General features: G+C 45.6%; 1 protein-coding gene across 1 annotated transcript; it reads left to right on the forward strand.

The window, feature by feature from the left end:
• The first annotated feature begins 6,259 nt into the window (after positions 1-6,259).
• GPR50 (G protein-coupled receptor 50) lies at positions 6,260-53,184 on the forward strand. The gene is made up of 2 exons (XM_086619584.1): positions 6,260-6,434; positions 52,316-53,184. The coding sequence occupies exons 1-2, from the start codon at positions 6,260-6,262 to the stop codon at positions 53,182-53,184; spliced, it is 1,044 nt and encodes a 347-aa protein (XP_086475710.1).
• The last annotated feature ends 18,105 nt before the right edge of the window (positions 53,185-71,289 follow it).

Raw genomic sequence — 71,289 nt, forward strand, 5'->3', positions numbered from 1 at the left:
CTATGCCGGGTTACTCAAAGCCTCATCCAACCTGGCCTTGAACACCTCCAGGAATGGGGTAGCCACAGCTTCTCTGGCCAACCTGGTCCAGTGTTTCACCACCCTCAGAGAGAAGAATTTCTTCCTTATCTTTAATTGAAAGCTCCTCTCTATCAGTTTAAAGCCATTGCCCCTTGTTGTATCACTACACGCCCTTGTAAGAAGTCCCTCTCCAGCTTTCTTGTAGCCCCTTTAGGTACTGGAAGGCTGCTAGAAGATCTCCCTGGAGCCTTCTCTTCTCCAAGCTGAACAACCCCAACTCTCTCAGCCTGTCTTCATAGGAGAGGTGCTCCAGCCCTCGGATCATCTTCATGGCCCTCATAGGAAAAACACCCCACATTTCAAACTAGCACCTCAAAACCTGCAGCAAGACTGACTCCAGCTTGGCACATCACAGGATGCTGCCTGGTGTGGCTGGTAGCAAGGGCTACCCCAATGCTCCAGCACAACGTGTGTCCCCAGGGTCGTGGAGCTGAGTTCAAGCCACTGAAGATACTGCAGGGAAGAGCTTGAGTTTCTCTGCACGTGTCGGAAGGGCTGGAGTTATTTGCTAGCAGAGGCTGTACAAATCCCATGCATAATTCAGCCACCACCATACAAATCATCCCGCTAGTAAAAGCCTTTTCGGAGAGCACGTTTTGATGGCAACAAACTTTAACCTAAATGTGCCGCAGCCGACAGCCCTGTATGGTGGGTTTTAAACTTTTGCCGTCACTTCCTTCTGAAAGACAAAGCGAATCTAGGTCACCCCCCTTGCTTGTTTGTAACGAGGCTAATTCTGATTTCATTCATGCTGCGTCCTCGAGTTAGAGATGGGGGAAAAATGGGAGATTTGAAATGGCAAGTCGGCCTCAAAGTCATTCTTCTTAAATCCCATCTCGGAGCAAAGGAAGTGGTTTGATGTTGCATCCCAAGGCAACATTGACGGTGTCATTTAATATTCAGGGTACGAAGGGAATACAAAGTTTTCCTTCTTTCCCTTTTTATTTAGTTCGCAGCGTTAAGCAGTTGAGCTGAATGAACGGGCCTGTGTGTGCGGCTTTTTGGGCGATTAACAAAAAAGCCTATTCTGGGCGAGTGAGCTGTGCGCTCTGCGTGAGGCTGCTGCTTCAGGGACAAAGAGGGGAAGTGGCTGGACACGAGGTTATTAGTTTGTCTGGAGCTCCTGTGCAAGCACGATGGCATAAATAGAGCCACTTGTTTGTTGGTCTCCTCTGCGACGGCAGCTCAGGGCAAGCTGCTGTATTCATCTATTTATTGCCGAAGCAACTAGTGCTTTTTCTTTTTTCCCAAGACTGGGGTTCTCTTACGCCGTGCACAGCACAGCTGTGCTGCCTCTGCAGTAAAGAGCCGCGCAGTCCAAACAGACAAGGAAAAAATTTGGGAGAGAGGAATGACTGCTGTATGGGTTTGGCTAATGAGTGGTGGGTGGATAATGGTGATTTCCTCTTTGGTAATGGTTTGGAAATAACTCTCCCTTCTGGCCACATGCTGGATTTAAGGGCAGAATTGAGACAAGGAGGGGGGAAGAAGGTGTTGGTCCTTATTTTGAAGGCTATGATGCACAGAGGGACTAAATGGCTTATTTTAGCTGTGTTTGTCAGCTCAAGGGTTCTAAGACTGTGCCAAAGAATGAACCTCCATTGTCTGGGGTCTAGACCAGAATCTTAAACCTGAAACAGACTGTGCTGGAAAGGCACGTCCTGAAGCTTTCCAACAGCTGAGCACTGTGTCCTGGTGGTGTTAACCCACCACAGGTTGGTGATATGGGAGGCAGGAGAGACCTCTAAACCCTCACCTGCTCTGATCAGGGGTGGAGGAGACCTGCTCTGCCCATCTCTGGGAGCAGCCCTGCAAGGCTCCTCTGCGTTCCGTCCAGGGCTAAGCAGCGTGGGAGCAGCCCACGTGGCAAAGGATTTATTGGCCACGCTTCTATGTCTGCTTCTGTGTCTCTCCCGAAGGCTGTTGCTTGAGTCAAAAGGCCTGTTTGTTGAGAAATTACAACTTTTATTGGCTGTTGTTCTCGCTGGAAATAAACACAAGTACTCAGCCTGACTTGTGTGGTGGGAGGGATCCAGCTTTGTTCAGCATCTTTGTGCTGGATCCGGGGAAGAGAATGAGTGCTTGGTGGGACGCAGGCAAGGGAGACAACTAAGCATTGCTTCTCTGGGACCTCTGTGTTAGGAAGGACTTCATGCTGCAAAATTGCCTTTGCAGCTCACTGGGAGTTACTTGCAGTGGGGAAACCATTAACCTGCCCCAGTCCTCTCTGGTGTCTGCTTTTGCAGAGCAGGAGTTACAGTGCAAAGAAAACTTGTCTGCATCCTGTCTGCAACTGAGACATTCAGGGGAAGGTTTCCCAGTGCCCCAATTTTCAATGTTTCTCCTTCTTTCTCATGTCTCTTCCCTCCTTCGAAGCTGGACACCAGAACACCTTTGAACAAGCTCATGTTGAGATTCTGATTTTCCCAGACTGGTATTTCTTATCCAGCGCTAACCTACCTGTTTCTGGGGGTGCTCAGGGAGCCACTAATTATTTTGGTAAGCACAAAGAGTTCCCCAGGTCCGGTTAAAGGAAATGGAATTGTCACTGTCACTAAGCAGGCTCAGTCAAAACGAGAAGATGAATTGGCCTTAAATATGCCGAATTCAGTGTAGTAGTATTTGTGGACAACAGCCATTATCTCTATGTATTTGACAATAGTTAATTGTCTCTTTTACATTGATAAAATCAGTGTAGTAGTCAGTCTGTCCCTGTATAGGGGAGGAAAAAAAAATCCTTCATTTATAAGTGATTCATTAAGTAGCATTAAACCTGTCTCTGAAGACAAAATAATCTTTTTAAAGAGGACTCAAGGTACCAAGAAGGAAGATTAATGCCTCAGCTATTTTTCAATTATGCAAGCTTTCATTTATTACAGTATACCTGGATTAACTCTTACTAAGCTGCGCTCTTTGGTAGGTAGGGTCGGGAAGGCGGATGTTTCATGCCGCTGGACGAGTCCTGTGCTCAGTGAGGGACAAGCGATTCTCTGCACATGGCTGCTGTGATGGGTGCGAGGGGCACGGCAGGAGGGTGCCAGGTGCTGCCCCTCTAAGCCTCGCCCTTAGCAAAGGTATTAGATTTTTTGCAAAAGAAGTGTTTGAAAAGCATTTATGGTGGTGAATATTTTGCACTGATTGCCTTCTGCTTCGTCTCCCTATGTGTATACACATAATGCCCTCCCTGGTGTAGTTTGGGGGCTGAAGGGCTTTGGTTTCTGACCCTAATTCAGTTGCCTTCTCCTCTGATCACGTTCATGGTCCTTGCACAATCAAATGAGCCTGAATTCTTCTAACACACTGGGGGTATTTTTATTTCAGTATGATTTACGTCAGAGGTTCCGGTAAAGTGTAATTAAAAAGGTCTTATTGATACCTCTACCTTCACTTTTTTTCCTTGCCGCTGCTTCCAAGAGTGCTAGCCTTTTCTTAATTGAAGCACTGAAGAGTCCATTTAGCTGGAAGGTGGGAGGAAACAGCCTGAAAATCATTCATCTAAATCACTCCACCGATGAAAACAGTTGATCGCTACATCTATCATAATTTCTTCTAAGTGTCTTACGAGAGATTAGTTGCTATAACTTTGCAGATGCACACATGCCTGGTAGAGCTACGCAGACCTTCCCAGCCAGGGTAGTTGCACTGGGCTGTAGAAAAAGGCTGCTTTTTGCAGGTGTAAATCATGCACCAAAAGAAGTTACCAGATGAAAAGCCATTTTTGTGTTTTTTCCAGTTGCAGCGGTTTCATAAAATGTGATGCCCCCTCTACCTCGAGCTGCTGTGCTAGCAAGTTTTTTTGAGTATAAGTGAGGCCAAAATCTTCATCGGGCAGTTTTGGTGCTCCCATCGGTGCTCTTGTCCTGGTCAGCACCCACCCAACCACCCCTGCCCTGCAGCTGGTTGAGGTCAGTGGGGTTCAGCAGAGTTTGCGTTAATGCTCTTCTGACTATTCAGCAATCAACTACTGTTCATTATCACTAGGCAAAACCAGTTGCCTGCGGGACATCCCAGCTTGGCGGCCTCCACCTTGGAAAGGGCTGGAAGACAGCACTAGCAGGTTTGGCGCTCGCAGAAGATAATTGCTCTGGGTGCAGGTTTGCTGGGGCTCTTGAAAGCCTCCAGAGCTGGGGGAAAAGTGACAGCATCGCGCACATCTTGAAGCAAAGCACTCAGAAAGGCAGCTTTTTGCTTGACTTTGAACACCATCCTCATTAGTTTCAAACCACGTTTCTACCAGCAAGTCCAATACACCTGCATGCAAAGTCCAGGTCCTCTGAAGTCACATTCCACTTCTCCACATGTAAAATACATCTGAGAGTGTCTTAAAAATGGTGCAAACAGCTGCCAGAGCAGAGTGGTGTGAAGGTGAAAGGTGCAGAAAGGATGAGCCTACGTGACCTGCGCCTGGACCGCAGGTAGGTCCTGAGTGTAGACCAGGTGAAAGTCTGTGAACAAAATTACTTGGTTCACACAGAGAAAATATTTGCAGAACTATGCGCGTTCAGTGCAGAGTGTCAACCAAGAAGCCCAAAGAAACCAAACTTCAAGCCAAAATGCTCTCTTCGACAATTTGAAAATCATAGAATGGTTTAGGTTGAAAGGGACCTTAAAGATCATCTAGTCCTAATGCCTTTACCATGGGCAGAGACACCTTCCACTGGGTCGAGTTGCTAAAAGCCTCATCCAACCTGGCCTTGAATACCTCCACAGCATGATTTTGATCCTTATTTTCAAAAAACTCCCATTTTGCTTCAAAATTGAGTGCTCTCCAGTCATGAGGAAGCTGCTTAAAGCAGCTCGGCTCAGCCAAGGCCTCAGTGCAGACGCAGGGCTGGTTTTGACCCCGTGCCACCAGGTTGGGCAGACCCTGTTTGCTGCTCTCTTCAGCTCTGCCTCGCTGCTGCTTGCACGCTGCTGGCGGGGAATAAGCCAGCAAAACATTTGCTTTTAGCTTTGTTATTGACTTGCTCGACCGGGCAGTTGTAAAACCCCCAGGCTGGGTTGTGACACAGCCTTTTCGTGAGCTCGGGCACTTTGACCTGCACACGGAGCAGTGGCTTTGGGCCGAGGCCAGGGGAGGTGCCCGGGGAGGCAGTTGCCTTGGCAACCCCTGTCCCCCTCCCCTGCCCTCACCCAGGCGCCAGCAAAGCGTCACGGCTGGTCGCAGCCCATAAAACCTATTTTCTGGGTTTATTTTCTAACTAAAGCTGAGAATTCACGAGGTTGCTGTATTGCAGCCAGAATCTGACCGCAGAGGCTTGGTCTCTTCTTGCTAGTACTGGTGTGGAGTAAAGCACAGAAGGTGCTTGAAAGCCTGAGCCACGGGACTGGGCCAAGTGAGGTGGGAGCTGGTGAGGTAGGAGCTGAGAAACCTGCGAGCGAGCTGCTGAAGGAGAAATTGTCACTGGGACCTCTGCGTCACACACATTAGAATCGGTAAAAATCATTAAATTGAAAGCAAATGGTTTTGTTCTGATGTAACTGGTCGAAAAGTTCTGGTGAGGATGGGTTTGGCTGGAGGGCGGCTGGGAGAGAATGGCAGCAGGGAGCTCGTGGCATGCGGGGCAGCGTTTGCGGCGGGAAATAAAGGCAAAGAAAACCCTCTGCGACATGGAGAAGTTGCGAAACTTCACCTCGTCATTCCTTCCCTCTTGGAACCCTCGTCGGAGGGCAGGAGCAGCACGAGCCTCCCTGGCAGCTGCGCAGGCTGAGGGGGGCCGCGGGTGCTGCTCCGCCCGCTGCTCATCCAGGACGGCTGCTGTCCCGGGGGACTCTTTAAAGCACCGCTTCGTGCCGGCGGAGGCTGTGGGAGCCGGAACCGCTGCCCACGGCGAGGCCCTTCCGCACCCGCGTACACCTGCGCCTGCCGCGCACCTGCGCCCCGCGGAGGGCACCCCGCCCCGGCGCTCCCCGCCGCCGCCGCGCGGTGGCGCCATCGCACCGGAGAGGGCTGCGAGTGCCCCGCGCCGCGCACCGGGCAGCGCCCCCCCGCCCCGCCCCGCCCCGCCCCGCCCCGGGCAGGGCGGTGGCACCGCCGGGGGAGGGGGCGGCGTGCGCCCCCCGGGACGGCTGTGGAGGAGCGCTCCTCCCCGCGGCGCGGCGGCCCGGGGGGCTGCTGTCGGGGAGGGAGGAGGAGGAGGAGGAGGAGGGGCCCCGGCGGCAGCGGGCAGAGGCGCGCATGGAGCGGCCGGGGAGCAATGGGAGCTGCCCGGGCTGTCGGCTGGAGCGGGGTCCGTCGGCGCGGGCCGCCACTGCCTTGGCGGCCGTGCTCATCTTCACCATCGTGGTGGACGTGCTGGGCAACGCGCTGGTCATCCTCTCGGTGCTGAGGAACAAGAAGCTCCGCAACGCCGGTGAGCGCGGGGCGGGCGCGGGGGGCGGTGCGGCCGCGCTGCCAACTTGCGGGCGGAGCAGAGCGGAGGGCATCGCACCGCACCGCAGCGCGGTCGGGGCTCCGCCGCCCCCGGCCCCGCGCGGCCGCGCTTCCCGCTCGCGGCAAGGTAGGAGCCTGCGGGGGTCGGCGGGCGACAGCCGCGGACAGGACCGTAGCACCAGAGCGATAAAGCGCAGCTCTGCCTCGGGTGAAGGGGCTGCGAGCTGCCGGTGGGCCGGAGAAGCACCCGCTGGTCTCTTCTCTCCGGTGGCCCAAGTTACCGCCGGGCTTCCCGACTCGCTGTCGGTCCGTCCCGTCCCGCTGCTTCTGTCCTCCAACTTCTCGGAACTTCTGTCTCCCAGAGGCAGCTGCAAATCGAGGAGCCCGAGCTCACGTCGCGACTCAGGTAAAGCCCGAGTCGCTTCGACCCGAAGTGTGCTGGGACAGGCGAGGACAGCGGGCGCTGGGAAGAACAACTCCAGTGCCGGGCTCGGGGGCAGAGAAGGCTGCTCCTCTTCTTAAAACGAGTCTCTTATAACGCTGACCGCTTGCTTTTATGTCGCAGCCTTGCATGTGTTCAGTGTTTTCATCTCACAGCTGCTGTGCTGCAGATGAGTAACTGAAAGCAGAGCGAAGGTTTTCCACGTGTTTTCCATGGGTCATTTGCAAGGCTACTTTGGAGCCTTGTGTACTGACCTCCCTGATGAATTAATTTAGGAACATTGTTAAGTTGATGTTGGTATTAACCATTTTTCAGAAAGCTCTGTTTTCTGAGGGGCTATTTTTTTTTTTTTTTTTTTTTTTTTTGCTGTCAAAGTTTTGTTATTTCAGCAAAGAAGCCTTGGGTATAAATTGCTCTGTAAGGAGTTTCAAGCAGTCTGTGTGGTGCCGCTTAAATCGTACCGCAGAGTGTTTCGCTAAGGACTGCACCACTGTCTGAATCTACAGGGAAAGACATAAAATGATCTTTGGTTTTATAGCTTGTAGAACGGCTTTAATGAAATATCTCCACTATCAATGATGTGGAAGACAAAGTTGTGAGCATTTTGGAGATGCTGCGCTCTCTGTCTCTTAATCTTCTGTAAATACGGAGTAACTCACCAGAGTTCAGTAGAAGTAGCTGATGGGTGAGACTGACAGGGCAATTTTCGTCGGCTGCTTTTAGCATTTGTTTGATTTATTAATGATGGCACACAAATGGCTCTTGGCTTGGGCAGGTGCTGGATGCAGTGACCTCGACCAGTGAGTTGCTCTCTAACTGGTATACGAAACGTGACCCGTAGTATTCACAATACATGAACATGTAGTACTGGGCTTACAAGAACTTTAGTATACTTCAGAAACATATTTTTCGATTCTCTTCAGCTGTGTTTTAAAATGTGAATGCTGTAGGCTTGTGATCAGTGGTTCTGGAAAAGAAAAAGATGCTCTTCCCTTCTCCCCAAGATAACTAGTGGTTTATGTTATGTGGCTGATTGGGCAGGAAGCAGATTTGAAACTCTTTATCTGCTTTTATCACTTTTCAAATTGATAATCACTGGACTGCGTTTCATGTCTTAAGACTTGCCTCTGCTGTGAGTCTAGTTCAAGTTCCTGTGAAAGTGAAAAAGAACAGCTTTCCTTTGAAGGGAAAATCTTAATCTGAATCGTAATCCTTGTCAGTAACCTGTTACCTGCTCTACATACTATTGGGATGTAAGAGTAAAACCAACACAAGTGGAATCTTTGTTAACCTCCCCGATTTGAGGGGAGGTGACTGTTGCACACAGATCTTGAGCGTGACTAGTGGGGAATTCAGTGTTACACGCTTTGAAGTGGTGATAGGTGTCGAGAGACCCATCCAACTTCATTGCCCTGAGCATCGTTTCTCCTCCAGTCAACAGCCTGAACTGGGAATACCATTGCCAAGTCCCTAGAGGGGTTTGGCAGCAGGAAAGCGAGGTGGTGAGACCAGTGGTGATGATCTGAACTTCAGTAAGGCAAAACGTGTAACCAGGATCTAACTGTTGTTGTCTTGTTTTGCCGAAAAGATCATGTGTGTTTAGGATGTTCAGACAATATCCTGCCCCTGTCCATGCTGGGAAGCGAGTGGGCTATCTGCCTCCCTGGGTGCAAAAGGAGAAGTCAGGAATCTCGGCTCAGTTCTTGCTCCTCCTGATGTGTGAGCAGTGCTAGGAATGAGGTGGGCTGAGCTGGAGCGCGCAGCCAGGTGGAAGTCCTATGGACAAAGGGTTTCTCTGCTCATATTCAAACCTCCCTTAAGCCAATCCAATAAATGAAAAGGACACCCGTTATGGATGTGTCAGCTCTTGCCAAATTCTGGAAGCGCCAAGCCCTCTGTTTCTAGAGCAAGCACGTAGGGAAGCCAGCAAGAGCCCAGCTACAAGGTCGTCCAGCTGGAGCTAAAACTGTATCACCAGGATATGCTGGGCTCAGGCTGGGATGTGAAACTGGCACTGCTTGAGTGGCTGTGGTGGGTGATCACTTTTGTGCGGATGGGGTTTTCGGTCCATCCCCTTGGACCTTTCTACAGTACTTGGCACATGGCAGCACCTCTGCGCAGCCCATAGCTACAATGGGCAGAGAGTGTGAGTGGGTGATTCCTGTGGGCAGAGGAAATCCAGATTCACCAAAAGCCCCAGGCTTTCTCCGTGGTGGACAGTTCGTGTCCACAGTTGATTGTTCAGCCAGTTGTGCTGGAGAACTGCTGGCATTAAGCTTTCCTGCAGCAACATCCAGCTACCTGCCCACTTGGAGCTGCTCCTATTGTCCACAGTGCAGGACGTTTTAAGTGGTTGAGGGTGAAGGACATGGGGAATAACTCCACTCCTCTGGCAGGAGAGATGTCTTCATGGGAGGCAGGTGAGAGGGGGTGAACTTTTTTGGCAGCTGAAAGCCTTCACAGACCTGGCCATCCTGCTATCCCTGTGCTGGTGGAGTTCAAAAGCAAAACACCTGACCTCCAAAACTTTCCAAGAGAAATCACTCGGCTCCACTTTCCCTCTGGGAAGGCGTAACACGTGTCGGGTGGGTGTTGGTGTCCTGTGTTGTTACTGGATGATGCTCAGAGTGCTGAGCACAGGTTAAGACCCACGTAGGAAATAAAACGAGTGAGCCGTATGTTACATGGCACATGCAGAATCGTGACCAAGTGAAGGCTGCTGCCGTGGCAAAGTCTACAGCATTTCATCCGTGGGTCCTGCTGGCTTTACAACTGTGAAAATCTGCGCTAAAAACACCCAATATTTTTCAATGAGTTCGCCTGCACTCTGGAAGTGCCCATTTCTAGCTCTCCTGAACTTGCTGCGAACTTAGGCACGCAGCCAAAACGTGTGTTCCCCAAAACCCTGCATCTCCTGCTGGTGCTGCCTGGAGCTTCGCGTGCAGAGAGCAATTTCTGCCGCCTCGTGGGCCCTTTGCCCTCCTGGAAACGTCATCTCTCCGGGGAGCCGAAACCTCCGTAGGGGCAGGTGGCACAGGTGTAACTCTAATGAGGTCACCGGCCTCGACCGGCTTTTAATCCTCTGGATATACCCTCTACAGTGATGTTTACGTAGTGCTGGGGATTTTGTTCTTAGACTGTCACACCGGCCGAAGCCAAGCGTCACACACAAGTCTGCACGGATTATGTCAACGCAGTTACCTTTGTCAGCTGAATGTGTGCTCCTAGAAGAAATGCTAGATCAGTCTGACAAGCCCTCTGACCAGAAAACTCTATTGACTAGCACTGGTTGGGTTTCTGTCTCCAAATACCGGCCCTTCCCTGCCTCTGCCGGGGACAGCGGGCAGGGTAACCAGCCCGCACTTCCCGGGTCAGGCCGTTTGCCCTCTGAAAATATTGGCACGACACTAAGTTTTTTGTTTGCTTGAGGTTGGTTTTTTTTTTTTTATTTATTGTTCCAAGACCTCTGGAACTTCCTGGCTGGCCTGGGCGTGTTTCTGTTCGTTGTTTCATTTAAAAGTCAACGTCAGGGATTTGGTGAGCTCCTTGGTATGCTCTGACGTGCAGGTTTTCTAGTAGCAGATGTGAGAAATGGTTAGCAGGGGTGGTGGGTATCTTCCCAGCTTGTTTCTGGAGTTCAGAGGCTTTGGTTATAGCAGGGATATAGGACATCCTTATCTGCAAAGACAAAAAGAAATGCTTATGTGTTCTCTATCTTCTGTATCAGGATAATTTCACTGTACTTTTTTAGTGTCAAGCCTATTTTATTGATCGATTGTTGCCTTTTTCCTGACATACCTATTGCCCTTAGTTTTGTGAAACTTTCAGCTGCCACAAAACTATCTTTTAGCTTTCCTTATAAAATGTGTTGATTTCCAGCTACTAATTTCATAGTGCGTTTTCTATTTGTTACATATTTTATTTATTCCTAATTTTGCTTCTGTCTTAAAGGATTCTTATTTTAAACAAAATTAACTTTTTCAAATATATTATTGCTTTTTTGGGGGGAAAGGAGGGTTCTACTAAGACATCTTTAAACATCTTTCAATGAGCACTGTCTCATTTGCTTATATTTAGGTGTTTTCTCTCAGTTTTTTTTGTGTCCAATTGTTTCTAGTTTTGAGAAACTGACCTTTTAGAGACATTGTGTTGGACCACGTTCTGTTTCCGTATCTCAAATGCAGTTGAGAGCTGTGATTGGTTTTCTTCCAGCTATTGCAGGATTTCCTTGTCATAGAAAGCTATCTGTTATGTGTAGGTGTTTTGAGATTTTATTTTTACTTTTTTTTTAGATTTTTTTTTAGCGCCACAAACCCTCCAGTATCTGCCACAAGCCTGATATTACATCTTTTCTTTCTGCACGTTGTGGGTAGATGCTCCAGGAGCTGCTCATCTGTTCTGCTGATTCATTTGTCTGTAGCAAACTCCCACCAGTGCTTCTGATTTACCCAGCCTCTGAGCCTCCGAAATGTCGGGGACTCTGCAGCAGGTGTCTTGGCTTTCTGGTGGGCTCTGCTGAGGAAACGTGCTGTTTGTTGATGAAATGGTTTGAAGGTTGCTGGGACTCTAATGTGGAAGGGTGGCAGCTGGCACCCCCTTGGCTCTTCAAGGAGGATGGGTGCCTGTGACATCAAACGGTGAGCTCCTCAGAAATGGTCTCACTGTTGCTTTTCTGCTGTCGGTGGGGAATAATCATAGAATCATAGAATGTTTTGGGTTGGAAGGGACCTCAAAGATCATCTAGTTCCAACCTTCCTGCCATGGGCAGGGACACCTTCTACTAGATCAGGTTGCTCAAAGCCTCATCCAACCTGGCCTTGAACACTTAGGGATGGAGCATCCACAACTGCTGTGGGCAACCTGTTCCAGTGTTTCACCAACCTCATTGTAAAAATTTTTTTCCTTATTTCTAATTTAAATCTCCCCTCTTTCAGTTTAAAGCCATTGCCCCATGTCTTATCACTACACGTCCTTGCAAAACACCCCCCTCCAGCTTTCTTGTAGCCCCTTTAGGTACTGGAATACTGCTAGAAGGTCTCCCCGGAACCTTCTCTTCTCCAGGCTGAACAGCCCCAACTCTCTCAGTCTGTCTTCATAGGAGAGGTGCTCCAGCCCTCGGATCATCTTTGTGGCCCTCTGGACCCGTTGCAACAGCTCCATGTCCCTCTTGTGTTGGGGACCCCAGATCTGAACACAGTAATCCGTATGTTTAGCTTTGTTATGGACTTGCTCAACTGGGTATTAATGCATTTGCCATGTCAAGCTGACTGCCAGTGATGCCCTCTGTGCCATTAACCATGGGAACGTTAGCTTCAGCCTTAGGGCTGCTCCAGAGAAGCTCAGCTGGGGCTGGGGCTTGGTGTGGTGGTTGCACGGGCTGTATGGTTGGTGCAGAGAAGTTGTTGGAAGAAGTCTGTTGTGGGACCAGCAGGGCTGTACCCAAGTGCACCCAGTGGACTTGGGGGCTGGTGGAGAAGATGTGCTGGTGGGGATGTGTTGGTCCCTCCCTGTGTCCCTCTGTGGCAGCCCCCTGCCCCGGTGTCTCTGCAGACAGGTGCTGGAGTGGGGCCATCAGCCACGGGAGGTGGGAGAAGTGGGAGCGATGGCAGGTTAAACCTGTGAGAAAATGAATTTGGATTAAGGTAACACGTGAGCTTTAAGTATAATAGCAGCGTAAAGCAAAGAACAATCTTAACCTGTTTTTTTTCCTAGAAGTGACGCAGAGCAATGGCGATTTGCTCGATCCATGTCCCAGCCGCAGGACACGGCCCCATGGCCAACCTGATTTGGAGAGGTCTCTGACAGCGTCACCTTGACGTGCTCCAGCTTTGGTGGGGCTTCAGGTGGGGTTCTCAGCCAGACCCTTGCACATCCCTCCTCCCAGCAGCACGGCACTGGGCTCATATGGGGCAATGGGAGCAGGGAGGTGCCCACAGCACCAAGAGGGAGGCTCGGAGCTGCTGTCCCGCTCAGCGTGGCGTTCCCGGCCCCGTGCTGTGCCGCTCCCATGCTGTGCTCCGGGAGCTCCAGAGGAAGTGGCAGCTCGGTCGGGTGTGAGCAACTCATCAGTTTTTTTTTGGAGTGCAGTAGCTGCAGAAATATTTCTAAATTGGTCCTTCGTACAGCTCCATAGGGGATCCCAAGGAGATTCCACCCTGTCAACTGTGTGAGATCAAAGCCACCGATTTTTGGTTTTGCCTTTTTTTTTTTTTCTCTCTCCTATTTTTTTTTTTTCAGGAAAAAACCCTCTCCTTACAGTTCATGTATGTGGGAGTATTTTTAGGAGTGCTGGATCTCAGGAATCCCTTTGTGAAACTTTGCGGAACTTCCAGCATAAGTCTCTGCTCCCCTCACTCCCAAAACATTGGTTTTCAGGACAGCCCCTGCTTGGAGCAGGACTTGAATGCAGCACCGTGAGCTGTGGATGTGCAGCTGGGGAAGGGAGTTACAATACTGTCAGTCGCTCAGTAAGTCAGCCGTGCTCAGCATACGCTTCCGGTGTGCTGGTGGCTCGATAGCCAGATGGTATGTGGTCAAGTGAGTGATCCTATGATATAGATACCATTGGAGAGAAATGAATCAACTTTCCACTAGAAACAGTAATTCTGGCATTTCTGAACTGAAGGATGTTTGTCTTTGCAAAGCCTTCAACAAAAGTTTTGTTATGTGTTGGCGCAGGTCTCTATACGGTTACCCTCAAATTAATTGAAATTCCACTGATTAGGAAGATCTGTGTCTTGTACCAGGCAAAATAACACCCTGCCTCCCTGGGAGGGCCACCCTGTGGACTTCAACAAGAGGGAACAAGCCAGGTTCAACTCCCTTTCTCCGAATCGTTCCAGCCCCTTTGTCCTTCCTTGCCTCTAGCAAAGGCTTTTCTTTTTTTCCTTTCAGCCCCAAAAAGCTTTACTGCCCCAGGACTTGATGTCCCTGAAAGTTTCAGAGGGCCAAATTCTGGCTTAGGTAATAGCAAATAATTAATTACCTTGCAGACAGTCCTTCAGCACAAGCTGGGACGTGCTCGAAGTAGCTGTTCCCTGTGTGACTTGTGGAGTGATTAATTGAAAGGCTTAAAAAGATGACTGTCACGTGACGGCCTATAAATAAAATGGAAATTAATTCAGAGGTGGTTTTTGTTTGCCTTTTTTTTTTTTTTTTTCCTTTTTGCATTTTTCATTGCATTTTGTTTGCTTTTCTTTCTCTGTGCAGGATGTTTAATCCCTTCCAAGTCCATCCCACAGCAGAGAGCAGGGGCAGAGGAGGACAGGACCGTCCTTTGGGCTGGTTGGCAAGGGGAAGGCCATGCCACAGTCTCAGGACACTCCTGTGCCCGACAGCCCTGGTCTGATGGGACTGCTCTTTGTGGAAGATGTAGAAGGAGACCTGTGGCATAGCTTTCTCATGTTTAACTATTCTTATTCCTGAAAGTTGGAGTGAGGACCAGTGAGTCCCTGTCTTCTGAGATCGTCCACTTGATGTCTTCTGTTGAAAGACCTCAGATCTTGCTTTGTTGAACAATCCCCAGTGACACCTTCAGATATGACGTTGACAAATGCTGCGAGGGACTGAGGTCCAGCAGCCCAGGGTCCGACCTGCCCTGAGTCCCTGCTTGTCCTTTGACTGACGTGCAACACTCATGGGCCTGGGCTTGGTCCTGGGTGAAGTTCAGCTGCTGGAGAATGAGTGTGTCACAGCCGTGGATCCCAGGCCAGCAGAAAAAGATCCAGGTAGCGATGGGTTCAGCCAGGCCTGGGGCAGGAGGATGTGCAGAAGGTGAGGGAGGCGGGGAATAAGTGGGAATGCTGATGGAATGGTGAGAATTCAGCCGCAGCAGGAGGAGCGGTGGTGGGATGTGCTGACCACAGCCAGAGCAAACAAGGGCGGGCGGTAGTAACGGAGTAACGGAGCTGTGCCTCTTCCCCATCCCGAGGGGAAAGGTGGGGAGAACTGCAACTGTCTGTTGCAGAGGTTTGTGTTTGACGGTAAGAGTAGGTGGGCTCAAGAGACCCTGCTGTCTTCTGGGAGGCAACGTCGCTGGCCCTGTGGTGCTGAGCAGACACACAGCCTGCAGTTCTCATGGGCTTTACGAGCCATAAGTTAAATGGAGTCTAATGTGTTTCGCCTTACTCCTGACCCTGTGTCTGGCCTTCAGATCTCAGCTGTGCGTTTTATTTCTGCGGATGTTGCAGTAGGAAGTAGAGCAAATTGAATCTTAATGGGGTGGGTGAAATCCGCAGCAGAGTCACGTTTGGATGTGTTGGGAACTGGAGCCCTGGCCCGTGCTGCCAGAGGGAAAGGCTCCTGACAGCCAGGCAGGGGAGAGCAGCGTGCCCGAACGAGCTGAGATGGGGGCACGGGGCTCTCCTGTGGCTTTAGCTCTGTCTTGCTTGTGGGGAGATTCACAAGGGTCACTAACTTGCTTTCCTACGTGCTGCAGGGTGAGGAGAACCTGTTGAGTTAGGTGACCACAGCAGCTTAAGCCAGCCCAAGGACTTTCATATGAACATGCACAGGAGGGTTTGGGGAGTGGGCAGCAGGTAGAGAAGGTAAGAGGGAGTAAAAGACTGAGGTCCTGCTGCATGGGAATGGTTTTGCGTTCTGCTTTTAGGGTGGAACTGCTGGAGACCAGGAGGACATGATCTGTGCTCAGGACTGGTTCTTCTGTACCTAGCCAATGCATCCGCTTATTGTCCTGCTTGTGCCTGCTGGCCAGTTTCAATGGCAGGAGCCGTTCAGATCTCGCTGTCCTCTCCCTTCTTTGGCCCCGAGTCCCATCTGTGGGCTGCCGAAATACTCCTGCTTGACCTTTGTAGTGCTGTGCGTGTGCCCTCCCGATGTATTCATCAACACTCAGTTTTGGGACATCCTTGGGCCAATGGAGAGTCCCTGGCTCAGAGGAGAGCGGAGTCACACCAGCATCAGCAGGTGGGATCGGGGCTCACCCGTGCAGCTGGTGAAGGAACAGCTGATGGGAGCTGTGTTTCGAGGCACGCTGACGGAGGAGGGAAGAGTTGAGGACATCTGGGGAGGCGTGTGGGGCTCCTGTTCATGTCCCCAAGGGAATGGCGAGGCGGGGATGGCAGTGCAGTGGCGCTTCCCGTGTGCTGCTGTCCGTTTCCAAGCAAAACTCAGTGTTGTTCTTGGCGGGTTCCTAGGAAAACGGATTATACCATCTTCAAAATATTCACTCCTGGATTTAATAATATTGTGAAAATAACTTAAATGCATTTCTTTCAGAACCTTATGGTATTCCATGGAAATGCTGTCTGTTTATCTGCTTAGGTTGCCAAGCATATACTCCAAAGCCAACATTCACACAAGTTGTTGATCTCTTAAATAGAAGGGGAGAACAATAGCCTGTGTCAGTAGCTTTGGCCCCATGCTGTCTGAGGACAACGGCTGTGCATTGTATCATTTGCTACCTGTGGCTTTTCACCGAAGTTTCCTGGGTCACATTTCTGTGTTGACATCACTAGAGAGGCACCTTGGGGAGCAGAACCAGGGCTGACTGGCTGGGTAGCCGCCTTCTATGAATACACCTTTTCCAGCTTAACTTGTTCTTCAGTCTCTGCACCTCTGGAGACTGTTCTTCAGTCTCTACGTGTCATGGTCCTCCCTCCTCATCCTTTACTTTGAGATGCTCTAGAACTTTCTGGAAGTTGCCTCAGTTGTGGAGGCTCTGGGAAGACAGTGGAGTCCTCTTGGCGCTGTTCAACCTGGAGAAGAGAAGGCTCCGGGGTGATCTTATTGTAGCCTTCCAGTACTTAAAGGAGGCCTGCAGGAAAGCTGAAGAGGGACTTTTTACAAGGGCATGTAGTGATAGGACAAGGGGCAATGGCTTTAAACTGAAAGAGGGGAGATTTCGATTAGATATAAGAAAGAAATTGTTCCCTCTGAGGGTGGTGAGGCACTGGAACAGGTTGCCCAGAGAAGTTGTGGATGCCCCATCCCTGGCAGTGTTCAAGGCCAGGTTGGATGAGGCTTTGAGCAACCTGGTGTAGTGGAAGGTGTCCCTGTCCATGGCAGGGGAGTTGGAACTAGATGATCTTTCAGGTTCCTTCCAACCCAAACTGTTCTATGATTCTATGATTCTCTGCAGAGCTGGTATGAGCCAGTCCAAATAAAAGCAGACCCCAGCCCCTGCGATCGATTCCCCAGCCAAGTGAAGTAGCCCAGCCTTACAGCACCTCCAGGCCAAGCCTGCGGCTTTTCTGTGTGATCAAGGAGGAGGTCAGAGCTGAAATTCAGGAAGAGTCTGGACAATGGTGCCATGAGGACATGGACATAAGGTGCATTAACTTTATCTCAAGCATAATAAACACCCTTTCCAGTTCCTGATACAGGCACTAAAAAACAAAGCGTGACAACATAAAATTTCCCTGGAAGAGGCTTCCGATAGCATATGGAGTAGTCTGGAGTTGGCAAAATTTATATTCCTGCTTTTCTCTCATGCTCTCCATCATCCTCTCTCCCGCTCCCCTCCATCTCCGCTCTTCTGACTCCTTGTGGTGGGCAGGTCATGCTCATGCTAACAGTATCTGTTAATATCTGACTGAAAATATATCTGTCGCTTCTGAGGTTTGCACCATTAGCTTCTTTACAAATGGCCAGTGTGATCTCAGCATCTCAATAAACAGCAGCAGCGAAGATGAAGGTGAGTTAAAAAGTTGTCTGTCCTCTGCTTTCCATCACAAGTTCTGCCTGTTTCCTTCCTGGCTTGCCAAAAATATTGGCTCCATCTCTGGACTTTTCGGTGCTCGACTTCACAGGGAGAAATTAAGGCAGTATAAAGTCTGCTGTTCCCTTTTCTGCAGAGGTAGGTGTTGACAAGTCAGAGATTATATCTTGGCTTTTCTGAGGGAAGACTAGAGATGAAAGAGGCGTTTTCTACCATACCCAAGGTGTGGGTGTTAGGTCAGCCGCAAGCTCTGCCTTTATGTCTTATGTCTTAAATGGTTTTTCTACTAATCAAAACTGATTAGGCAAAACTAATTGGACTAAGTTGAAAGCTTGCTGACAAAACCCTTTACGAGTAGGTGTAGTTGATAGGCACCGCAACAATCAGATATTGCAGAACAGATTGCAAGCTCTGCCTCTCCCATGCTCATCCATGGGAGTTTCTGTAGGGAAGACAGAAGAATTGTAGTGCAAGGGCTTGCAGAAGAAGGCATGTGTGATGGGAGAAGGAAGGACTTGCTTAGTGGGAGTCTGTCAAGCTAAGCCCTGCCTTCAAAGAGGCAGTCCTGCTTGCCAAGAGCCACCGTGGCTGGTGTTCAGGGCGAAGAGGAGTGGCATGAGTCGCAGCTCTGAGCGTTCCTAGGTGAGATGCAAGGTCACAGCTCCCATGGACCATCTGCCTGCGTTCCTCGCTGGGATGCACCCGGGTGCCCAGAGTGCAGAGCCGTGCCTTCCTGCATGTGCCAGCTGTGCCCTCGCATAGCACCCTGTGTTTTAAGGGTTTGACAAACCCAGCCTGTTGCAAGGTGTCCTCTTTCAGGGTGCTTCTTGCCTAGTTTAGGAGTGAACTGAACATCTAGGCATACGCAGTGGTCTTCTGGGCCTTCAGAGTGTCATGGTTTGATGTGGAGGGGGTGGGGGTTCTGGTGGCAGGAGAGGGGTTTTGGTCCCTGTGACCTCCCCGGTTTTGGAACCGGGTTAGGCTTAGTTCTGGCCACCAGATCAGACTGCCATCCCCCTCAGGGTTGAGCCAATAGGGCGCCTCTGCGAATTGCCCTATTTAAGTTGGGACAAAGGAACAGGAAAAGGTGCTTCGCCCAAGATGGAGCAGAGAAGGGAGGAGGGCACTGCCCCCGCTCCCTGGCTCCTGGCCGGGCAGCTGCCTGCATCGGGCCGGCGCCGCCCACGGAGAATGGCGGCGGCAGAGCCGGCTGGGGAACTCGGGGGCACCCCACTCCCGGGGTGCCCACTGGGCTGAGTTCACCTGGAGAGGACTGAGATCTGAGAGAAACAGCCGCATCGACAGCAGGTCAGTGAGGATGGAGCGGGAGGAGGTGTGCCGGAGCCGAGTTTCCCCTACGGCTGATGGTGAGATAGCAGGCGGCCCCCCTGCAACCAGGACGGCCTCGGTGGAGTAGAGACCCACTCGCTGCCCGTGGGGAGAAGATGCCTGAGCCTGAGGATGGTCGTGTTGGGGTGCACGACAAGGCAGAGAGGCATCTGGAGTCTGCGTGACGACCCACGCCGGAGCGAGTGGCTACAGCTCCCTAAGTACCCGAGACTGTGGTAAAGCCCACACCGGAGCAATCTGTGGGGAAGGATTGTTTCCTGTGGGCTGGACTCACGTTGGAGAAGTTTGTGGATTTTTCCTCGTGGGTAGGGGATCCACTGGAGCAGGGGAAAAGAGTGTAAGGACTCCTCCTCCTTTAAGAGAGAAGAAGCAGTAACAGCACGGAATGAACTGACCTGCACTCCCCCAGTCCCTGCTCCCTGCGCCGCTGGAGGGGCGGGGGTGTGTAGGGGGGGAAGGTGTCGTTTTTTTAAGATCTGGCTTTGTTTCTTTTTGTCCTCTCACGTAACCAGTTTTGTTTCCCTTTGTCCTTTTAAGTAACCATCAATAAATTGTTTTGCCTTTAAGAATCATAGAATCATAGAATCATAGAATGGTTAGGGCTGGAAGGGACCTTCAAAGGTCATCTAGTCCAACCCCCCTGCAAGGAACAGGGATATCTCCAACTAGATCAGGTTGCTCAGGGCCTCGTCCAACCTGGCCTTGAACATCTCCAGGGAAGAAGGTCAAGTCTGTTTTGCCCAGGACCATGGTTGGTGGGTGCTCCCTCTGTTCTTGTCTCATCCCTCAGTCCCTTTATTATATTTTGAGAGTTGAGTCATAATATTATATTATGAGAGTTGTAGAACACTGGAACAGGTTGCCCAGAGAGGTGGTGGATGCTCCATCCCTGGAGACGTTCAAGGCCAGGTTGGACGAGGCCCTGAGCAACCTGATCTAGTTGGAGATATCCCTGTTCCTTGCAGGGGGTTGGACTAGATGACCTTTGAAGGTCCCTTCCAGCCCTAACCATTCTATGATTCTATGATTTTTCTCCTCTCCACTTTACTGGAGAAGGAGAGACTGTGTGAGTTTTAGTTGCTGGATCAGCCTAAAACCACGACACAGAGATACACCAGCTTTATCCTTGTAGGAAAACAGAGAACTTGTTAAGCAGCATGCTCATGTTGTACCTCACAGATGCTGACCAGCCAATTCGTAATGACCCAAGACCTCACTGGGGACTTCAGAGGGCTCTGCTTTCAGGAGTACGGCTGCTGTGAACAAAGCATCCCTGGTCTGGTGTAGGTTAGCATTGGAAGGTGAGGTGATGCTGTCTGCCACCACCTAGCTAAGTACTTCTAACAGGCAAGCCAGGACAGAGGAGCTGGGAACTGATTTGGGGGAACACCTAGGTGGGAAAACTAGAGTTTCCCGTGCAAGGTAATGAGGCAGTAAAAGTGGCTTGCCCTGCCTAATTAGTTCAATAGACTAATTAGCTAATGAGGGAAACCTTCCCAGTGTGGATGTACCATTGTAAGCCATTAATTGAAAGGCTTGCTAAATCCCAGGCTAGACAAAGCCTTTGAGATTAGCATGGCAGCAAGAAATAACCACTGCATGAACATCAGCCTCGTGTCCCTTAGCAGACACGCAGCCTTCTCCGCCTTCTCCATGGAATCTTTAAAATAACAAATTTGCTTTGGAATAAGTTATACAGATATGGAAACAGAGCAGTGGGCAAGCAACAAACAGGGCTTACAAGGAGCTGGGCTGTTTCAGCCTTTCTGTGGCAGCATCTGTCCTTCCTTACCAGTATTTCGGCTGCAGTTCTCTTATGTGTTATTTCTTTTTCGAGACAAATTTCTCCCAGAAGAGGTTGGATTTCTTCTGATTGATCATTGGCTTTACAAAACTGGTTGCTGCTGCTGGACTATTCCCGTTGCTTTGATGTACTGGTCTTCCATGTTTTTTTTTTCTTACCTTTGAAAGTGATTCTTTTGCCTATTTGCTACAAATGTGCGAAGATACCTGCTCTTCCTCCCATGTGGAAGGAAGACAAGCAATCAAACTCTGACACTTATTTTTTTTCTTGAAATGTGATCCTAGTTTGTAATCAACCCTTATATTTTCTTCTCCCGTTTTTAAATGAGTTTCAACTTCCAGCAATCAACAAAACTGTGCTTTGAAGAGCTGACTCAGGTGGCAAATTGTGATCCCCCTTTTCCAGCTCCTGTAGCATTCATAACATGTGGGCAGAAGCTTCTTCTGTGAGGGTGCTGCTGAATGGCATGCCACCACTGACCAGGTTCCTGCAGTGGTGACATGAGTGTGTCAAGCCTCTGCTCTCCCTGTTTGATTCATGCTAGATCCTACTTTGTAATTGGTCCTCCCCAAGCAGATTTTACCCTGTGGTTTAATATACACATGGGATACTCAGTTAATGGGCATGCACCAATGTATATATCTCACGGGTGAGGTTTGCTCATGAGGTTTTGATTGTTTGTGCTCACAGAAGAGAAAACATGGCAGAGAGGTGTCTGGCATGAAGGTGGTTGTGGTGTTAAGGGGAGGGTGGTTGTGCGCTATGGCCCTGTGCTTGTTGCCATATGGCTGTAGGACTTGGGCGATGCCCCTATGTTGTCAGGGTCCTCACTGCAAAGCTGGCGAGACGTTGGGCCAAGCCTTTAGCCACAAGCTGTCCTTAGCTGTGCGAAAATTCCCCCCAAAACTGGGGCGGAAGGTTACAGCATGTCGGTGAAGAGAAATCACTGAGCAGCCTTTTGTCTGGTTTAGCTTTCTACCATGGACATGTAAGACAAGTTCCTCTGGAAACAGAATGCTGACTGGTTATTCTGCACCGTGTCACCCAAGAAAAGTTCTTTTTTTTTTAAAAAAAAAAAGAGACAGAGAAGTCAGTTCCTGCAAAGCATTAAGTTTGTGCATGTCCTTCCACATACCCGTGCTTCTCTAATTCTGCTGAGACCGCTCTTTCACTGGGGAAACCAGGGAGGGAGGGGAAAGGTGCTGTGTCCAGGGCATCTAAATGCGTTTGGTTGCTGACTGCAGGATGAGGATGCCAGGGCAGGCGGGCGCCTGGCAGGGTACTGCACTTCTATCTTTGGAAACCCAGCGGCTCTTTTTGTTCTGATGGGTCTGTTTTAACTCTTGGACTTTCCTTGAAGTGAGGTTCTCGGTGTGTGATGAATCCTTTTTAAAGTAACTGGGTGGGAATTCGAATTGGCAGCCCACTCAGCACCATAACTGGTGGCACAGCCACATTTGTTGTGGCGTCCTGGCTGCAACGCCGCTAGCAGAGCATAGATGTGCTCTCCTTTGCGTTAGAGGAACAGATGGTCTCCTGTGAGTCTCGAGTGTGAGCATTGGCAGTTTTAATTCTAATAATTCTAACAGTAACTAGTTCTCAGCCTATAAAGACAGGCTGAGAGAGTTGGGGTTATTCAGCCTGGAGAAGAGATGGCTCCGGGGAGACCTTCTAGCAGCCTTCCAGTACCTAAAGGGGCTACAAGAAAGCTGGAGAGGGGCTTTTTACAAGGGCATGTAGAGAAAGGACAAGGGCAATGGCTTTAAACTGAAAGAGAGGAGATTAAGATTAGAGATAAAGAGGAAATTTTTTACAATGAAGGTGGTGAAACACTGGAACAGGTTGCCCAGAGGTGTTGTGGCTGCCCCATCCCTGGAAGTGGTCAAGACCAGGCTGGGAGAAGCTTTGAGCAACCTGATCTAGTGGAAGGTGTCCGTGCCCATGGCAGGGGGGCTGGAACTAGATGACCTTTATGGTCCCTTCCAACCCAAACCATTCTATGATTCTAAATTCCGTTAGGATGGGCGCTGGTCCGAGGATATGTCTGTCCCTGCTGTGTCACTTGCACTGGTCTTGTGGAGAGGAGACAATCCTGGCCGTGCATGTTGCTGCCCAGGGAGGCTGCTGACCGCGGCGGAGCTGTGTGCAGGATCAGCTGCCCTACGGCCCTTGCCAAAGGCTGGAGCACTGCTGAGCTCCACGTATGAGCTGCCACAGTGACCAGGACTGCAGAGCTCGGCACATCGCTGCCGGGAGCCAAAGGCGATGTGCTCAACGTGTGTGATGTCCGTGCATAGCGTGTCGAGTGCCTGTCCAGTTCTCCTGCTGCCCGGTGCATTCCTGGGAGGAAGAGAGGGGGAAAAGCAGGGTGGGTTCAAGAGAGAGAATGACTGTGTCCTTCCTGGGCATTCTGGAGCTCAAAATAGTTGAAATCTCTGCTGTAATGGGAAGATAGATATTTTGCAATGATGCTAAAAAGATACTGCTTAAAAGATTTCTGATTTAGCACTTTTCATCCTCTGACTGGTGCTGACTAAAGCAGGCGAAGTATCTGCTGGAGCGGCCTTGAAGTGGCACAGGAATAGCAACAGGGGAAGCTGGAGTGGAAATTCCCTGCAAAGTTGGTAAAAGGACAGCCTGAAGCTGAAATGTCATTCACTTGCAAACGAGATGAAAGTAGCTTTTGCTTGAAAACAGCCCTTTCCGTACGCCTCCGCCTGTGATCTTTGTGGCTACGGGTTTGTCAAAAAAGGTTTTCAGTTTTCTATTGCGAAGGGTAAGAGGAGTTAGAAAGCTCTTGTGCTGGCTTTATGGGCAGCTGGGGACAAAACCCAATGCTAGTGATATCCCTGCCACCAAACTGGGCCCGGCAACTTTTATTCTTATCCTTCACACTCAGGAAAGTACAACAGAAGAGGGGATTTCTTTAGCATGGTGATGAGCTGTGGACTGGAACAGGAGCATCTGTCCTTCCCAGGGGACTGCTGTGGACGAATACATTTCAGACTTGCTATGTGCTGCTTTCTCTGTCCAAGACAAGGAGAGTTAGCTTCTTCCAGGTACCACAGCTTTAAGATTTGCTTGTATTCATCCTGTCCATCAGGTTGACTTTATTTCTGTTGGAAATGCCTAATTTGTGTTTTAGCAGATGCATCAGGGATAACACTGCTTCCTCTTGAGTATTGCTGGTGGTAGGATGTGAGACCTATAGATCCACCGTCTGTGGAGCTATAGTTGCACCTGCCTTGTATTAATTTCTCTGCCTTGTTCCTTCTCCCCTCTTTTAAAATTATTTTGTTTTTAAGTGCTTTTCCAAACTGTGGAAAGCTACTGACATTAACAAACTCTCACCCTCCACACAGAAAACACAGTTCTTCTGCATTCTCTATCAACAAGTGTTTTATAATTCTTTATTCTAGTAACACTTAAGTTTTCAAACATTTACAGGTTGCTTAAATATATTAACTATATAATTATTATATTCAGAATGTACATGTCTGATAATGCATCAGATCTGTTCCTCATGCCTCTTGTATTTCTATGTCTTGCCCTCAATCATGCTGTAGTAATTCTTCCAGTGATTAAGAGCGTCTGCCTAGAATTATGTTGGGAGTATCTTGAGAAGTAAGAAGCCAGCTAAAATTCAAAGCAGTACAAGGCAACCTTGATGTCGAACTTGAAAGTGCTGCAAAATTATACCTAAAGAGATCAAGCATCTCTGTTTCAAAAGCTGCTTTGTCCTTCTCCCTTCCCTCGAGTTGTAAATGATCTGCATTAAGACAGTTTAGGTGAGCAGCAAAACACATCTATATGTAAGCAGCAAAGAGACAGAAATAGAGCAAGATGAGTCTAAAATAATTTTGTGAAGCAGCTTGGATCCTTCTAACTTAAGATCTGTGTTCTGAATCATTGTGCAGAAAAATAACCCTTCGTCCATGTTCATGGATTTGTACAGGCTTTATAAGGACAGGGTGATGTGAAGCCTCTTGCTTGGGATTGCCTTGCGATGAGGACTCTGTCTTTGGGGGTCACCTCTACTGCTGTCCTCTCAGTCCCCCCTTTCCTGTGATGCTCCCTTGGAAGTTGGCCAAGGCAGTTTCACACTGGGAAGTGATATAAAGCCAATGAGCTGGGTTTCATGGCATGGAAAATATTTGCTCTCTTCTACCAGTCTTCTCCTTCCTTTTCCTTAATCTCTGAACATCTCCATGCATAATCTCTCCTATAATTATAACTGTGGCGGAACCAAGACTGTGGTACCTAATAACTACTTTATTAATTAGTATCTATTTGCTTATATTACTTTAGTTCTCTTTCACTTACATTAAAAACTGGATTTTTACTTGCTATTGTCAGAAGTCAAGAATGTAGTGTGTATTTAACAAACACACACAAAACTAACCCTTTTTCTATTTTGGGGGAAAAAAAAATAATCCCAACCACAACCCGTGTTCAAGACTTCTCAAGTATTTAAGCAAAAGTAGTAATTGTCTCTAAGGAGTTAAACTTGTGGAGTTTTATCTGAGAACTGTGCAACCTTTTTAGGTAGTTGTTGAATGGAAAGATCAGATGTGTATGTCCCCAGTTTGCAGTCCAGCTCTAGGACATCTGTTTGCAAAGCTGCACACGGGGAAGTTGAAGTGGCTGGAAAGGTGTAACACAAGTGACTTTTTGTTGCATCCTTCCCCTGCCCCTTTGCCCGTCCCATGTGCCGGGGCCGTGGGCAGGAGCTGAGCTTCTCTAGTGCTTTGCCTGGGCACTCGTACACCAACGTGTGACTCGCGTGCTTTGCCATCTTACTGAAAGTTGCAATTTCTATTAAAATCAATCAGTCAATCAATCTTTTTATCAGTGACTCTGGCAGTCCAGGGATTTGTACGAACATCTCCCTTGAAGGCTAAAGAGACCGAACAGGGATGTGTGTGTTACGCTGTTGTTCTGAGAGAGCGGAGATGAGCCTTCAAAGCTGGTTTGTGCTGGCAGATTCAGCCAACCAAGATGTTTGAGCTGAACAGCAGGCTTTTTGCATGCTAGCTGATAGCCAGATGTTTTCTTGCAATGTGCTGGTTAAAATAAACACATAAATAATTGCATCCGTAGGATACCAATGCATCATCCTAGCTCATGGCTTTATCTAATTCAACTTTGGATTTAGATTCTAATTTTTCACACCATTCAGAAAACTTCCCTGAATAAGGAGCAGGAAAGACTATGGAAAGCTGAGCACTTGTTGACTTGAGCAGCCCCGTCCCCTACGATCTCATTCCTAATCTAATTAGCAAAGCAAGATAAGGAGAGGGTAGCGTTTTGTATAAACTCATACATGCAACCCGCTGTCTTGCAGGGTTGTGCAGAGCAGGTTGTAAATCAGACAATGCCTCTTCACTTACACGTGGCTTCATCTCCTGCTCTAAGTAGATAAAAGGAGTATAATAGGGAGCAGGTATTACTCATGCCAACTTTACACACACTTGGCTGTGATGCTCGTTTCAGGAATGTTTCCTTCTCCAAAGAGCCAAATAAGAACTGTCATCCTACAAATGATGACCGATTAAGAAACCACAACATGGAAATATTAGGAGAGGGAACAGCATGTGGCCCTTATAAAGGGCTGTAGCAACTGTGGAGAGCAAAACAACTGGGCTGGGTTCCTGGGAATGCCTTTAAAAATTCGAACGTGAAGTAACCCAAAGGAGCTAGTTGTACAGCTGCGTATATTGTCGATGGCGTCGTCTGGTTTTGCTCAGGGTCCAACACCTTCAAGCTAAAACTCTGGGGGAGTTTCAGTAAGAAAAGTATGTTGTAATTACACAGCAATTAAAAAGGTATCATTTCTTGTCAGAAGTGTATCTGGCCAAATCATAAAGGCTTTTTTCTCTTCTTCCATGGCTAGTTTTGTTTAAGACCTGCTTTGCCACAAAGCTGGTCAAGTCAGGCTTTTTTACTTCAGAAAGTGGAGGAAGGCACTGCAGATCAATGGGCAACGCTGGAGGTATTTTGTTATTGCCACCACTACGGGGGAAGTCTGATTCTGATTCATTTGCAGAAATTTCACAATTTGGCAGTGCTATCTGGCAGGCTTCCTCTTGATTTTTCAAATGACTGAATATTCGGATCAGTCTGAGTAGAAAGCTTTGTTTGAATGTGGACTTCAAACAGAGGTTACCTGTGAACTTTCTTGAGATCCTGATGCACACACATAGCTTTTAAGAGTTTAGAAGAAACTAGTAGTTACTGATTGATGTGGTTAGTGTTTTAATTCATGTATCTGTTCTATTTAGAACTTTTCCAAAAGTTTCTGTCTAAATTTAAATTGACTGTTTATAGCAACCAGCCAGTAATGCAATATACTGAGCAAAATGTGCTGAGCATATGAAACAAGCAGGGTTATTAAGTCATGAATAAATCATTGGTTCAAATCAGCTTGCACTAACGATAGTGCCCATTTAAAGAAAATGTACCATGTAATTCAAAGTGTTTCAGAATTAATAATAATAATTACACTCTTAATCACCAGGAGGCAATGTTTCTTTCCCTTGCAGCTGAGGAAACCTTAGTAATGCAGGATTTATACTTCTCTAGATGTAAGCCTCTAATTTCTCCATAGCAATCATCTCGGACATGTGCCATTGTATGGGATTATTCCCCTCTGCTTAATGGCGAAAGTAAAGAAAGATTACAAATTTGGCCTTGTACATTTTTTTTTTTTTTTAGGAAGAGAATGGCTTTGACTTTTAATTTCTCTTCTGCGGGGAATTGCCATGTCCAGATTTGGGTTTTGATATTTGGAATTGGAACAAGAAGTCAAAGTTCCCTGCAGACTGAAGAAGGTTGATTCCAGCTTGTCAAAACACTGAAACATGAAAAGACTTAAATGCGCATATAAGGTAAAACTGAATATTTGCACGCAGATAAGCTGAGATGAAGTAAGCTGAAGCACATTTACTTATCGAACTGATTCATTTAGTCATTTGCTACTGAAAACTCTGTCCAAACATCAGCATGTTTCCCATGAAGTTTTGGATTTTGGTGCAGCAAGGTTTTCTTAACTTGCTAGAGAACACCGCCTTTGAAAACACGTGTTCCTAACAGCCCCGCACAGTTGGGAAGAGGACTTGGCCTTCTGGGTATCCAGCCCCTAGCTCTGCCCACGGGGTCGCAGCTCCTTCAGCCTGTAGGGATCCGTGCCTCGGGATGCGAAGCTCACCCATGGGAGGAGTGGCCGGCTGGGATTTGGCAGGAAACACAGAGGTGACCTTTTTGTCTTGCACAATGAACCACTCTCTACATTGTGGAGGCTTTACTTTAGACAAGAAGTACATCTCATCTGGGTAACCAGGTCGTCTTCAAGTATGGGTGGCTTCTTCCACACTTTCTGCTGTTTGTCACCTGTGGGAGCCTTGTGCTTGGTGCAGCTGTCACTCAAACAGTGTGGTTATGGCTTTCTTGGAGATTGTTCAACAAACAGGAATGTTAGGCTTCAACGATGCAGGCTTATCTTGGAGGAGGCTTACAGAGATCTATCAGATTTACAAGCATGCATTTTTTGTGAATATGTCATAGAATCATAGAATGGTTTGAGTTGGAAGGGACCTGAAAGATCATCTTGTTCCAACCCCCCTGCCATGGGCAGAGAGACTGTCCACTATATGAGGTTGCTCAAAGCCTCATCCAGCCTGGCCTTGAACACCTCCAGGGATGGGGCTTCCACAGCTCCTCTGGGCAACCTGTGCCAGTGTCTCACCACCCTCATTGTAAAAAAAATTTCTTCATTGTCACTCACCTAAATCTCCCCTCTTTCAGTTTAAAGCCATTGCCCCTTGTCCTGTCACTACATACCTTTGGAAAAAGTCCCTCTCCAGCTTTCTTGTAGCCCCTGTAGGTACTGGAAGGCTTCTAGAAGGTCTCTCTGGAGCCTTCTCTTCTCCAGGCTGAACAGCCCCAACTCTCTCAGCCTGTCTTCATAGGAGAGGTGCTCCAGCCCTCGGATCATCTTTGTGGCCCTCCTCTGGGCTTACTGCAATGGCTCCATGTCCTTATTATGTTGGGTGCCCCAGAGCTGAGCACAGTACTGCAGGTGAGGACTCATGAGAGCAGAGTAGAGGGGCAGAATCACCTCCCTCGAACTGCTGACTATGTTTTTTTTGATGCAGCCCAGGATACGGTTGGCTTTCTGGGCTGCAAGCGCACATTGCTGGCTCATGTTGAGCTTCTCATCAACAAACATCCCCAAGTCCTTCTCCTAAATCTTTTCTGGCCACCATTAAAGTGTGGGCTTCTGTAGCATCAGCTTGTGCCAGGCACAGCATCTTCCCTTCCTACCTAGCTCAGCTGCTGTTTTCTGGCATATTTCTTCAGTTAGGTAGCTTGTTAAATGCAAGCTTTGTGCATCAACTATCTTGTAGAATTTTCTTACGTATTCACTGTAGTGGTGCTTAAAAACGAACTCTCTTATTAGAAAAGCTGCTATGTTTTATTAACGTTACATGTGACTGGTGTGCCTGGCTGCACATCAGGGAGGAGCGCTCCCTTAAGGCACATCATCTCCCTGTGTCCCAGTATGCGTTTCCTTGAACTTTTCTATGAGGCAGCTCCTTCTGGCAGCTGCGGGCAATGGGGCAGGGAACCAGATGACCCTCAGGTCTCCTGAGAACGTTCATCAACCCTTTGGTCTCCATGAGGCATGAGAAAGCGTTACCTTAACAGGCCTCTGTAGAGTAATTTGGTGTGGTAAAGATTGATCTTGTTTACCTGGCTTTCTGAACACTTTTTGCTTCTGGTGGCACTCAAAGTCCAAGATATTATTTATGTTGAGAGCTGAAAACATGAAAAACTGAAGCAACAGAAAAACAATAAAAATGTAAGCTTTCAACAACTTGTCCAAGACACCGTATATTGCTACCCCTTGCCTGAGCGCTCTGTGTCATTTCTGGGGAAGCCTGTTATTTATTATATTGGAAATAACTGTTGGTATTCATCTATTGTAGATGTGTATACAAGTATGTTCCCAATCAAGAGAGAGAATTTAAAGTTACTTTATGAGGAAGTACTTTCTGCAGTTTTTATTCTGTATGGTGCTTGATGCTCTTTATCCTCCTAAAACTTGAAAACAAGACAGTTCATGCCTTGGGATGGAATGAGGTGGAGTTTGAAGAATAGAAAAGCACCAGAAACAAGTTCTGAACTTGTGATGTTCCTTAAAAATCCCTGTTAAATACTTCTTTCAAAACTGTTTTTTAAAGTGATGCTCCTGATGATGTTGCCACAGAAGCAGTGAGAGCGTTCATGCTTGCTTCAGCGCTCCAGGATCAGCTCTGTTGAGAATGTCCCAAGCAGCAAAGAAAGGTGAAAGAGGGGATTTACCCTTGAGATTGTCAGTGCTGAGAAGGGAAATACCAAGTGGGTGGACTTGACTACAGCGATACCAGGTGTGCCACCACGCTTGCTTTTCCTTGTCCTTTGCTGAAAAATAGAAGAAAGCACCAAAGGATTGGGATAGAAATGAGAGAAATGAGAAGAGAAGAATGGTAAGGACATGCAGGTTTCCCTAGGCTGTGGGATGTAGATTTATGGGTCTCTTAATAGGACTCGTGTTTGCAAGTGTTTTTCTGCTTTTCCCAGTGAGAAGCAGTAGTCCAATTCTGTTTGCTTTAGGAGAAGGAGCATTTATGCTCTCAGCATGGATGCTATTTCCAATTTTCCACATCCTTTCAGTGCCTCAACAGTCTCCTGTGAAGATAAAGTCTGTTTATTTATTATTATTTTTCCAGATAAGGTTGTGTGGTGTCCTCCATTAAGGCCTCAGTGACAGTCTGTCTCTGGGAAATGAGTGTAGATAGGTAATCATTCACATGATACCATGTGCCAGAGTCAAAATCTATGTAATTATCTAGAAGACTGCATACCCCATGAGCTACAGAGTTGAAGAAATTTGTGGCTTCTAACCTGGACTTTATCTAATATCTAATTTTGTCTTGGATATTATGTGAGTAACGAAATCCATTTCTCATTACATCATTCAAGTTTCCAAAATACATCTCCAGAGTATTGGTAAGTTCTGAATTCTCTTTTGCCCTGTATTAGGGATTGGAAGAGTTATTGGATGCTTTTGTAAAGAACATTAATCATAATTATAGGCATGTCATTTTCTGAGCTTTTTGAATTTGTGTGACTGTTGCAGGAAATCCACTCAGTTGCATTGCTGTAGGTGCATGGTGCATCCTAGCAGTAGTGTTTTCCCTACGCTTTTTCTCACTTAAACCCCTTATGTCGTCTTCTTATTCTTGAATGTGTTTCTTCCTGCCCTACTTCATCTCCCAAGAATGAGAAAGTTAAAAATCAACATTAAGGGTTTTACAAGTAACTGCTTATTTTTAATATTTCCTGCAGGCAAAGCTCAAAGATTGAGAGGCGAAATGCAACAAACTGCAGTTCTGCCTGAGAGGGTTTCCTTCTACATGAAGCATTCTGGGCTCCAGCCGATTCTTTACTCAAATTTTCTTTCTCAGCCTTCATTTCAGAATATGACCAGTTAATACTGGAAGAAAATATGACCTTCAGTTCTTATTCTTAGGTTTTCCCCCATTGACTTTCAAACCCGTGAGACTTCTGAAATGCTGAGATGCAGGTGTTTATGTGTATCCTTCCAGAGAGTGGGCAACGGCAGCACTGCGTGTCCTCAAATGAGCGCAAGAGGGTAAAGTTTTCCAGTAGAAACCCTTGTCGGTGAGAAGTGAAGTCATCCATTTCCTAGATTAGTTTTGCAAAAAACAATTATTCTGTGTTATGAGAAAGAATAAAATAGTGTTTTGACATCTTCAGAAGAGGTTTCTGTGTAGAACTTTATTGGAAAAAAAACAACTTCAGTTTCATCAAGAAAAGTAAGAGCTTGAAATCCCAGTGAAATATTCTGCTCCCGCTTTGTTCATTCAGAAATTTCTTCTTGGTTCATGCACTGGAAGCTACGTTTTCTGAAGTACTGAAGAACAAATGGTGTTATAGCAGGAGCCAAACACTCTTGTTCCAAACAAAAGGTTGTTTGTACAACCTGTGTACCGGAGTGTGCCGAGCAGGCAGAAAGCATGCGAGAAAAGGGCGGCGAGACTCCAGATGCAACACTTTGCCAGTCCTCCCATTTCACTTTTTTCCAGTTACGAAGTTTCTCTTGTTTCTTGCATGGAATAACACAGATCCAAATCCAACAAGCAGTCTGCCTTCAGTGGCCTGAGAAATTGTTCTTAATTTTCTGGAATAGGTTAATTTCATTTAGGTGAGCGAAGGCAAAAAGAGTTGGCTTTCCGAGGCACTGCCAAGTAAGAGGATTAAGTCAGCATCAAATCCATTACTGAACCGATTTATCTATGTTGGCTAACACCATTTCAGCCTCTTTGTCTTTCCTTTTTTTCAATTTTTTTTCCTTGGGTGGCAATTTAGGTAACCCACAATCTCACTGCTGTATTGCAGCCTTACAGGGTGGTTGGTCTGCTTAAAACTAGGTTTACTGCCCTCTTAATAGTTTTTAAGCAGATTTATTTTATTTTTTTCATGACAGCTGTTTCTTCTTCTGCAAATGTACCATTTATTTGAAAACTCATGGTGCTTCGTTTCTGGGAATATGCAGTCCTAATCATTGTAGGCTACTGCAGAACATGCCTGCAATGAAAAAGTTGCCTCTATTAATTGAACATGTACACGTGTCCATTATTGTTCAGTGTCAGCTTTGGTCTTCCTTTCAGGAGACCTGTTCTTGGTCTCTGTGGTGGGCCTGCTTGTAGTTGTCTCACCAGTCTTTGTTTTCTTCATTTTAGCTTCCAACTGCTTGGAGTATTGGAGCCTCATGGATCTGTTGAAGCTGAAACTCTGATGGAGACTTTTCCCATCTTCGGGATTTTTATAACGTGTCTGTCTTTTGTAGATTCTTTAATTTCCTGGTCTTGGTTTTTGCAAGTTCTACCAAGAAACACGTTTGCTGACTGTGACCATTACCTTTGTTAGTCTTGCTGAAGCAGTCAGGACTTCAGGAAAAAGTCTTGGTTGGGAGGAGACTCCTACTAATGACTCCCTGCCCATGATGAAATACTCAGTGTTCCTCTTCTAGGCCGAGACATGGAAGATGAGTTAGTTTGACTTGAAGCCAGCAGCAGCCTCTCAAGAGTGTTGTGATGTTACCTCTGAATTTTCTTGGTCTTTAGCATCATTTGTACAGAAGATGAGTTAAACATTGAACATCAAAACAACACCAGTTTTCCCATAGGCTGGTTCTGCATTTTATGAGTATGAGCTTGACTGAAACTCATCCCAGTCTGTGGTTTCATAACAACTGAATTATCTGGTTTCCTGGAAAACTTGAGGTTATGCTATACCTTCTTTAGTGAGTGCAGTCCCTTCTTTAGCGAGTCCAGTACAGTATCCCTGCTCTGGTGGGGACCCGTTTCCATTGTGTAGAAATTTGTTTTTTGTTTTTTCAAACAAGTCATCCAGTCGTCTATAAAACATGAACAAAGTTGGCCTTCAGGAACAAAATTTCCTGGGGAAAGGCAGGTGGTGTGATCAGGCACGCTTAATTCCTCCAGGAAACCAGAGTGAAAAACGGAGCTGAGCAACACTGATATTCTGAGGTTTATACCTACAAAGGCATAGTGTACCTGTCCAGGTACCTGTTTTTGGTAGGTCCTTTTACGGTGAAAGCCATCTTTATGTGTTGGGAATAGTTTATTTTATTATGGCAGCATCATGTCTGCCTCAACACAGGGCCTTTTGGGGGACAGTCAAGGGTGGTTGCATGGAGGTTCAGGATGGTTTACCTTCTTTAGCCTGTGAGAACAGCTCGTCGGTGCCCGGAGTCTCCAAAGTATGCATCTTTGTTCTTGATATTTCCCTGTCTCTTGAGGAGGAAGATGTCAGCCCTGTTTTACGTGCTTCTGTGGTTACCAGAATTGACTTGCTGGAAGCTGACACGGTTGCAAATGTTGCCATTATCCCAAAGCAGCCTCTGCATGTGCTTCAGCCCATGCCTGTCTTTTGGGCCATCTGAAAATCTTGTAGCATTTACCATAGCAATGATTTGCAGTGCCCTGTCTTCCATAATTACCAGACCATCTGAGGATTGTGTGGAAAATGCTGATAAAGAAACAATAAAATGGAGTAAAGAGAGTAGGTGCGTTCCTGTCAAAGAACACACCAAGGTCCATAGTGCAGCTGTAGCTGCTCCTGGTGCAAAGGCTTCTTTGCAGACGCTTCAGTAGGTATCTCTTCCACAGACCCACATCAGTTTCGAATCTCTGCCAAGTGTGCTTAGATGTTCCCACGCTGGGCCCGGGGAAGAAGGTCCTGCAGTGTGTTTTTCTGTGCATGTGTATGAGGAGGCACAGGGGGAATTTTGTTCTTTTGATGAAAATTTCCTTGCTTTTGCTCTTAGTAACTTGGTGTCCTTCGCATGTTCCTTTCCTGAGTAGATGTAGCAGTCACATGGCAATCTGTTGTACAGTTGCTGGTAGTTTTAGCTGCTTCAGTCTCCTGGACTGTTATGTAGTGCTATTGTTATGGCCAGGGTTACAAAGCCATGACATTGTACGTAGACAGCAAAGCTCTTTTTCCTGGCACATGAGCAAGTGTTCCGTTTTGGGAAGCCGAGAGGTATGTGTGAGCTTTTTGTTAAGTGAGACCCGCTGGGAGATGTGCAAGCAGCAGGAGCCTGAAGGGAAAACGAAGACTGGGCCTCGGTTCCTGAGGCGATGGTTTCAGGGAAACAAGGGCTTTGGGCTCCAGTTACAAAGAGGGCATTGTCTGCAGGCAGTATGTGACCACCTCTGTTCCAAACCAGGCATAAACTAAACAAGCAACACTCATAGTTTACCCATGAGCTGCATCACTGCTTTCTCAGACGCTGACCTGCGAGGCCATAGGCAGCTTCCACCCTGTGCCAGGAGGACAACAGTGTATTTGTTCTCATGCAGTGCGATTTACAATGGACCTTTCCAATTATCCTCTAGAAATCAGCTGGTGACGTTTCTCTGGAAGAGATCTTCAGGCACTTTGCAAACTGACACAAGCTGCAAGCATGGAGGTGTTGACAGTCCAGGAATGGACCATGACCATATTCGATTGCATCCAGCTTCGAGCATGAAAGATTTCCAAGTTGAGTGGAAGCTGCAGGATAACTGCTGCATGCAGCAGTCCAAGTTAGGACTTAGGGGCTCTTCTGGTTCAGACCGCTGCTATTATGAATCTCAAGCGGTGTTTGTTAACCCAATAGCTCTGTCCTTTTTTGGTGCCAGCAGCTCCAGTCACTGCACCTCTAGCAGCAAAAAGTGCTTCTGGTACCATGGTGGGGTAACGACTCCAACTAGTTGAGTGGGAAGTGTTGCCTACTGAATTTGCGGTAGCACGTGCTGCAGTTCAGCATTTGTCATCTAATCCCCCAGTTTGGGGGATTGAGAGGAATGCCAGGACAGGTAAATAGGGCCACGCTCCTGCTGGTTCTATCCCACTTATTTCAGTTACTCTTGCATATCGCAGGTTCCTGAGGCTGCTCTGCACAGGGCTGTTCTAAATGAAGTGTTCGGTTTGGGAGAACTGTCCGAGAGCCAAAAGGTGAGCACGTCAGAAATATGTTAATTGCTATTTCTCTTCCGCTTTCTGCTGAACAACATCCTTGTACTTTTAAACATCAGTGATTGCAAGGAAGGCAGATCTTCTGCTGTCAGAGCAGGAAGCCAAAACATGCAGAGTCAGTGGTTTGCTCAAGGCTACACGGCAATTAACTGGGAAAGTCCTTGCTGGGAACAAGAATGGGTCTCTTGTTTGTCCCTACAGTTGGTGATCCAATATGAGAGTAGCTCTGACTAATTAAATGCAGAATTACACAGTGCCATCACCTCCTGCCCTCTAAAGAAATACAGAACAAAACCTGTCAGCACTGCACCCTCATGCTGTGGGGTAATCTGGGGCTGGCTGTCTGGTTAGGTACTTCATTCGTTTGGTTTTTCAATGTTTATTTTGGGCCTGATTGAAGCAAAAATCATCCCATCCCCTCTGGGAATCAGCATCCTTCAGGCAAAATCTATAGCTTGACTTGCAGCATCCTTTTCGGTCCCGAGCATTTCTTGGTGGCTGCTGTGGTACCTCTACCAAACAGACTCTAGATGTGACTCTTGTAAGCCTTGTGCATTCCTGTTCCCTCCTGGCAATCCCAGCAGCCTTCGTGGGTAAAACCAGTGCCTGGTGGTGTAGAGAATTTGAGAGTGCTGATACCTGGGGACAGGTATGGCCTCGACCTCTCTGGAAAGAAGGAAGCATGTGGTCTGGTGCAGGATGGCATTGGTATTGATGCTACAGACCCATCAGCATCCTTCATGTTGAACGCTTGCATGTTTTGAAGGAGTATTGTAGCACCAAGTGAATAACAGTAAAATGAAGTCTGGTAGGATTTATTGCTTTAGTATCAGAGGGTCCTAGCTGATACCGGATTAACATATTCACAGGGGTTTAGGAACCGCTCGGGTATTAGTGGTTACCTTTTCATCTGAAATCTCTGCAAGGGTGTTGTGTCGTTTCTGTGCTAATGACTCAGCCTGTCTTTGTAAGAGGTTGAATTTCTATACGTGGTGTTTTGAGACTAAATATGAAAGGGGGAAAATGGCCCTTAATTTTAGCAAGTTCCCACTTGGTTTAACAGCTGCCGTGAGTTCTGTTTTGTCTTTTTGGCTGTATTTGCCGCTTTGGCGGTGTGTTTCTGGCTGTGAGTCTTATGGAGTTCTGATGAAGTGCAACACTTTTTTTCTTTTCCCCGCAGCTGTTATTTGTCATTTGATATAAATCTGCCTTGTTACAGTTTTATTCCTGAATAAATGATAAAAGGACAGGTAGTGTCAGAAGGCAGCGTTGGCATGAGTGTTTCTGCTTTGTAGCTAACATAGAAGAAGGCATCGCTCTCCTTTTAGAGGATGTGTTATGTGGCTGAATTTGGGAGTGACTTCGAACTCCTGAGGGAACCAAAGCCAACCTCTTCCTCTCTTCTGCCCTTTGCTACTGCCTTGTCCTAATTAGCAGTTAAACTCTGAGCCCTGCACTCCTGGTGCTGAGACACTGCCTTCTGGCAATCACTCCAGGTGTTTTTCATTGTGGTGTGGTTGACATGGTGTGTTTCTCCACTGTGCTCCCAAATGAAGGCTCTTCCATCTGCTGAGTTAGCAGACGTGGGCCCATGCTCTCCTGGAGCCGGGGTGATGTGACAGCCAGAGCTGGGTGACGTGACAGCCTGGGCAAGCTGTGCCCCTGGGGAGGTTCTTGGGTGGTTCAGACTGGAGAGTTTGCTGCAAGAGCTGGTGTCTGTTATTTTGTGTAAATCTGTTACTGAAGCTGTAAATCCTGGTTCCTTCTAGCTCTGACGTTGCAAATAACTCCCTGGATTCCTTAAAATACATACAGATATTTGAGCTATTTGAGCCTGTTAAAAATTCACATGGTTGTGCAAGGGCAGCCCTGCCAAACTGAAGATGACCTCCTTGCTCTCAAAAGGTTTTTCTTGAGCTGCCTAAATGAATGCACAGCCCATGTTGGTTGGACATCCATTTCACATGCCTGACAGGGAAATGCACACAATATCACGCCGTGCTGCCAGCTCCGCTCAGGAAGCAGAGAGCGTTCGCTGGACTTCAGCTCGGTTTCTCATTAGTGTGCAAAGCTCTCATCCGTTTCCAGCAATGTGCCAAGCAAAGTTTTTGACGGAATTTCTGCAGAGCTCTTTGCAGTGCACACTAAGCTCGTCTTAGATGTCTCTGTCCTATCTGTGTTTCTAACAGCTTGCTTTTGGGGCTCCCTATGAAGAAAGAGGTGAGCAACACGCTGTGAATTTTTGTTGCCTACCTTGATACACATGTTGCATTCCTGCTGAGGACTAGGAATTCTTGTCCTTTCTAATCCTGTCAACTCAACCCCTTCTCAGGAAGGTATTTTTAATGATATGTGATATTGCAAATACCCTTAAGATTTCAGGATGAAAGTGGGACGTCTGTGTGGGCACTTGGACATAAGGACTTCTCAGTGTATTAAGCCCACGCTTCATTTCATCCTTAAGTATTCTGTTACTTTGGAGTTAGTTGATAAACAAGAATTCTTCACTGGGGACAGATAACAACATGGAATTTCAGCAATTGAATGAAAAATATCAGTAAATCCTACTAAAGAGAGGAGATGGAGGGTCACAAATGGTTCTGAGGGGACTGGGAGGCGGGAGGTAGTATCTTATGCTTAATGAATGACAGCTCTTTGAAAAATACTGTTGTTTGATAAAGGAAGTCTAGGAGTGGGGAAGAGGGCTTTTCAGAAATTGCACAGAGTGAGTGAGGTTTTTCTTCTAGAAATTTAGGGATCTTGACCATTTCTCTTGTCTTTGGAGAGGATGGCAAATGAAAATGTGTCCTCTAAAACCAGTAGAAATTCCAGCACTTCAGGAGCAAAAGGCAGTGTGAAAAGCCATAGCTCTTCCTCTGTTTTGCCCCTGCCTGGGGGGAGGTCTCACACTGACTTTAGATTCTGTTGAGTTATTCCTTTGTTTCTAAGATACCTCAACCAGCACATGTCTAAAATCTCTTTTTGTATCAAGCAGGGTGGAAGGCAGCTTGGATTTGAGTAAGGGTGATGTCCTTGATTTAGAAATGCTCCCTCTTGTCAGTAATTTTTAGGAAGAGATGCTGTGCCTGAGGAGGAAGGTCAACTGACCTCCCAAGGGTCTCTTCCAGCTCTGTTGTCCCCGATGGGTTTCTTAGTCATACACTTGGCCATACAAACACCGAAGAGGGGAACAGAGTCTCCCGTGCTAACCACCGACTGGCTTAAAAGGTCCACTTGGGATTAGACCTTAAAGGGTTGCATGCCTCTCTAAGCCTCCCTGGCTCTAATGGAAGTCATAAGGCTCAAATTAGACGTTACCACTTTGAAGTGTCCTGGTATGGATGATAAGTAGTTTCAGAAAGGGGAAATCTCTGTGATTTATTTCTTGCTGAAAAAAGTTCAATAGAGATAAAAAGGGCAAGGGGGGGAAAGTTTAAGGGGACACTGAAAGTACCATCACTTGGTGGTGATTATACAACTCTAAAAGTAGGTCTGCCCTTGTCACTGCAGACGAGAAAGTAGGACTCGGGGGTATTTCAGGATCAGGCAATTGAGCTAAGTTCCTCAGAGTTTCTTAGGTTTACACAGATGGCCTTTGTTTCAGCATCTTTTATTCTTTCTGGTGTTTTTTTTCTGAGGGCAAAATGCTGTTTGTGTAAGAGCAGAATCCAGTGATGCTCTGGTACTGGAAGCTGTTGATGGCAGAGGTGTCTGCCAGACTCATCAGTTATGATCCACAAGTGCAAGACCCTCCCTTTTGATGTGTGTATTGCTGCTTCAAGTATGGCTGCTTACTTCAGGAGGTTCTCCCAGTAATTTAGGTGTCGTAGCCCCATAAAATCTTCTCCTTCAAGCCAGTTGGATATTATCCACTGTTAGACTCTATCAAGCTCAGTGTTAGAGCACACCCATTTGAACCATTTGTTTGCACGGGCTGATGTCGGAACATGTTAACTATGGACTTTACTGCAAAACCATCTTTTCCCTTTTAATACACCCACACGTTTCACCTCAAAGATGATTAAGTGTCAAAAGTCATTAGGGGAAAAAAAACAGAAGCAGATGCCTTCCAGCAATACATTTGGGACTCCCTAGTCTGAGTTTCTCATATCATCGATTGTTTCTTGTTGCCCATCCTGTACCCAGCCTTGAAATGAGTCTTGTAAACCCTGTGGAATATCTGGAGTGAAGCTTTTGCTGATGTTCTGGGAAACACTGGTTTTTGGACTCATTTCTGGGAAAATTAAAAGGTCCTTTAGGGCATGCATTGGTTTTTTTTTGAGGTAATTTTTTCCAGTATCATTATTATTGAATCAACTTTTAACTGTTTGCATTGGACTTTTGCCGATGCGATTGTATCAGAGTACCTAAAGTGTTCCCAGGTGAAAGTAACCTCTCCATTTCCAATGGGATTTGTAAATATTGTGAATGAACCAGGAGGTCCAGAATAGATTTTCTTTTACTTCCTAGTCTCCTGCTTACATGTACTACATCTCTCACGGTTCACATAGTCATGATGAAGCCATCAAACCTTGGGTGTCTCTCTGTCTGTAATGTGAGGAATATTGCTCCTTTTCCTAGCAGATTGTGAAGGCTGGATGAACAGTAATTCAGGTAGCTCAACCTTTTTCCTTGCCATGGGGCTGGATGCTGGGTTTGGAGGACTGACCATGCACGGGAATGTAAGTAGCTCCCCCAGATATGCTGCATTTGTGTCCCTCATGGTGCCATTTCTCTTCCAGCCTCATCCTCGCTGCTTGCGCATATGATGGCAGTACCTGCTTCATTGCCAGGTCCAGTGTGAGGCCACAGGAGAAAAAAATGTGGACTGGAAGGAATTCTGTTGACTAAATCTACCCCATGTTTTTTTTTGTATAACTTGCTTTTATAACATTGACCACCAAATATTTGAAAAAAATATATGAAGGTCATCAGAAGAAAGGCAATCACTTGCAGTGCAGCACTGTAAGGCATGCCAGGACCATGCTGTAGCCTACAATGAGGCTATCACCTTGGAGATAAATGGGATCCCAATTACGTTTCCTTTTCCTAACTCTAGTGGCAAGTGCTGTCCAGAAGCAGAACAAATATCCTACCCTTATTATTACCCTGCTACTACACTAACATTCAAGCCTTCATTTAGGTAACCTCTATTCAGTTCAGTACTTAACAGCCTTCTGTTTTCAGTGCTGAAAAGATTGTGAAGGCTGAAAGGAGCTGGTTTGTTACAGTGATTGGTGAAAAGGCCATTTGTGAAAAATCTGGTATGTGCTCCACACATCTCCATCAACACCAGGGTGTGCTGGCTGCTGCCCGTGAGTCATGGTCAGCAAGGTCTATCCTCACCCCAAGCCCAAATCGAGGAGGGACTTTAGAAGACCAGCTTTGGTTCAGGAAGGCATCCACCCTTTGACTGATCAGGTCCTGGGGTATCAGGGTGCAAACTTGGTGTATAAGACAGAACCCCCAAGCACGTTAAGTCCAGAGAACATCTAGGAGCTCCATGGGAATGCAAGGATGGAGAGAAACCGGCCTGCTTTCCCCCCATCTCCTGCTAGCCATGTTTTCAGCATGTTTACTCAATGCGTTGTTTATAGCAAGAGGAGGAGGAGGCTGTGTAATTACAGTGAGGACAGATTTAACAGCCAAGGCAAATTAAATGCAGCTCTGTTACGGCAGGCTGCAGTGTTCATTTGCCTGTGAGCAAGTCTGCTTTCCCCCTGCAAGTTCTGCATCCTGCAGCAATCTGCATGGTGGATCTCTTCCCTGCATTCCCTTTTCTTTGGGCTTTGATGCCTGCTTGCAGGACTGTTTTTCTTAGTTAATAAACCTAAGATTTGCCCTGTAACAGCGTAAGAAGAGTGCAGGCCGGTACAACTTCAATTTCGTGCTTTTCAAGACAGCTCGCACAGGTAGCAGATCGACAAGCCCACTTGCATTGAGTTTGTTTCGGATTTGCCTACCGATGTGGTTCAAGGAATGGCATTTGTTCACCCTCTCCAAAACAGATGAAAAAAGAATTTCAGCTAAATAGTCTGCGTGGCACAGACTAATCTGTCTTGGCAGTGGGGAACAGGAATTCATGAAGTTCCTGAGGAGGCACGGTTTGCTGGGAAGGGAAACAGCCCTCCTTAGACCAACCCAGAATGGGAAAAGCAGATAAGCTTCCTTTGGGCACATGAGCCCATCTCGGCATTCTCGAGCTGAGGATGCTCAGAGCACAGTCTTAGCACAACTCCGTTCTGTTAACTCAAGCTCTTCTATTACTATTCCTCTGATTATTGATTTAGGCTTAGTTATTTCATGTGTTGATTACTTTTTTTGTCAAAAAATGACCTTTATCTTTGTATGGCAACTGACATATTTTTATGTTAGTCTCTCGTTCTTATTGGACAGAGTGCCGGAGGTGATACTGACCCTGACATCAGTATGTGTTAGATGTCTGCAGCCTCCATTGGGAAGTGAGGCTGGATTCAGAGCAGCATTTTTGTGTTGTGCTGGTCTGTGTCCAGACTGAGCTTTTTCTCTATGGTCTAAGGTTAACTTGCTCTCTTCTGAAGCTGGGTACTGCACAATACTACTTTGTTTCAAGACTGAATCTTTAAAGGGGATATTAGGGTGTATCTTGAAAAGGGCATCTGCGTTTGATATTAGAGCATCTAATGCAGCCCAAAAGCGAATCTATGTGTTTGCACAAACAAGGCTTCTAAGAAGCACCTTTAAATCTTCATAGGAAATCTGGCTGCTTTGAGTCTCCACCTCTTTGCCTTGGACAGTCCTCACCTCACACAACTTCTTTGGTCCATCCTAAGGCTTAACCAACAGACCAGCCACAGTCTGAAGATGCATTGCCTGTAGCAGACTTGGACAAAATTTGGTCCAGAATGAGCTAAAGGCTAAATGCTCTTCACTGATAGAAACATTTTTATGTGGTGATTTTTTATTTTTTTTAATAGCTTCATGGTTTCCATACACAATTCGAAAGAGTTACAAGGGAAAAAAATTGCCTCTCATCCCCACTAACTAACCAGAAAGAGCTGGGACTGGAGAGAGACTCATGCCTGGGATTGCAGGGCTGGGAGGCTAAAACAAGCTGTTAGTTGTGGCAGGGTAACATCTGCTCCTTGCAGTGGAGGTCCATGGGTGCAGTGACTGGTGCTGTCACTGAGGTTTAGTCTACAAACCGTGCAGGTGAAGCAGGAGCCAGCCCCTGGGCTCAGCTGTGTTGGTTCGGCAGGGCTCACCAGGGCGGTCAGACACAATTCGTGTCACTGATATCAACTGTTTTCAGATGTGACTGTACACTGTGCCCGTCAGCTGCCCAGGAATCGGCTGCTTGCACATCGCTCCTTTCCAGGCCAGAAACACACTCAGACCAGCACCAATAGCAAAAGAGCATTATTAAGTCTATTAAGCCTGAGTTTGCACATTTTATTTTAGAATAGTAACAGATGGCAAATGGTGGTGGTCCAGCTGCCGGAACCAGGAGAGGATGGATGCTGGCAATAATTCACGTTTATGTTTATATAGGGCCTTTCCTGTTTCAGAGCACTTTACAAACCAGTTGATAAATAGTGGGCTTGGAGTTCATGTGTGGGCTGATAGAGCTCGTCTCTGTGCTCGTGTGGCCAGTGTGTGAGGGTAAACATAAGGGCACCAGCCTGAACTCCCTACGCAGCCTGGATGGAAATTACGCAGCTTCTTAAAATCACATAATACCACTGAGTGGGGATTTCAGGCAGAAAAGGAGGGAAAATAGCTGCAATTCAGAGGGTGGCACTGGTAGCTAGCTTGTCAAGTAGGAGTTTGAGTACCTGGACTCGCTCTCCTATGGCTGTGAGAGGTTTTGTTTAGGCTCTTCCCGAAGACCTGCTGCCTCCCATGGGAAGCTGCCATAGGGAATAGGTGGCTATCAGCCATGCTGTCCTTGTGGAGTCAGACGCTGCAGCCAGTGCTGCGTGGGCTCAGCTGGCACTGACGGAGGTGCTGAGGCTTCCTCTTGGTGCAAATTGGAGGATTTGCACCTCCTGCCTCTGACGCTTGCTCTCCGTCAGCCTTCCTGGGATGTGCTGTGAATACAGGTGATGTTTTTGAGCCCATCTTTACCCCAAGCATTTGGAAATGATGCAGGGAGGAACCAAGTTTTTAAGTTGATTGGCTTGCTATCTTATGGCCTTACTGCAGACTGTGAGTTTGATAGATTTAAGAGTACTGTGTGCAGCTCTGGGGTCCCCAACATGGGAAGGACATGGAGCTGTTGGAGCAGGTCCCAGAGGAGGGCCACAAAGATGATCTGAGGGCTGGAGCACCTCTCCTCTGAAGACAGGCTGAGAGAGTTGGGTTTGTTCAGCCTGGAGAAGGGAAGGCTCTGGAGACACCTTCTAGCAGCCTTCCAGTACCTAAGGGGCTACAAGAAAGCTGGAGAGAGACTTTTTACAATGTCGAGTAGTAATAGGACAAGGGGCAATGGCTTTAAACTGAAAGAGGGCAGATTTCTATTAGATCTGAGGAAGAAATTTTTTACAATGAGGATGTTGAGGCACTGGACCAGGTTGACCAGAGGAATTGTGACTGCCCCATCCCTGGAAGTGTTCAAGGCCAGGTTGGATGAGGCTTTGAGCAACCTGGTGTAGTGGAAGGTGTCTCTGCCCAAGGCAGTGGGTTGGGTCTAGATGATCTTGAAGGTCCCTTCCAACTCAAACCATTCTGTGACTCTGTGATTCTATAATAGTTAAATGACAGGAATCTGGGGCACGTAACCAGAAGGGGTACTTTTTAGCACTTTTTTTGTATATATTAAGACCCAGATCCAGACTGCCATTTATTCCTTCTCTGTTACTAGCTGATCCAGTTGCCATAATTGTATCCAGGAAAAACATCAGAACTAAGTTTAGAAATCCAGAATTGCAGCATCATGGTTTTCCCTCATGTGAAGGGTCAGAACTTCCAGGAAAACACAGGAAGAAGTCATTAAATGCACATAAATGAACAGAAAACAGTATTTTCAAAAGTTGAAAATTGTTGGAGATAGGTGAAATGTCAACTTCACATAGTTTTCCCTTTATTTGTAATATCTTCCAATCATCTTTTTGGGAAGGCATGCCTAAGCTAAGGAGGACATGTTAGGATTAATGTGGAGTAACAGGGGGAAGCTTTCCAAAAAGTGTTCTCTGGGATGGTCATCTAAAAACTTCATTTTGTTTTAAAGTATCTGAAACTCTGAAAATGGGGAAGTCACTCTGCACTGATACCAAAAGAGGGTCAACCCCTTTTTAAAGGTCCAAAAGAAGAGGTAATTAAACTCATTTTTATTCAGTTGAGAGTGAATGTCCAGCTACTGTCTGTGTCGTACCAAGGGGAAAATCACCTCCTTTACGTTGTTTCCAGAGTAATGGTGATATGAGGAAATATGTGAAATAATGCGAGCAAGGCTAGTCTCTGATTTCCAGCCCATTTCCACAGACTTCTGAGCTTAGAAACATCCGTGAATCTGACTGTTCTTACCCAAATGGAAGTTATGAATCTCTGGAGTGTAAGCACTGCAAATGATGGCTCTTCACTGTGTTCAGTTAGAGCAGCTGAAGACATGGCTCAAATACATTTTCGACAGCAATACAATTAAAAGGTCATGACCTAAAAGTAAGTCTAAAGTCCAGTAATCCAGTCCTCCACCTGGCAGTGTAAGTAATTCCTTTCTTTACACATCAGCCAAAATGATAATATGGTGCATAACAAAATAAATGTAATTGAAATGTTTGGGAGCTGGTCCTTTCTGTTTCAGTAAATACTGTGAGGTTTTTCTCTTCTTCCTTTCTCACAGGTCCAGAGGGGAAGGCAGCTTCCATACAGCCGTGGCGATGTGAAGACAGGCTGAGAGGGTTGAGGTTGTTCAACCTGTAGAAGAGAAGGCTCCAGGGAGACCTTCTAGCAGTCTTCCAGTACCTAAAGGGGCTACAAGAAAGCTGGAGAGAGACTTTTTGTGAGGGGATATAGTGATAGGACAAGGGGAAATGGCTTTAAACTGAAAGAGGGGAGATTTAGATTAGATCTAAGGAAGAAATTTTTCCCTCTGAGGGTGGTGAAGCCCTGGCACAGGTTGCCCAGAGAAATTGTAGATGCCCCATCCCTGGAAGTGTTCAAGGCCAGGTTGGATGAGGCTTTGAGCAACCTGGTGTAGTGGAAGGTGTCCCTGCCCATGACAGGGGGGCTGGAATTAGATGACCCTTAATGTCCCTTCCAGCTTATACCATTCTGTGATATACTGATGGGGTGGCTAAGGAAGCTTGCAGTTGTGATGCCAAAGCGCCTGGTCATAGAAGGGCACAGGAGGAGGCTGAGAGTTCCCTTTGCAGACCATCTCCCGCTCTGCCTTGGCCTTGCTCCTGCATGGATGCAGGGCTGGCACAAGGCAGGCAGCAGCACTAAGCGCCCACGGTTTTTCCGTAGGGAATGATGCCAGTAAACCAGGTAACGGTTGGTAACCCAGAGCATACTGCTGTTCTCTGGCTTCACGATCGTGCTGAGAGATCTCAAAGGACTTCTGCCAGAAAAAAGTTTAATTATTCTGGACTTTTATGCTTTTGTCTAGGACCTTCATGTTGTCCTTAAATTGGATATTTCCATGTTATTTAACCCTACATCCTAAAGATTCTGTGGGCTGGCAATACCTCCTGTCCTGTCTGCTCATTACCCTCTGTATCGTTTTATGCAGCACAGTCAGAATTTGAGACCAACTGGCAGCCCAACTGGATTGCCTGGTTAACTGCAGGAAACCATCCTTTATCCCCCTCTGAATCCTGATGGAATAATGATAACAGATAATTGATTGAATGCTTTTTCCTTTCTTTTGATTATTCCTCTCTTTGAACAGACTCCCTAAAAACACAAATAAAATCCTCAATTAAAATGTATGGATTAATGAATTCAACAACAGATAATTTATTTCCCCCCTGCCCTGTTGCCTGGATCTCAGGGAGAGTTTCTCTGATTTTTGCTTGTGTTCCTGTCAAACATTTGCAGTTGTCAAAATGGTTAAGTACAGGCGAGGCTGTTGTACGGACACGTCAGATGCATCCGTGCTTATCGGAATGCTGAAAAGAGACAACAATTAACAGTCTGGGATTTCTCATGCACCGCTTCGTTGCCGCGTGTGCCGTGTTCACAGTGCCCTGGAAGCCAAGAGCTTGCAAGGAGCAGTGACACAGGTCATAGTCCCCTATAGAAGGATGGTTCTTAATGCACTTTTGGGCAAACGCTGTCCTCCCCGGAGTGATCCTTTAGAGTTTGGGATGTAATAAATGCTCATCCGAGTGCGGGCTGCAGGGTCAGGGTCCCCCAACACCACAGTATTATTATCTGTCTAAATTACAGCAGTGTATGATCGATACGATTGCACGCACTCAATGGTATCTTTATAATATAAAAAGAACAAATAAATCTGAAAGTGTTTTCTACGAACTGCCACTTAGTTTGCAGAACCGAGCACGCGCTTCACATCTGCAGGCTGGAGGTTAGTGGAATACAAGCAAATGCACAGCGAATGGCAGGTAAAAACAAACAAGAAAAGGAGGCCATCAAAGCTAATAAAGAGTCTCGTTGCATGCTGAATAAAGCTTTTATGACTTTATCTTTTTGCTTGGGGCAAAGAGTACATTTTGTTTCTGTTTTGCAGTGAGCATAAGCTTTGGAAAGTTAAATAGAGAGTATTAAGTTGTGGTAAGTGGTCATCAGAGGCTTGCTTTACAGTCATGGCCTGTTAAATTGTTTGCTGAACCTTATTATATATATCTCTCCGAGGTTGATGAGAGTCTTAATTCCAGTTCATCTCCTTGTAGACATGAGTCTGTTGAGTTTTTCATAAAACCCAAAAGGACAAACATAAAGTTTAAGATGCTTTTTATTATAAGCCACAAATAGTAAGGTGTCACTACAAACATACCAGTCACCCCAATAAACTTGTGGCATTATGTCATTGTGTATCTTGGCACGTTTTTCTCAACGCAGGTTTTTATACCTGCAGCTTTACTACAGTCAGTTATTCTGTCTGCAGCTGGACAGGTGCCAGGATCTGATCTCACTGCCGGGAAGAGGCTGGGACAGTGCAGGGACTGGTCATGCAGTGACCCCCATGGCACTCGTGCCCATCGTGCACAAGGGTCAGCTTGTCACCTGCTGGGTTTGAGGCTGTTGTCTGTGGTTTTCTTTCCCCTAAAACACTGTGCTGCGCACCAAGTATTTGGGAACAACTCAGCTGCCTGCAAGGTGGCTGGCAGGAAGGGACAGCCTGGACAGCAAAGCCCTTTATCCTTGTCAGTTGGAGCTGGGCTCTGCCAGGTGAGCAGAAGTCAATCCGCAAAACTGTCTCTTAGCTTTGATGTGATTCCTGTAGCTCAGGACATTTCAGTTTCAGCATTGGGTTTACAGATAACACCGTTAACTTCAGGCTGCACTGAGCATCTGTATTTTAACCCAATGCAAACAGTTCTGTAATGCTTCAGCAAGGAATGTGACGGTAAGAGAGCTTTATATGGTTAACAGAGAACAAGAGTTTTGGGTGCTTGCTCTGGATGTTTTGAGATGTAGGAAAATAGTCAATTTTCAGAAAAATATTTTACCTCTCTCCCCCTTCTCTCCTATTTTTTAGCCCCACTTCTTGGTTCAGGACACCTAAACCCCAGCCCATGTGTACTAAAGGACAGCCCGCAGCTGCCGTGTGGGAGCAGCAGGGAGAGGCTAGACCTCTGCAACTGGAGCTTGTGCACCGAGGGATTTCCAACAGCCTCTTGAGGCAGGCAGGGCAAACAACCCTGATATTTGTCCAGCGATACTCGGTTAATCTCTGTAGGACAATTATGTCCTTTTGTATGGAAGTCAGGTGCTGTTCAGGCAGCCTGCCATCAAAGACCTTTATGTATGTGATTTATTGATTTGCAGGACTCGTTGTGATATTTCCACGTTTCCTAGCACCAGGACTTGATGATAAGTCCTCAGATAACCTATGGTGTTGGATAATCCAGGCAAAATGAGAGGCAGGGCCAGGGAACTGCTGGAATACAGGAACAGGCTGTTGGAGTGAGCAGAAACAGAATTACAGGCGTATGAGAGGGAGGAGAGGAGCTCAAAGGCAGGAGTGCTAGGGCAGAAGATGTTCTGGCATAAATTCCCTTTTCATATTACTTGCACGTGCTTATAATCTGCTCTGCTTCTGGGCTTCAGGTTGTTTTTGAGGTTTTTTTTTTCCCAACAATTTGTGGATTACACTGTGAACAGTGTATCACACCTCTCTATAATCTGTAGCTTTATGTTAGACCTCCGTAATGTAAAAAGATTTGAAGTTTCTCTGAAAAGGCGGCCAAGTCTGTCACAAGCACACTGGAAATACAGACTCGCCTTTCTCCACCATTCATGCTTCTTCATGTATGACTCCATAACTGGGGGATAGAGCACACTGGTACACGAAACAATTTATACCGAGTAGAGGTTAAAAACAGGACGGAAAATGCGAAAGCTAATGAGGAAATACAGTCGCATGCCAACAAAGAGAAAAAGATGCATCTGAAAATAGTGTCACAGAAGGAGATAATTTTAAATTTGAGATAAAGTCCTACTGGTATTATTTATGGGCAGGACTACTTTTTTTTTTTTTATAGTGGAAAAATGTAAAAAAATACAGTAGTGAAGATCATTGGCAGGAGACTACTCTCTACCTTCCCTAAAAGCTACACATTAGATAGCTTCCCCATCTGCACTGGTTTTGGGAGTGAGGGTCCCATCTCATCCTACAGAGGACAAGGACACGAGCCTTTGGCTGCAGGGCCCAGCACACGGTGGTCTCATAGCAAACCAGGGGTTGTGAGGCTGAAGCAGTTTCCAAAACCAGCCTGTTGTTATTTGGCAGGCTAGTGTTTAACTCGAGTTACTCTTATTTTAATAATTATCCAGCAGCCAGTTCTCATACTTTGAAGGGCATGTTCTGCTTTGAAGGCATGCAATGTGCCCCTTCTTTTCAGTATTCGGTTGTTAAAAATGCACTGATTTTTCAGGACTGACTGGCAAGTGGGTATTGTATGGGTTTGACCTTCATGTTCATCTCACCAGAAGAAAAATACGAAGTTGACCACATTGCCAAGTAAAAATGGAAGATGGGTTTGTTTCTGTGAAATAGTACTGAGTGAACCTTTCTGACCTTGTTTTCAGGGACCTGACACCCTGCCGGGGCGATAGGCCTTCTAGCTGATAGAAGAGCCAAGACTGCAAGGTGAAAGCACAGAGCAGAGGATGGCAGGTTTGCTCTCCAAGTAAAGGAGGATAGTATTCATTCTTGTCTTGATAAAACCATCTTATTTTCTTCCTGCTGGAGCAGAATGCAATGGAGTGGTGTCAAAATAATACAATATTGTGCTCTTGGACTGAATCCAAACTACTAAAACCATCCCGGGAATATTATTTTTATGGATTTCTCCCCCCTCCCCTGTATTTTTACTTCCTCCCAGCTATTCAAGTTAGTGAAGAGAGACTGACAGAGACTGCTCGTTTCTCCCAGCAGCTGGCGGTGATGTGAGGCTAATAATTTTTCCTGTGATTTTGCTAAGCTTTGGATTAAATCCATTGATGTGCTGTCTTAAGTAGGTAATATCCAGCTTTGTTCTGCTTTGCCTAATTCGGAACTGGGTGTTGAATGTGGCTGTCTTTCATCCCCAGCAAGTGCAGAGGCTTGCTCTCTGTCTGCCTGTGTGTATAAACATGTATCCAAGTGGGACAGGTCCAGTGAAGAGGGAGGGTGGTGGTCCCAACTCTGGAGTCTGTCTCCAGCATCATCTGGAAGTCTCCTAAGTTGGGTTGCCGATACCGCTCTGTCTCTGTTTTGCTGTCTTGAAAATTGTTTTGAAAAACCTTTCCAAAAGGAAATTCTGGTACTGGGAACACGTTTTGCTTTTTGTTGAACTGGCATGTTTTTAATCAAAGGAATAAAAGTTTTGCTGCAGAAGAGCATTCCCTCTCTTGGGTGCCTGCAGGAGCACTAAGCCTGACCACAGGTGGTTCTGCCCTTGACGACAGGCATAAATAGTTAATTATATGGGAACCAAGTACAGTGACTGCATTTAAAAAAGCTCTAAATAAGATATTAATAAGCAAAAAAGCAGCACTGAGGCACAGCAGCCACAGAAGTTGTGTGCTGTGGTAAACCCGTCTATGTGAAATCTCTCTCTCAAAAGATTTCAGCATTTCACATGACCTCTGCTAATATTTATTTTAAAATGACATTTTGTGTCAGCTGTCTCAGCTCCATGCTGCCGTGGGCTGTTCTCGAGTCTGGACTGTTTTCCAGTCAGCGTGAAGTGGACTCTGCTGCCTGATACGAACTGTTGACTTGTCCTGATAGGGTTTGGGTTTTTTTTGGCAACAAACATAACAATGAGCCAACTGCAATGGCAATGCGGCCGTGATTTCTGCTAGCCCTTGGGTGTATTTTCCTCATACTGAAGCCAGTGACCTGGCTGAACTGAGATCTCTCAGAGTCCCTTTATGGATACTACAGAGGAGGACCTCTTTTTAGTGGTTTTTACGTATAGTCTGGTAGACAGAGGATATGAGGGTTTGAAGAGAAGGTGCAGGTATCAGTGGGCTGGGATATTGCCTGTAACACACAGGGACATAGGTGTTAACACCTTAAACGTGTTAAACATAGCTCTACTGGTACTCTAGTAATATTTTCCTTCCTGGTACTGCATGTATACCTGAAAGTAGAAGAGTTAGGAAAAACAACTACTTTTTTCTAGCAGTTTTTCTAACTGCATTGTTGAGCTCCTCCTGAAACAACAATTTGTCTAGTCATTGAAAAGCTGGATTTTGACAGATGTCCTTTTCAACATTATAGCTGGTCCTGTAGTTATACCAGTTCCCAAAAGACCTTCCCTTTCTTAATGTGCTCCTGTACTCTGACTGGCAAACTGAAAAGAAAGGCTTTTTGCCTACCTAAAAATACGCTAGTTCATAAAATGAGCAGTAACTGCTGTTAGGAAGTCACTGGTTGCCCAGGTCGTTGAAGGCTGCTCTAAACAGTGGAGTTGACAGATGTCCCATGCAAGGTGCCATTTTCAATCCAGCAAGGCTTAAATGATTTCGTATTTGCACAGACTCTCAACTCTCTTCATTTTAGAGCCCAAATGGACAACCTGCAGCATATACTCTGCAGAGATGGCTGACAGCAGCTTATTAATCATATTCCCTGCCCAGGCCCAGACAGTGTAGAAGTGATTGACCTTCCGTATTGCATTGGACAACTTAATATGAAAGGAACAGGAAAACATACCAAATAAGATAAGCACATAAAGGCTGGCTGCACCATGGCTCCTGGAAGAACACATGCTCCTTTAGCGTGAACACTGCAGAAATTCTGGTGAAAATATACCTGTTCACACGTGCAGAAGACCAAAAAAGACCTTTCCTGTGCAACTGCTGTCAGTGCAATAAATAAATCACTGAAAACTTAACCTGCCTGCCCCAGTTTATTAGCTCATGATGGACAGAGCTTGTATGAAGTGTTGCTATGTGATGTTACAGAAAGATTGTGCCCTATATAATATTTAAAGGACTGGAGTTCTCTGCAGGACAGTGAATGCTAGGTGGCTGCCTGGTGACTACAGGCGTACTGGCTGATTAACAGGGAGAGCAAAATCCTTCTCTCCTACACAACTTAGAGGAACGCAGGAACCTGACCTACAGCTCTAGCTAAGTTAAGGGTAACACTTCCAGTTTAGAACTTCTTAAGAAGGAATATGCAGGTTAATCATGCCTAGTTACTCTCCGTGCTGTCACTAGTACAGCAAGTTCTCATTTTCTAGGGTTTCAAATTCCATATGGAGGGTGGAGTGAAGCCTGTGAGAAGAGTTAGGCCTAAAGAGGAGTTCTGAGTTGCAAGTTGTCTACCTGGACCTACACTAACCTCTCACGGTCTTTTCTCCTTTTTTGTAGGCAACATCTTTGTCGTCAGTTTGTCTGTCGCAGACCTCGTAGTTGCGATTTATCCATATCCTCTCATCTTGAGTGCCATTTTCCATAATGGATGGACCATGGGAAACGTTCACTGCCAGATAAGCGGGTTCCTGATGGGCTTAAGTGTGATTGGGTCCATTTTCAACATCACGGCGATTGCAATCAACCGCTACTGCTACATCTGCCACAGCCTTCGGTACGATAAGCTCTTCAACCTGAAGAACACCTGCTGCTATCTCTGCCTGACCTGGATACTCACAGTGGTGGCAATTGTGCCAAACTTCTTTGTTGGCTCCTTGCAGTATGATCCCCGGATTTACTCCTGCACCTTTGCCCAGACGGTGAGTACATCATACACCATCACAGTGGTGGTGGTTCACTTCATTGTCCCGCTGTCCATCGTGACATTTTGCTACCTACGCATCTGGATTTTGGTGATTCAGGTCAAACACCGGGTTAGACAAGACTGCAAGCAGAAGTTCAGAGCAGCTGATATCCGGAATTTCTTGACTATGTTCGTGGTTTTTGTCCTTTTTGCTGTGTGCTGGGGACCGTTAAACTTTATTGGCCTTGCTGTTTCAATTAATCCTTCAAAAGTGCAGCCACACATTCCAGAATGGCTTTTTGTCCTGAGCTATTTTATGGCCTATTTTAACAGCTGCCTCAACGCTGTGATCTATGGGCTTCTTAACCAGAATTTCCGGAAGGAGTACAAAAGGATACTGCTGACACTCCGGACTCCCAGGTTGCTGTTCATCGATGTGTCCAAGGGTGGGACAGAAGGGATGAAAAGTAAGCCATCTCCAGCCATAACAAACAACAACAACCAAGCTGAAATACACTTATGAGTTGGAACAGTGCTATTTATTCTGGATTACAGTTGTACGTGTGATGTATAAAAGCCTTTCTGTGTGTGCGTTTTACAGCTGGTGTTGCTGGGCCCCTCATGCGAGGAAGGAATCTGCTTCTTATGCAAGGAAGGAGTCTGCTGCCTTTCACGCTTAGCTCATTGCTGTGACATCAAGGCCTTGTGTAAGGATTTTCAGAACGGAAATGACTGATCTTTATTTTTTTTTCTATGCCATTTTTCACCATGTGCCTAATTAATTGGTTTGGTTGCTTTTGCCACAAGCATGCCAATACCCTCGAAAAGGGAAGCGTTCAGAGTGCATGGAGAAATGCAGTTATGCTTGAAATACAACCTTCAAGAGTCAGCAAAATCGCAATGTATTACAAACCTTTCTCCCGTCCCCCGAATTCTATCTTTTTAGCATTAACATAACCCAAACTATAGCAAACAAAGTATAAACTGCATGACTTACTACCTTTTCAGTTAGGTAACAGTATTAGTCAGCAGGCATACGTACGGGCATGATGACTTCCACTGCGTGTGCGTTCGTTTTCCTTTTTCTCTTCTCTCAAAGTTTAGAAGCTGACCTGGGCTAGATGTGAGGCAGGCAAAAGCCAGACCTAGTGAGTGTCTGATGGACTCGTTTTAATTGAATATCTACAGATATAAGTACCCTTCCATTCTCCTTCCCAGGCCATGAGTAAGAGTATAACATATGACATAATCTAATTGCAGGAAGATACTTGGAGCCTGATTCTAATTTAGGCAGTATCCTGTCATGACCAGCACCCATTCTAAACGTCTTTCAGAAGTCCCTGCTACATGAACATCATAAAACAGATGAACATGGCAGAGTCCTATCTGTTTAATGCAGATGCCGGCTTTTAAGTTCCAGTAATATTTAGACTTGCAGACAAAGGGAGAAGGGGAAAGAAGTGTTTGTTTCAAACAACTCTCCTTTTGCCCACCACATAACATGAATTTGATGGAGGGGGAAAAACAATGGGGATTTTTTTTTCCAATTTTATTCATGTACAGAGCTGTAATTAATTCATGGAGTGGGGAGAGGAAAGCTACTTAAGCATATTCACGCAGTGAAGGCCTGAACTCCTGTTATCTTTGTCGTTGGAAACAATGTCCTGAAGTACTGGGAAGGCCAGTATCACATTAGAAACAAGCACATGGGCAAAGATAAGGCTGTTTCTTTAATTGAGGGGGGTGGGGGGGTGTCTGTCAATATGACGACTTCTTTTTTTCCTTAGCTTCATTGTGAATTTATCTCCTTATGGTTTTAAATGTGTGGATCCTGCTTTGAAACAGTCCCATAAAATCAAGAGGTAAAACTCCTCTGGTGCAACTCTACCTTCAAGCTAGCAAATCTGGCTTGATGCTGGTGTATTGAGAGGCACCGCGGGAGCTGCGCGATGGAGAGGAGCAGATCTGAGCCCAGTGAGTCTAATGAGGACAGCAGTCAGCCCTGCTCCTGATCAAAGAGTGCAGTCTTCCCTCTTTGATCACAGTCAAAGCAGGATGAGTTCCCACCACTGAACCCTGAAACACTGAGAACCAGACTTTGCAATAGCCTGTAGGTGCCTAGGGATGGAGGTACGTAGGATTTACAAAAGCCCTGAGCACGCTAAGTGCCTGATCCTCAGTGAAGCTAAGAAGCTATTTGTGCATTGCTTGCTGAAAGCAACTGGTTGCTGAATGTCCCTTGTGCTGATTTTTGGAGGGAAGAGGAGCTGAGAGAAATTAAGCCCCTTTTTGAAGCGGGCCAAGAAACATTGCATGGCATATTGCCTCTGTGAGGATGCAGTGTGCGTGCTGCCACGTGGTGAAGGTTGCTGCAATGCAGGGAGGGGGTCTCTGCATTCATAGGGCACCTTGGCACTTCATGAAGCTTCAAACTGGAACATCTCAGCCACTTCAGATGATTATTGTTTTAAAATGCACTGCAGCCAGCCTGCCATAATAGGAATCAAACTGAGTTCTGTTTTGGCCTCTCAATCTGCCTGAGCATGGCCAAATAAAGGTATCTTGACCCTCAGAAATAATGTGGTCCGCTTGACTTCCAGCAGAACCAGTCTGGATGAATTCACACCATTCCACACAAACAAAATCATTTTGAGTTAAACTTGGATAAGAAAAGCACCGAGGAATCCATAACTGTAGGGAATGTTTGTCCTGTCATGCCAAGGAGATGTCCTGTGTTCCGTGTCTGCCTGGTCTTCAAAGTCATTTGCAATTAGCCACAACAGTGTTAGTTAGAATCACGTTAGCAAATAATTTTAAGCATCTAGCACCAAGCCAAATATACTCCTTTAAGACAATCATGAAGAATCTTGAACAGGTTTGCCAAATGTCTCAAATACCCCACAACTGGGGTTTCATCTTATGGATCCTTGTCTTTTTAACTGAATGTTCAGTGAAGGCAATGTGTTTTGGTTTTTGGTGTTTTTTTTTTCTTTAAGCTTGTATTTGCACTATTTCTTATTCAGGCTCCAAAGTTAACAGCCAGTGAGCATTTGAACCAAACCAAGGAAGCCAAAGAGGTCCCGAACAGGCAAGCTGTGGGAGTCTCTGCTAGCAGCTGGTAGGAAGGGGAACAGCAGGAGCATGAGAGAGCATCTCCCCAGGACTCGCAGAGAGTCACTGCGGAACCAAACTATGCAAAGTGACAGGGGGATCTGCTCATCTTCTGCTGTACGGTCTTTGCAGGGGACAGGCTAAGTACCTGCTGCGCTGGGCTGGGTCCTGAACAGGTCCCTGCACGTGCAGTGTCCTGACTGGGGATGGATCTGTGATGGGTGCCATCCATCTGACAGCACAGAGAGCTTGCACAACCCGTTCAGAAGTGCTTTGGGTGATTCAGTATAAGTGAGGGCTGCCCAAGAGTGAGCCCGGAGCTGGGATGATTCAGCCACCACGGTTGGAGTCCTGAGCTCAGTCCCTGCCGGGTCTGAGGTTTGCAATATGAAACATGAAAAGCAGGGAATGTGGCTTCAAACAGAAAACACTGTGCCATTTGCTAGCACTTTGATACAGAGACAGTGCTTAGGATAGGATAGATTTTTATACTGACTTATTTTAAGACTACTCAAGCAGCTCCTTATGTTTGTTTTAAGAAATGGTTAACAGGGTACAGAGAGTTTATTTTGTTAACATTTGTTTACAGAGAAAGGGAAGTGTGTCTTAAACTTGGAATCCTGAGCAGTGTCAGAGTTTCCCTGTGGGAATCTGACTTCAATCCAGATTTGAGCTTTCAAGGAGATCCCACAGCTTAAACCACGCTCTGTTAATTCCACCTGTTGCATACCTAGCCTTAAGTCTCAGAAATAACATTGAGATCTCCTATAAACTGGTTTTAAATGACTTGCTCTGGATTTGACCTGGTGGTATTGAATACCTGTTCTAGCCACAAACTCTAAAATTGTTGTAGCAGATATAAACTTACGGAGAGGCAGTATTGCTGTGAAAGAAGATGAATCTCTTGCCACAAAGAAATACTTTTGGATGTTGCCAATGAATGTTTAATCTATTTAAGAAGAATGTAATCAATATATTTATATATAAATATATATTGTATATGCTGTTTCCGTTTTATCATTTGATTAAGAATCCTTCAGTATAGTTCGCTATTGCTATTTTTTTCATAAAGTAGATTCATTCCCTTTACCTGTTAAAACTGTAATAAATCTGCCGTTGGACTGCTTATTGATTTCTTTTTTTTCCACTTGCAGTTATTTTTTAATAAATATTTGGAACAGTAGCTTGGGTTTCATTGACTCCCAGAAAGCAGATTGAATTAACAAATATAATTGGGTTCAGGCATACTTCAGCTGCCCAGCCCAGACCTGGAAGAGAATGACCCAGTGTGTCTAGGACATCTCCGTGGATTCACATGTTTTTCTTTCACCTGCCTGTGAGCCAGCTGCCTCGTGCTGTGGCCTTCCTCATCAGGGAAGAAAGTTTCTCCATACTGCCATTGGTCTCATCGCTGTGTGTCCCTCCAAGGCCCTTTGCCTTTCTCATGTCTACATCTCTCCATCGGGTCCTATGGAGACAAAGGCTGTGCCACGTCCATTTCCTTCCCCTACAAACTGTGTGGCAGCTGGGAAGGAAAGCAACAGCCAAGCTGTGAATGGGAGGGTGTGGGAGCCAGGGTGGTCGCAAGTCAGGGCACGAGGTGGCATTTGGGGTGCAGGGGAGGATTTGGGGACAGAAGGAGTCCTGCTGTGCTGGAGGCACGGTGAGGGCTGCCACATGCTTGATCTCCATTGAGGAGCTTTGTGAGGATGAAGACTGCTGTATCCAATATGTTTGTTGGTTTTTTTTCCCCCTCACCTCTGTTTTGGAGCAGATTTTGCAGTATTCAAGCAGTTCTTCAGACAACAAGTTCTGTCCATAGGTTGCAGCAATTATATGGCTTGACTGCAGCTGTGTTTCGGGGAGCCTAAGTGTCACTTTGAAGTGGGGCGATAGGACTGTGGAAGGTGGTCCAGCTGTAACTGCAACTCGAGCTGTCTATTTGATTTTATACACAGACCAAGTGCCTTGTTCCAGTTTCCTGACCAGATGCCATGTGTAATCATGGTGTTAAGGCAATAAAGGCTGAGGTTAACTCTTAAAACAAAAAAGTACTGAAGAACCAGGGAGCAGACGTGTTGAATGAATAGGCACTGTTAGTTCAGTGACATCCCAGAACAGTACTGCTACTCTTTTGCTAATCTTTTCCAACAGGCACTCGACTTCATCTGCTGCTTCCACAGTAAAACCTGCAATGTGATGTGACACGCTAAAAGCAGTGTTTATGATAGGTGCAGATCCCAAAATGTCTATCCAAGTAGAGCTGCTAGAAAACCTTTGCATGGACTCGTACCCGCTGTTTTGGCCACATGAAACTGAATGAATTAAACTGTCAGAAGTCACTTGCTGCAAGTATAGTAGCTGGGAGATAAGTTACAGCTATAAAAGACAAGGTACGATAATTCAACACCAGGATAAAATCTCACTCATGCTGACTATTTAGAAATCAATATTTCTCCTAATGTAATTACTTCCAAGTTTATAATTTACAACATGAAGCCAGTCAGTTAAGAGCTGCTGCATGTGTATTTAGAATTTTATTTGAAAAAAATGTAAATTGCTGGGCCTAATGCAATATTTCTTACCATAAAAGCCCTGAGATAAGAAATGCAGAATAGGTTCTTGCAAGAACTCTGTGATGAGGTACGCAAATTATTTCACTGGTGATAAGAACCATGAAATTTGTATCACTCATGAACTACATTTGTGAATGGAAGCTCCATAATATCATTAACTAAATTTTCATTCTGTAATGCTAGTTTATAGTATCCATTATTCATATGCTGTAAGTAATGCACTGGACAGCAGAGATAGCATTTACAGTATGGGCTCAGTTCACAGAGCAAACAAGGTGGGTCTGAACCATTAATTGAAACATGTTGCTATGTTTTCTTCCAAGCATGATCTCCCAATAGGCTTTTAACTCAAATAATAGCTTCTAAGAGGCTAGGGAAACTTTAATGTCTTTTAGATTAGAGGCAACGGCTGTGCAGTCATGGCTTGCTTACATTACCTTTTAAATAGACTGAGCCATCAAACTGTTGTATAAATCTGTCCTGTTGAAGCACATAATTTATTCTGCATGTAGAATATTTTATAGGTAACACATTTAATAAATTGTGATGCCTTTCCTTCTGCTGTGTGCTCCTCCTGTGAGCAAAACTTCTGAATTTCCCTGGAAGTAGGATGCAAAATTGTTTCTTCAACTGTAAGCAGCATTCTTTGCCTCGAGGTAGGCTTCCAGTGGTTTTAATAAGCATGTAGGGTGGAGGTATTGATGCAGCATCAAAATACAACTATCTCCTGGGTGAAAAATGATGGCTTTTTGCAATTAAAAAAAAAAAACCAAAACATGGAAAGAAGTGCAAAAGAACTCGCAGGAAAAAATAGAAAAAAGTTATTTGTGGTGGAAATAAGAGAGGAATATTTGGAGGGATTGTACTTACTTAAACTGGGACCTGGCCAGGACAATGAAATTAACGAACTCGTTAATATAAAAAATGACTCAGGGATTTTTATGGTGCTGGGATGCAAATCTGGCATGAAGCCACATCTTGAAGAAAATATTTTCCCTCTTTGCCCCTAGCTGTGATTTAGTTGTAAATAAAACAAACTGGTTACCACCCAGTGCTCCTGAGGGACTGTTTTGTTCTGGATGGTGCTGAGCTGCAGGGATGGTGGCCCAGGCACAGCTGGGGCTGATGGCTGACGAGCTGCCCCTGGGCAAAGCGGTGGCACACCCAACCCCAGGGGCTCAAATTGCCCTGCGGAGAGGCTCTTCCTTCCCTAGCAGAGCACGGCTAGAAGAGGAGGAAGGTGCTGTGCTGTGGCCACCATGTCTGTCTCAACTTCTGGGAGGGGCACTCTGGGGTCTTTGGCACTTGGCGATGGTGCGGAACTGGGCTGGCGTCCGGCTGCAATGGGGATGGTGATGTGATGCCATGGCGGATGCCTCGCTGAGGTAGGAGGGGGCTGTCCTGCCCCGGGAGCAGGGGGTGCTGAGGTGGTGATGCTGGCCTTTTGCTGGAAAAATCACAACATGTTTTGGAAAGCAGATGTCTCCTGTGGAAACCCAGGGCTGCTCTGTTCTGGTTCTGGTAGCTATTTAGGCAATAAGTCAGGTTAAACCCAATTTGGGTCAGTCCTAGCCAAGCCGTGCATGAAAGTCGTAGCAGGGCCAGAGCAGCTCTTATCTGTGAACTTTGAGGGCAATTTCTTCCCTGTGAGACTCCCTTCTGTGGTATCCGAGGCCAGAAATTAACCTCTTCCTTCTCCATGGCCACTTTTCTGCCTTCCAAGCAACACTGAGGACTCATCCGTAGGAGCCCTGGTCAGCCCTTACGTACAGGCCAACACTGAAACAGAGGAATAGACAGGTGAAGGAAAAAGAGCTGCACCTTGGCATGAAACCCTTTGGATTCCAGGATAGATCTTACTTATACTGCTCTCCTCATTGTATAGAAACATATGTACACACACAGCACCTGGGTTTTCCTAAAGGAATCAATACCCATCATAACTTACAAAGCATCCGCTATATAAAAGTTCTGATTTTTGTCCTGAGTGCTTTAGAGCAGATGGAAAATGCAGCAGGTGTGGATAATGTTTTTCTGCCCTTGGGAAAACTTGTCACAGTTACCTGTTTATCTTGTTTATTTTGACATTTTACTGCCTGAAAGTGCCCTGTAACATAAAAGCATACGCAGGGTGGTTAGAGGTGAAGTCTTACAGATTCACTTATACTTGAACAACTGAAAATCAATAAGCTACAAGCAACAAAGGAAAATGTCTTTTTTTTTTGTTCATGCGGAGGAAGGCTGGTGTTTTTATTTTTACTGAGGAAATATCAGGGAACGCAGGGGTTTGCACTTTGTGTATTAGTGACTGGAGAGTGTAAAGTGAGTTTTGCTCTAGCTGTTAGGCACATGTTTTTCCTTTGCTTTTTCAATAGACTATGGAAACCTCAGTTTATTTTTGGCATGTTCTGAGGACTGCATAGAAAAAGAATTTGAGGGTTGGTAGCACAGACACTGAAGGATTCCTATGCCCAGCATGTTTAAAAAGTGAAGTTTGTAGAAGATGAAAAGCAAAGCAAGTCCTGCTGGCTGATGTGCATGAGTCCAGCTCTGCAGCACGAATGGGCACTGCTCAGTCCCTTTGTGTGCCAGGCTCTGTAAAAACTCAAAAAATAGGGATGCTTCTCCCCTGCTGATCCCACCTATAGACTGGAGGGATTCGGGCAGGCTTTATTCCAAGAAGGAAATAAAGAGTTTGTTTGTAATTGTGGGTCCTTGAGCTGACAGACTGTGTCGTTCCAGATGCCAGACCTTTCCCCCACTCTGTTCTCTGATGCTGAAATTTTGGAAAGCAAAGACTAGTTTTTGTTGCTCCCGTCCTGAAAGGCGACATCTTGCAAGTGCTTGTCGCTGGTTGCTTGCCTTGGAGCATGTTCATAGGTATTGTATGTAACAGTAAATCCTCAAACAAGTGACCTCTTTGAAGAGGCACTGAGCTGGGTTGGAATAGCATGGTCGGTGGTAATTGTCGGGATGGTAAATGCACAATCTCTCAATCTTCATGCTTTGTGGAGTTTGATAATCAGGCTTTTGTGTAAGGAATGAATTGCACCTCTCTGAAACTGCGCTGTCATCCGGGACTGCAGCAGAGAGTACTTACTATATAGACTGGGATGGGCATGGGATGGCCTTCTTGTAGCAATTGCTACAGGTCTCTTCAGTTCTGAATGTTTGTCTCTTGATTTGGTCATAGCTCAGACTTCTTCATTGCACATCTGAAATTCCCCTTTGTTTGAGCCTTTGAAGTAAAATGAATCCCAAATGGCTGCCTAAATTCAGAGCTTTCAGCTGAGAGAAGTATGGCTCACTCTTTAACAGAAACTAATATTAGCCATTAAACCTCTTAGCTGCTAATTAAATGGACTATTTCTATGTTATGTGTAAATCCATCCATATTTTCACTTTGCAACCAGGTAGAATTCCATTAAGACACTTTAGTAACTGTAAAGAGAGAGCAGCACCTAACAGATTGGGGTATTTGGGGTTTAGTGAATTATATCACTATCTTGTACTGATTAATAAATACTTTAATGATCTGTCCAGTAGAATTTGTTTTTTGTTTTGGCAGGGACATTAGGATGATGAATAGCTAAACAGAGAAGAGTAAATTATAGCCGAGCTCAGAGGTGGTGCTTGAAACTTTAAGTCCATAGTTGCCATAGTTATTACAAGGATATGTAAAAAGAACTAGATAACTTTGTGTACAAGTCTATTTGTCAAACTTATTGCATATCAAACACTGATTTAAACTGCAAATCCTTTATATAATCAATGTAGAAAGGCTCCCTTTTCCCAGTCTCTGTTCTCGTAGCTTCCTAGTTAGTCGCTGGCATTGGTTTTTGTTTTCTGTGTTTTGTGTCAACTTGAAGAGCGGATGCTGCCTGGTGGTTGAAGCAGAGGACTGAGCAGAAGTGACAAGTCAGGAGATCTCACCTCTGTTCTTGCCTCTTTCTCACTTGTTTTGTGACCTTGAAATGAAACATGCTATGGTTTTTCCCTTTGGTGCAGAGGTATAGTTAATTACACTGCAAAGCACTGAGGATGGGACAATTAACATTTTTCTAACGGAATTGCACAATGATTAAGCCTTAATTTTCTATATGATTTCTTTCTTTCTCTGCTGAAGCAGGACCTTTGAAATGAAAATCAAAGGTGAACATCATTCTTAGAAGTGTAGGTGACTGAATCAGTTAGCTGCGACAAGGCTTTGCAGATCCCCTTGTGTACTATGTTGGCCTAGGACAAAACCCAGGACTTGGGTACTGGGAACAGGTTGTTACACTGCTGCAGTACACTGATTTTTCTTCTGCTGATGTTCTTCTGTGTGTGGGAGGATGAGGAGAGAAGGAAAAAAACCCCAAACAAACCCAAACACCATGTGGCAGAAAACCACTGACAACAAAGAAATAAAGCCAGCTGAGTTTTGATCTGGTCTTCTAGCTCATTATTTCCCCCTGAACGTGGTCTATGAAAGGCAGCAGTATGTACACTTTGCTGTTGATGCTTCATGTGTAGGTTGGATATGGGTTTGCTAGGGAGGATAACAACTTGCCAACAGCAACTGTGACAACAGGGGGAAGTTATCTTAGCAGGATGCTTGGATGTCAAACACTGTGGCCAGAAACATCCCCAAGTACCTAAATGGGGTTATGATCTCCTCAGCCTTGAAAGGAGTAGGATCCTTTTGTCTGTAGCAGAGCAAGTGTTGTGAGAAAAGTCAAAAGCAGTGGGGGAAAGGCAGATCAGATCTGCATGTCGTGTTAAATTTGATTAAATGTGTAATTATCAGTAACACTTTAGAGTCCTGTCAAGCTAATTCATGATTTCCCTCCTGATATTTGTTCAGTTGTTTTAATGCAGACGTAGGACTGATTTTCAGTTCATTTGTTGTTCGTACTAATGTGTACTGTCTAATTCTTGTGTATGCAGGTGTTGTGATATCCTAAACGAGCCAGTTTTCTTGGTGAAAATGATTAGTGGTAATGAAACATTATCAGATTCACGGCAATACTATTTGGCCATACTGAATAATTCTTCCTCCAGAGCTTGGGTCATGCATATGTATTTGTGGATTAAACTCCTACTGTAAGTGTACTAGGGAGAAAACAGCAGACCTTTTTTCTTTGTTTCCCAGCGGAGTGAACAAGACTAATTCCACTGCAAGCTGTGGTTACACTAATGTAATGCCAGTGTAGGAGGAGAGCTGGGCCCAATCCGGTATGATTTTTTAATCAGTCAGAAATTAGGACTGTTGGAATTTTTCTAAGTTATATTAATGGCAAGAAAAAATGGAAGTGAGAAGTGATTTAATGACACAAGTATTAACAGATTAAAAGAAAAAAAAAAAAAAAAACCACAAACTTAGATTGCTCCAGGAGTTCATTTGCATGCAAAATTAAAAACATGCACGATGCTTGGGGAGAAAAATTAACATGTTTAACTGGCATGGGGCTAGGGATTTAGCTGGAGTTGGCATGCAGAAGTAGCAGCCCTTTTAAGAAAGCAATGCAGGAGGTGTAGTCTGTGTGAGGCTGGAGGTCAGGCTGTCTCACTATGCTAATTCTTTCTGGTATTAAAAATTTATTTCTGTAGTCTACCAAACTATATCATGTCTGAATTGGATATCCTTAAATCTAAAGGATGACTGTATTTGGAGAGAGAAATCGGAGTTACTGCATTAATACATATTTACATGCACAAGGAGGTAATATTGTTACTGCTGAAGTCTTTCAATTTGAAGAAGTGTAGCAGGTTGGTGTGTGAACTAGTGAGTGATACATTCAGGTAGAAAGTGTGTATTTTAAGCTGGAGTGAAAGCCTGTCAAAAGTGAGGCATAATAACTTGTGATCTAGAAGAATAATTTATCACTTGTCACAATTAGTTGTAAAATCGCATCCACTGCTTCAGTTTGTCAGCTAGACCAAATTCCTACTGCTTGTGATTCACTTGGGATGGATTTTGTGTTGATGGGACAGGACATGCTAGGGGAAAACATTGTGCAGACAAGTTCACAGCTGCTGTGAAATTAAATATTCAATTATACTACCTGCTGGGTTTCATTATTCAGAAAAATATTTAGAGTATTTGTAACCATCCTTTCCTAAATGATTTAACTGCTTTTAGGACCATGGTCAGCTGTGTGAAATTCCACCTAAATCCCTATACCTGGTCTTTATTAATGCCAAGTTCAGGCAAGCAGCTCATGCAGTGACTTCATGGCTCTTTGCCATGTGCCTTAGATACCTGGCTCTCCATTGCCCTGTCACTGGGCTGTGGGCGATTTCCGTGCTCAGATATGGCCCTAAAAGGATATATTCCAATGGAGTTAGGTAAGAATCCCGAGAGATGTGCGCCTGAGTTAAGAGACCACCTCAGCACTGGGCTAGACTGGGCATGGGGATCTTTGAGCATCTGCCTGGCTCCCACTGGACTGCCTTCGGCTCTAGCCGAGATACCAGAATATTATTGTTACGCCAGTAAAGAGTTATGAACATGATGATATTTCTTTCTGTAAAGGGAACTGCAATCGTTTCTTCAGGTGACTTATTTCTAATAACAAGCTGGTTAAATCAGCTATTAGATCAGGTGAAATGAAGGCATTCCATTTCATAGCCCTTAGTCTGTTAACAGTGGAGGGTATAAGTCAAAGGGAAAAGTAACACCGATAAAGTCTGCAAAGCTGAAGATGAACAGTGATTGCTCTGAGGACTTCCTGGTCATGGGATCTACATGTTCCGTCAGTCCAGAGCTCTGCAGTCAGTTTTGCCAGGAGCACCATCACCCTGGCTTGGGACTGAGGGATTGGCCTGTGGGATGCACTTCTGTTGCAGAGTCCTTTGCAGTGCAGAGCCCTGCTTGGAAAGTCTGACCAGGTGGCTCACTGTCATGGGACTCCAGCAAAGCTGGATGCAAGAGAAGTTCAAAAATACCAAGCAGGTATTTGCAGTGAGGAGGTGAAAAATTGGATTTATTGATTACGTTTTAGGCTGAATCAATCTTAAAAGAAGAGCCAAAAAGACTCTTTTTATTATAACATTATTAAGACTGAACTTGGGCGAACTGCCATTATAGCAATTACTGTACTGTGGTGTTCTTAAGGCTGCCTGTTAGACAGGGTTACGAGGTGAAACCATTTGTTATTTTCTCCACTATCCAAATAATATAAATTATATGTCCTGTAACATTCAGTAAGGCTAGACTCTTCAAAGATCAGAAACTCAATTATTCATGCTCTATATTAACATCAATATTTCATGGGGAAGAAGTGTTTATGTGAGCCTGGTGAGATTTTTAAGCTTCCTTTACTTTATGTTGATTTAGGGAAAGAATTTTACTCTGGAAACAGACCTATAGACTCATATGAAATTGTTCTGCACAGTCAGAGCTCTAAAAAAGATGATGGGATCATGCTGTGCTTGACCCTCATCATGGTGCAGATTCTTCTTGTAAATATGACATGGGACATGGAGCTCTTTAGACATGATGGAAAGTCTTGCTGTGAACTTAGCAGGAAGCTGGAGCAGATCCCATCCTGGGTGATGTTCAACTCAGCACCTCAGTTTTCAGGTTGCTCTGGTCATGTGCAAAAGATTCTTAATGGTCGCCGTCTTGGCTCTACTGTATTCAAACTTTTACAAGCCTATATTTGAATGTGAGTAGTAGTTTATTCTAGCTCTGGGGAGGAGAGATTTAAATCCCTGGAGCAGCCTGAATTCCTCTGTTGGTAAGCACCATAATCAAATCTAGATAAAGGGAAAGGACATTTCAGAAAAGGCAGGAGGCGTAAACCCTGGTGATTTCTACAGAGGCGAGGTCCATTGAGGTATGCAGAGAGCTTTCACTGAAGGAATTGGAGTGGTTTAGCCCTGCGATGTCATTGAGTATGGCGTCCCTCTGGCATGCCCTGGTCCTAACGCAGTGGGATGTTGAGGGGAGAGATTGTGGCAGAAGAGGAAAATGCACTAAAACACTTTGTCTCTTCCACTGAAACATTCCAGCCTTTCTATTAACCCAAACACTTCTACTTTTTTGTGAGTTACCTTTCTTGTCTGCACTCTTCTCCCTGTTGTATTAAGGAAAAAAAAAAAAATATTGCTTTTTGGCTAATCTGATTCTGATCAGGTCACAGCTATTCAAAAAACAAAACCCAAACAAAACAAATCCCCTTTCTGAAATCTTCCCTTCATGACATGGTTCAGCTTTGATTTTGGTGATTTATTAGAGCAGCAGTGTTCACACTGCTGTGATCAAAGGCCAGTTGGTACTTCAATACAAACCTTGATTCCCAAGAGTCTCGTAACTCGCCTGTAAAACAAATAAATAGCTGTTGACTTGTTAAACTGAGGAATTGTCTTAAAAATCTTCATGCCTTCTCCCCCTCCTTCCTCTCCCTTCCCCTGAAGCCCTCCCCCAATGCGCGTTCCAAAATTTAGGCATACTGCAGACAGTTGATGTTGGCAGGAGGAACGTACAAGGGGCCACCTCGGTCATGGAGGATCTTATCTGTGTCCCCATCACTCATCATTGCAGCCAACTATCTCCCACAAACTCTTACAAGCAGAACAAACTGTATCTTAACACCAAAAAGGATGTTGTTCCCTTTCCAGCTCCAGTGAGGTTGTTCTAGAACCTCCCTTAGTTTCAAGTCAAAATGGAAACTTGCTTGCATATGTCAATGTTTTTGTTGCACTGTTTTTCATTGTAGGTAGCTTTTTCCCATCTTCAATGTGTTTATCTCACTGTTGTACTTCAAAAATATTGCTATGTCTGCCCTTATTCATGCCTTGGTTAATGCTGTCAGGTGCTGTTTCTAGACCAGGTAATGCCAGAAGTGTAAAACAGGAGAAATGGAGCCCTTGTGCTGTGTGCAGCTCTACCTTCCTGTGGCTGCGGGAAGCCTGGCTTGGAGCAGTGCCTGTTCCTACCTTTGGGAACAGGTGAAGGAGCAGAGAGAAATACATGCTGCTGGGAATGTGGCCTGTTTCTCTTGTGCAGAGCTGCCCTCTACATTTCATCCAGTTTTAAAAGCATCAGTAACATCTAAACAAATTATGGTCAGTGAAAAAACAATCCAAGCCCAACTGCAACCTTGAATATTGCGCTCAGACTGAAGATGGCTGCTACCTTTTGGGTCTTTTCCAGCTGTAAGAGCTGAGAGGCTTCTCAAAGGGTTGGAGAAGTCCTGTGAAGAACCTCCAGGTGTGCTTTGACAGTGACTCTTCCAGTGATGCTCCTTGATGCTTTGCATCATTCATGCTTCCAGCAATGCTCCTCAGTGTCAGAAATGTCACAAAACATTAAACGAAATAATTGGCACTTGCATATGGGTTTGCCCTGGCTGCACGCTTCACCTGTAAGTTTGGTCAAGTTAGATGCTTCAAAAAAAGGAAAAAACTGATATTAATTTTTTTCTGAAAAAAGCTTGCTTCAGTCAATTGAAATGTCTAGTAGTCTAAACTTCTTTAAAAAATGATGCTTATATTTCTGTTGATGTCCCTGGAGGTATATCTGTATATAACACTGATTACAGCAGGAGATAAGAACCAAATATGCTCTGGAGAATCTGTACTTTTCTATCGGTTTTCCATTCATTAGCTGCTGCTGATCACGCTTTCTTTGCATATTTATCTTGAGTCACTACATTCTGTTATTTGAAAAAGGGATTGATTCTTGCTGTGTTCTTGCAACAATATTTGGTATTACTAGGCTCGAACTTAGCTGCAAGTCTTGGGCTCTGTTCCATTACTAGTACTAATTGATGTCGGTTTTCATTTTGTGAATCCCTGACTATCTGGATGTGTTTGTATGTACACAAACGTACAAAATGCCTATCTAAAGCATCATGTCACTGGTGTCTGTGGGAAGCACTGGGATCTCCTGTGAAGCATCTTAATTAGTTTTGCCTTTCATGTTGACATCCTAAATTCTAGGCTTGAGTTACATATTAGACTTTTTTCCCTTGTTTGTCAAAACAGAACAACTTCTTCAGAGCAGAACATAATGCAAATGCTAATTAAAACTGACAAGTCAAGTTGATGTCACCTATTTCAATTGGAAGAAAAAAAAAAAAACTAAGAAAAATCCATTCCACCCTTGTTGAGCTTGACCAAAACTTGATTACTGGAATCTATGGACACAGAGTGAAGACCCCTGTTGTGCACTTGCTGTTTCTTGAGGCAGGAAGCAGCCACCCCAACACTTCAGAGAGCAGAGCTGTCACCCGTGGTGGAAGGACAGCAATCCCACACTCCTTGCGTGCTTTCAAAGCTGCTGTGCTGCACTTGGCAAGAGATGGCTTGGAGGTGTCTGCTGGCACACTGTCTTTGGCCAGACATGATCCCACAAGCTGATCTCTCCAGATTGCACATGTAAGTGTTGAGACTGGTAGACATCAGCTCTGTCTCTCCAATGTGCTCTGGGGATTGCTCAGAAGGAGCTCCTTGGTTTGAGCCTCACAGTTTGTAATCTACATGAACGTTGCCCATGCTAGTACAGGCAGACCGGTGAAACCAGCCTCTTTCAGTTGCTGTTTGGCAAGGGACTGAAACAGGTGCTGCCCACAGAGTACTGGCTGTTGTCATAGCTGACAGGAGCGTGGGAGCCCTCTTTGTGCAGCAGGGGGTTTGGATGGCTGATAATTACTTCTTTCCCTCTCTCCCTGAGAGGCAGAAGGTGGTGCAGTCACCTAATTATCACAGAAACTTAAGGAGTTTTTCAGTTTGGATCTGGTTTTCTTCCATCACAGAACACTGCACCATTCCCAGTGCAAGCTGGTATTGTGCTGATGGTGTACTCCTGCTGAATGGCCCAATAAGAAGTAAATACCTACACACTTATTGGTGAGGTGCATTTACTTGATGGTGAGACATATAGATGCTAAGAAAGAAATTATTTCCTTGTGAATAGAAATCTTGCATTCAGTGCAACCCTATCATGCATCTGCCTTTATAAATATGAGGAGATATTAGATATACTCTGATCATGTCTTAAAAGAACATTGGCTGTGTGATTATTAGTGCCTTGTATTCCCTTTCAGTCTATATGCACTGCTAATGATAGCTACTATTTATATATTTCTTTTTTTTTTCGTGTCTTGGGAAGACTCTTTCACTGCCCTCCGAAAACCTGGTTCTTTCTCATGGCCGTCACTCTTTAAGCCACCCCTGGGACCCGTTACGGTGGCAGCTTCATTGCCCAGTGAGTTGCTGAGTGCTAGAATGGTCCTTGAGTCAGTGTTTTGTTGTTTTGTTTTGTTTGTGGTTTTTTTTTCTCCTTATTCTGCTCCCAGTCCTGTTTACCTGGGCAAACTTCCTCCAAATCAAACCCTGTTGTCTTATTGGCATGATGGAGTATTACTCAGGAAAAACTCATTGCTCTTCTTTGACTTTTAGTTTCTTATGGCTTTAAAAAAAATAAAAATAAAAATCTTTCTTCCTGAACTCTTGTAGCTTATTGTGCTGGCTGAAATGTGTTGACTGTCTGTAGCTTGAAAATTAACTTCAGACAAATATCTGAGCAACTTTTAAAACAGAATTCATACTTGTTGGCTAAAAGCAAAGCACTTGTAAAGAAGCCTTTTGGAGCACAAAACACTTGAGAAGCTCTGTGACACTCCAGGGATGCAGGCTGGTGTAATCTGTTTTGATGGATGAGACTCAAAGGGCATTGCTGTGACAATCTACTGAAGGCGAATAATGGCTCCCATTTTTTGGTGTTCGGGCTTCTGCAGTGTGAACAGAATATCGGTGTTTTATGAAGGAGGAATGAAGGCCAGATGCAGGGCTGGGCTGGTGCCAGCTGCAGTTCCTAAAGTTTAGATCTGGAACAGTGAAATGTGTTTCAACGAGTTGTGTGGAAAACTAGGTGTTTCAAAAGGCAAAGTGGTGATCAGGGAACTGACTGGTGGGAGGCACTGGGGACACTGATCTGCAGTCTTCTCTCCGTGAAAGTCAGCTCCCCACTCTGCAGATGCAGGAAGAGCCCTCTGCCCAGGATGTGAGCCCTGCCTAGTTGAGCAGCAGGTACCGTAGCTGCTACCTAGAGCAGATCTAGGCTGTGCTGGTGGGTCGCTGCTGTTGCCACCACCTAAGCTACCTGTGTGGGACACTGTCAGGGCTGTGAAAAGCAGAACTGAAATATCTCAAGTCAGCCAGCATCAATCCACATCTTGCCTCGAGATGCAGCAATGAAATTCAGAAAGAGGTGTGGCTAGGTGCCTAATAACACATCCCTTGGAGTTGTAACCATGATGCTACAACTGAGCCTGGGTATGTTACAACTTACCCATGTTACAACTGGGTAAGATATTTTTGGGTAGAGGCACGGGGGAGCAGGAGGAAGAGCAAATGGCTCTGAGCACTGGAACATACATTAGCAGATCGATGGCTCTGTAAGGACCTTCCTGATGGCCTATATTCGTACCAGACAAACTGCTCCAGCAGCAGTAGATTAAAATGCTGAATACTGAGCTGAGGAGAAAAATATCCTGCTGAAAATGTAGTCTTTGTAACCCTTAGGGAGCTGATTCAGTCCTAAGTGAAGCGACCTGTGAGTTAGACCAATTTCCAGGGAATCACAGCAGTACAACACATGTACTGGGCTTTGTGCCGCTGAGATTTGTATTATGTATTACCAATCTGTAATTATTGGTAAAGACCTGATCCTTACTTAGTGGAAAACCTTTTCCTGGTGACAGTGCAGCCTTACTGCTTTACATTTTTGAAACAGGAGCACAGAGCTGAGGGATTTATCTGAGCACTTCCAACTTCCCATCCATATTTTCCCAGTTTCAGCAATGGGAAATAAAGGCTTTTCACTCTTTGGCAGCAGTTAAGAGTGCGATGTGAGCCTCCACTGCTATAACAATGATTAATATCGCATTAAAACCAACTAGCAAGAAACCTGTTTTGAATAAGAGTGAAATCTCAAGTGAGAGTTACTG

The sequence above is a fragment of the Tauraco erythrolophus genome, chromosome 13 (assembly GCF_009769465.1).
Source record: "Tauraco erythrolophus isolate bTauEry1 chromosome 13, bTauEry1.pri, whole genome shotgun sequence".
Lineage (NCBI taxonomy): Eukaryota > Metazoa > Chordata > Aves > Musophagiformes > Musophagidae > Tauraco > Tauraco erythrolophus.

Coding starts and splice junctions, on each gene's coding strand:
- GPR50 (XM_086619584.1), top strand. CDS start 6,260: ATGGAGCGGCCGGGGAGCAATGGGAGCTGCCCGGGCTGTCGGCTGGAG. Junction 6,435..52,315: donor CAAGAAGCTCCGCAACGCCG/GTGAGCGCGGGG, acceptor CCTTTTTTGTAG/GCAACATCTTTGTCGTCAGT.